The 71,101-nt window shown below is 49.7% G+C and overlaps 1 protein-coding gene and 1 pseudogene across 2 annotated transcripts; both read left to right on the top strand.

Annotated features, from left to right (window-relative positions):
• The first annotated feature begins 2,202 nt into the window (after positions 1-2,202).
• LOC307191938 (protein FAM136A-like) lies at positions 2,203-2,772 on the top strand (annotated as a pseudogene). Its single transcript has one exon. The product of its transcript is annotated as a protein FAM136A-like (transcript).
• Positions 2,773-19,820: 17,048 nt separating this feature from the next.
• Positions 19,821-51,896, top strand: TRIM62 (tripartite motif containing 62). Its single transcript, XM_079937561.1, has 6 exons — positions 19,821-19,874; positions 20,312-20,836; positions 34,474-34,569; positions 39,217-39,473; positions 40,306-40,421; positions 49,335-51,896. Exons 2-6 carry the CDS (start codon positions 20,429-20,431, stop codon positions 49,883-49,885), a joined length of 1,428 nt encoding a protein of 475 aa, XP_079793687.1. The 5' UTR covers positions 19,821-19,874; positions 20,312-20,428; the 3' UTR covers positions 49,886-51,896.
• The last annotated feature ends 19,205 nt before the right edge of the window (positions 51,897-71,101 follow it).

Below are 71,101 nucleotides of genomic sequence, written 5' to 3'. Positions count from 1 at the left end.
TTGTAATTTCTCCCTCCTTCCCTCCACTCCCTGCCCCACCCCATCCTCAGGAAAGCACTGACCTGCTTTCTGTCACTATAGATTAGTTTCATTTTCTAGAATTTTATTTGAGTGGAATCATAACAGTAAGTACTCTTTGTCTATCTTCTTTCACTCAGCATAGTTATTCTGAGATTCAGCTGTGTTGCTGCATCTATAAATAGCTTCTTCTTTTTATTGCTGAGTAGTATTCCATTGTAGAGATATACTACATTTTGTTTATCCATTTACCTGTTGATTTGGGACCTTTGAGTTATTTCCAATTTGGGATATTATAAATAAAGCGGCAATGAACATGTGTGTACAAATCCTTATGCAACGATGGTTTTATTTCTCTTAAGTACCTTGGAGTGGAATGGCTGAGTTACGTCGTAGGTGTATGTTTAACTTTTTAAGAAACTGCTAAACTGTTTTCCAAAATAGTTGTACATTTGGCAATTTCCCCAGCAGCATAAGAAAGGTTTACTTGCTCCACATCCTCACCAGCACTCTGAATGGCCTTAGATGTTACAATAGGTGCACTATAGTATCTTACTGTGGTTTTAATTTGCATTTTAATGACGACTAACGATGTCGAACATCTTTTTACATGCTTGCTGGCCAACCACATGTATTCTTTGGTGAAGTGTCTGTGCAAATCTTTTACCCATTTGGTGGGGAGCTATGGTTTTTTTTTTTTATTATTATTGAGTTTTCAGAGTTCTTTATATTCTGGATAAAAGTCCTTTATTAGGGGCTTCCCTGGTGGCACAGTGGTCGAGAGTCCGCCTGCCGATGCAGGGGACACGGGTTCGAGCCCCGGTCCGGGAAAATCCCACATGCCGCAGAGTGGCTGGGCCCGTGAGCCATGGCCGCTGAGCCTGCGCGTCCGGAGCCTGTGCTCCGCAACGGGAAAGGCCACAAAGGTGAGAGGCCCGTGTACCGCAAAAAAAAAAAAAAGTCCTTTATTAGATATGTGATTTGCAGATACTTTCTCCCAGTCTGTGGCTTGTCTTTTCATTATTGTAACAGTGTATTTCAAAGAACAGATTTTTCTTAATGTTGATGAAATCCAATTTATCAATTTTTTCTTGTGTGTTATATCCAATCTTTAAAAATTTCAGTATTGTATACAGGAAATCATTGCCTAATTCAAGACACACAGAATATTTCTTCTATGTTTTCTTCTAGAAGTTTTATAGTTTTATGTCTTACATTTAAGTCTGTGATTCATTTTGAGCCTTGTTTTTGTTCTTGTTTTTTGCCTATAGACATCCAGTTGTTCTAGTATTATTTCTTGAAAAGATAATCCTTTCTCAACTGAATTGCCTTCATATCTTTTCAAAACCCAATTGTCTAAGTGTGGCTCTATTTCTGGAATCTCTATTCTGTCCCACTGATCTATTTGTCTCTCTTGAAACCAATACCACACTGTCTAGTTTACTGTAGCTTTATAGTAAATCCTCCAACATTCCTCTTCTTTTTCAAAGTTGTTTTTGCTAGTTTATGTCCTCTGTATTTTTATATAAACTTCAGAATTAGCTTGTCAATTTCTACACACACACACACACACACACACACACACACACACACACAACCTGCTAGGGTTTTCATTAGGATTGTGTTGAGTCTATAGATGAATTTTGGGTGAATTGACATTTAACAATATTGAGTCCTGTAATCTAAGACCATGACATAACTTCCCATTTATTTAGGTCTTCTTTAATTCCTCTTAGCAATGCATTGCAGCATTCAGTGTATAGGTCTTACGCATCTTTTGTCAGATTCATCTCCAAGTATTTCATATATTTTATTATATTGTAAATAATGTTTTAAGTTTTAATTTCTGATTATTTGTTGCTAATAAACAGAAATAAAATGGATTCTTTCATATTAACCTTGTGTCAAACCTTACTAAACTCAGTTGTTTTTTCCAGTAGCACTGGCAAGAATCTCTAGTATAATGTTCAATAAAAGTGATGCGTGCAAACATCTCTACTTTGATTGTGATCTTAAGGGAAAGCATTCAATCTTTTACCATGAAGTATGATAGAAATTGTAGGTTTTTCATAAATGCCCTTTATCAAGTTGAGGAACTACTATTTCTAGAGCATTGAGAGTTTTAATCAAGAATGGATGTTGGGGGAAGAGGCGGCGAGGGGGCGGGCTTATGCCCGGGAGTCCATGTGGGCGCCAGCGCGGCACGGAGCAGCGCCGTGTCACCAAGGCGGAGCTGCAGCAGCTCCGGGTGCGGGAGGCGGTGGACTCTATGGTGAAGAGTCTGGAGAGAGAGAATATCCGGAAGATGCAGGGTCTCATGTTCCGGTGCAGCGCCGGCTGTTGTGAGGACAGCCAGGCGTCCATGCAGCAAGTGCACCAGTGCATTGAGCGCTGCCATGCCCCTCTGGCTCAAGCCCAGGCCCTGGTGACCAGCGAGTTGGAGAAGTTCCAGGACCGCCTGGCCCGGTGCACTATGCATTGCAACGACAAAGCCAAAGATTCAATTGATGCGGGGAGTAAAGAGCTTCAGGTGAAGCGGCAGCTGGAGAGTTGCGTGACCACGTGTGTAGATGACCACATGAACCTCATCCCAACCATGACCAAGAAGATGAAGGAGTCTCTTTCATCCATTGGGAAATAGATGTCTGCTATTGGCCATCGGGGCTGAAGGCAGGAGTCTATTTAAAAAGAGAAATGGGGATTTGGGTTTTCTAAGGAAAGTTTATGAATGAGGAAATTAAGGATGGCAGCAAGTTTAAGCCCTATATCACTTGCCTCTGGACACTGGTTCCTTTGTGTTTGAATCCTAGAAAGTGAAAAAAACTGGTGCTAAACTTTGGGTCAGAGATAGCACAGGAGAGTTTTTATGAGCCTGAATTTCACGTGGCAAGTGCTTTTCCTGGCAACAGGGAGCCTCCCTTGTACCAAACCAGAGCCCTCCAAGGTACCAGATTCTCTTAGTACACAGATACCAACAGGCTGGCAGGTTCATCTGACCTGCTTATGAGCTGGTGGAGTGTGAGGAGAGGTGTTTCTGTTTGTTGCCAACCTCCTGTTTACCAGAAGGATCACTACAACGTTTCCCACAAACTGGAAATAAAACAAAATCCATGAGGTCACTAATTTAGAAGGGGAAAGGGGGCCTCTGGGGATTTGTTTTGCGTGGTTTTGTTTTACATACAAGGGCATGAAGTTACTTTTAAGATGTAGAGTTGGGAGAGGTAGTTTGGATAAAAACTTTGAAAGGGTCCTTGCAGATATTCATTTCTGGCCGTCAGGCTGTGGAGGTACATTTCTTAAAATTCTCACACATGACATCTTTCAGCCTGGAGACCCTGCAAATTATAAGAAGCGCTATCACACTGGTAGGGGAAGCAAAGCTTCCCTCTGACTGGCAGCCATGATGAGCCCTGAGGCTGTCGGCAGCACAGTCAGCGAGTGACAAGACAATCTTGCAGTGACACTCACCCTTGAAGGGAAAGGGCATTTTGATTGTGCTATATGCCAGTATTCAAGAATGAACAGTGAAAGAGGAATTGTTAGCTGCTTAATTAAGAGACTTATGAAGTACTGGCTTTGGAAAAATCTGGTTTTCATAAAACAAAATAGAATGAAAGCCTAAACCCAGGATTGCTTACTTTGTCCCCTGTGATAACAGAGCTCTGTTGAAACAATCCCTTGGCAACACGAAGGTCAAAGGAGAAAAAGTAAGCAACTCAGGGGCAAGCTGTGACTCCTTTAGAGCAAAAAACAGGACAGCCCTCCGTTACCAAATACTACTTTTGCGACATGCATTGTTCTGCCCCAGTTCTGGCACCTTATCGTTTTATTAAGGACCTTGTGTTTTTACCAACTTATTACTTGAAATGATAATATAGCCTGTCTGTTTGCTGTTTCAAGACTGTGATATATTTTCCTAGTGGTTTGGTTTTAAAAATACATAAGACATAATTTTTCTTCAAAAAAAAAAAAAGAAAGGATGTTGGCTTTTGTAAAATGATTTTTTTTCTGCATATTAAGATGATCACATGGCTTTTCTTTCTCAGTCTGTTAATATGATGAATTATGTGGATTACACTGCTGGGATGTATTATTCTTTTGACCATCATGTAGTATCCTGTTTATATATTGTTGAATTCAATTTGCTGGCCTCATAAAATGAATCGGGAAGTATTCCCTCCTCTTCAGTATTATGGAAGATTTTGTGTAGAATTTGTATTATTTCTTCTTTATATGTTTGGAAGAATCCCTCAATGAAGCCATTTGGATCTGGAGTTTTCTTTGTGGAAAGGTTTTTAACTACAAATTCCATTTATTTAAAACTTGTAGAGTTGTTCAGACTATCTATTACTTCTTGAATGGACTTTGGTAGTTTATATCTTTCAAAGAATTTGTCCATTTTATCTACGTTATCAAACTTAGATTGGCAGAGTTTTCTTTCAGTACCTTACATGTCTTTGAAGATCCGTTGCCTTTTAACTTGCATTGCTTCCAAATACAAAACTGGCTGTCATTCTTCTTCTTCCTCTGCATGCAGTGCGTCTTCTTACTCTGGCGGCTATTAAGATTTTCTCTTTATCGCTTGTCTTAAGCAGTTTGATATGATGTGTCTTGGTGTATTTTTCTTTACGGTCCTTATGTTTGTGTTTTATTGAGTTTCTTGGATCTGTGAGTTTATAGTTTTCATCAGATTTGGAAACTTTTCAGACATTTCTTCAAATTGTTTTCTGTCCCTCCTCCTCTCTTTTCCCTCCTAATGTACATATCTTAGGCTGCTTTAAAGTTATCCCACAGCTTATTGATGCTCATTTCATTTGTTACAGTCCTTTTTTTTTCTTTCTATGTTTTATTTTGGTTAGTTTCTATAGCTATGTCTTTAAGTTCACAAATCTTTCCTTCTGCAACATCAAAACTGTCATTAATCCCATTCAGTGTATTTTTCAACCCAAACTTCGTAATTTTCATCTCTAGAAACGTTTTTTTCTTCCAGTTTTATCGAGATATAATTGACATATAGTACTCATCTCTTGAAATTCCATTTGGGTCTTTTTTATAACTTCCATGACTCTACTTAACATGCTTAATCTTTCTCCTAGCTTCTTGAACATAGGGGATTCAGTTATAGTAGGTGTTTTAATGTCTTTGTCTCTTATTTCTATCATGTGTCGTTTCTGGGTGGTTTTGTTTTTGTTTTTTTTGGCCTCACCGCATGGCTTGTGGGATCTTAGCTCCCCAACCAGAGATCAAACCTGCAACCCCTGCACTGAAAGTGTGGAGTCTTAACCACTGGACCACCAGGGAAGTCCTTCTGGGTGGTTTTGGTTGATTTTTCTCTTCCTTATAAGTAGTATTTCCCTGTTTATTTACACGCCTGGTACTTTCTTATTGGATGTCAGACATTGTGAATTTTACCTTGTTGGATGCTGAATAATTTTTGTATTCCTATAAATATTCTTTAGCTTTGCTCTGGATATGGTTAAGTTACTTGGGACTAATTTGACTCTTTCAAAAGTCTTGCTTTTAAACTTGTTTGACAGGACCAGAGTAGCATTTAGTCTAGAGATAATTTTCCCCACTACTGAGGCAAAACCCTTTTGACTACTCTACTCAATGATATTTTCCACTCTAGCTGGTGGGAATGGCACAGTTCCTGGCTATATGTGAACTCTGAGAATTTTTTCCTCTAATCCTTCTGGGAGGTTCTCTCCCCAGCCTTGGGTCATTTCCTCATATGCAGTACTGTGCATCTCTTCCCCACCTGGTAATTTGTCCTGCGAACTCTAACTTCTTTGGCCTCCTTGGACTCCCAGCTCTGTCTCCTTATCTCAGGAAGACCTGCAGGGTCTGTCTGAGTTCCCTCTCCCTGCACTGTGACCTGGAAACTTTCTCTAGGCAGTAAGCTAGAGCAATTGTAGGGCTCACTTTGTTTGTTTCCCATCTCTCAGAGATCACTGCCCTTTGTTGTCTGATGTCCAATGCCTTGAGAACCACTGTTTCGTATATTTTGTCCTTTTTCTTTTCTTTTCTTTTCAAGTTGTTCCAGGTAGGAACGTAAGTCTGGTTCTTGTTATTCCACCTTAACTGGTAGAGGAGTCTTTTCCTCTGAGTTTAATTTTCTTCTTGCTGAAGTTCATCCTTCATACATTTTTGGAGCAAAAGTCTGAGATAAGATTCCCTTATCTCTCAGTCTGTGTATATCTGAATATTTCTTTATTTTACACCCATGCCTACATGCTGGTTAGCTGGATGTAGGATTGTTTTTCTGATCACTCTGAGGCTATTATTCCGTTGGCATCTATTGTTGCTGATGAGAAATTGGCTTCAGGCAAATGTCATTCATTTGTGGATAATCTGTTTCCCCTATAGCAGCTTTTCAGATTTATTTCTTTATCTTTATGATTTTTTAATTTCCCTACAACATCTCTAGGGATGACATTTTAAAAACCTACTCAGAACTTAGTGTTTTTCAGTTTAGGGGCTCATTTTTCTTCATGTATAGAAAATTCTCCACCATCATTTGTTCAAATGCTGCTTCTTCCTTACTGTCTCCTTCTGGGACTGATTAGATAAATGTTGGAACTTCTCGTTTTCTCCACCGTGACTTTTAATTTATCTTTCATATTTTCCATTCCTCTATAATATTTGATAATGTTTACTGAGTACTTACTATGTGCTATAAGAACTATAACTTGTTGATAGGAACTATAAACTCATTTAATCCTAATGGCAATACCATGAGGTAGGTACTAGTATATCTTCATTTTACCTTTGGAAAAACTGAGACCCAGAGAGGTTTAAAAACACACCTAATGGACTTCCCTGGTGGTGCAGAGGTTGAGAGTCCGCCTGCTGATGCAGGGGACACGGGTTCGTGCCCCGGTCCGGGAGGATCCCACATGCCGCGGAGCGGCTGGGCCCGTGAGCAATGGCCGCTGAGCCTGCGCGTCCGGAGCCTGTGCTCCGCAATGGGAGAGGCCACAGCAGTGAGAGGCCCGCGTACCGCAAAAAAACAAAACAAAACAAAAAACAACACACACACGCCTAAGGCCTTATAACTAGTAAGTAATAGAGTTGAAATTTAATCCTGGGTGCGTGGCTTCAGAGCCCATGCACTCCGCTAATATTCTATACTAGCTGTCATAATTTCATCTTTTTGTGTTGCTCTATGTGCTGCAATATGGGTGATGTCTTCAGACCAACTTGAGTTTATTAATTCTCACTCCAGCCTATGCCTAGTCTACTTTTCAAAACACCCAATGAGATTTTGATAGTTTATTTCTACTATCTAGTCTACTTCTCAAAACATCAAATGAGTTTCTGATAGTTTATTTCTACTATGTCTATTTGGTTCTTTTTTTCATAAGCCATATGCCTTCTATTCCTAATTCTATCTCTTTAAACATACTTCTATTAAAGTCTTTAAGATTATTCTGTTACCCTAATTTTTGGCTTGTGCACCATTCAGATCTCCCTTCATTAAAAAACTTGCCATCCAGCCACAAGGGGTGCAGTTAGCTGACAACCTAGGGATGTTAGTACATTCAGGATCTGCCTTGGCTTTTGAGCTGAGGCCATGCTCTTCCTTGACAGTCTCCAAGCAATGACTGGTTACGAACGGGGTACTAGAGTCTCGCCATTTTTGCCCAACATGGGACTTCTCTAATGGGCAGTATTTGCTCTGTAATTCCCCTTTGGGTTAGCTAAGACTTGGTCAGATCTGCATCACGTCCAAGGCTCTCACTGCCCAATCTTGCTTCCTCCTGTCTTATCCTTCACAAGCATTACCCCTCAATACACCCCTTGCACTCCTAACTCCATCCCTGCATGTATTTTCTGGAGGACCCAACTAATACAACATGTGAATTATCCAAGTTGTTTCATCTTCTGACTTTATCTCCTAGGAGTCTTTCTCTTCTCATTCTTTGTAATATTTTACTAGTGAGAGTTGTTTCTAGAGAAGCCCCGTGGGCCCTAAACTGCAGAGGAGTGCCATGGGTAGTTTCACAAGAAGCTCCATTCGCTTAACCTGTTCCATGACAAATTTTCTTTCAGTTTCTTGGCTAAGGTTTCCCCCAAACACCACCACCACCACCATTGCATTTTTATTACAAACTTAACCCTCATACCCACATTATTACAAACTGTGATTACAATTATGCTCAGGTGACTCTTTTCTACCTATAGCTTTTGATCTCAGCTATATATTTAAAAAGACATTTGTTATATTTTATCCACCATATCTATTTATTTACAGTGGGATATGAAAGGGGCTTCTTCTTCACCATAGTATCCCATACTTACCGAAAGGAAACCCCAAAACACACATTAAGTATGTGATGTAGTCTGTTAATTGAATATAACTGGTTTTCCATATAATGGTTTCTCTGGTCATCCTATCTATCTTTTTAACTTCTAATTTTGAAATAATTATAGATTCTCAGGAAGTTGCAGAGAAGTCACATATGCTCTTCATAGTTTCGCCCAATCAGGAATCTGCATTTTAAACAAGTAATCAGATGGCTCAGATGTAGATGCTGTCAGTTCCACACCTAACCAATGATGCTCAGAGTTGGTATATAAACACCCCAGCTCCCTCACCTCTCACATGGGTTATTTCTGAAGCATGTGTTTGGTACCATTTCCTAGAGATTCCCTGATGGATGAAGCTTTGATAACCAACTGTGGTAGCTGGGGTTTTTTTGTTTTCTGTTTTTGTTTTTGTTTGTTTTTTGGCTGCATTGGGTCTTTGTTGCTACGCGTGGACTTTCTCTAGTTGCGGCTAGCAGGGGCTACTCTTCGTTGCAGCGGGCGGGCTTCTCATTGCAGTCGCTTCTCTTCTTGCGGAACACAGCCTCTAGGTGTGTGAGCTTCAGTAGTTGCAGCGCATGGGCTCAGTAGTTGTGGCGCACGGGCTTAGTTGCTCTGTGGCATGTGGATCTTCCCGGACCAGGGCTCGAACACATGTCCCCTGCATTGGCAGGCTGATTCTTAACCACTGCGCCACCAGGGAAGTCCCAGTAGCTGGCTTAATATTACACTCTCCCTGGTTGTCTTCCTTTCCTTCATCACCTCCCACTTCTCTCCCAAAGTAACTGACACTTCTCAAATAAACGAAGTGAATTCAAATCCTTGTCAAATCTGGACAGGTTGTACCAGAAGTGGTGTTAGGAAGCAGGTCCTTACGATGGAATTCTAGAGTGGGGTCACTTGCCAGTCAATGACAGAAAGACCCCGTTGTTGACAGTCCTTGACATGTCATAGAAGCTCTGTTATAAGGACACTTGTGGTGAATGGGGGTTAGGATACAAGTGTAAGGGGATGTGATGGTTTATATAGCCTCTCTAACATCTGAGAGATACGGAGGCAATGGTACTTAAAAGACCTTGTGGTGTTTATTTGTTGCTGTTAAGTACCATTAATGTGGTGAATGAAGAAAATGATACACTGTAACTAACTAGCCAACTACCAATCTAGGTCATGGCATGAAAAGCAAACTTCTATGACAGCATTTAAAAATCTCCTAATCTTCTGCAGCTGGAGGGAAGAAAGGGCTGACAACCAGGTCCAGGACCCAACGATTAGAGTGGCAGAAGTGTCCCACTCACCTTTGTTGGAGGGTAAGAGGCTCCCCCTCCTTGCCTGGAGAACAGGCAGAGGCCTCACCTAAGGCAGATACCTTGTGAGAGGACACTTGCTCTCTTCAAGGCCTGCTACTACGTTCTCTTGTGACTTCTAGACTAATCCCTAAGGTCAAGTCCCAGCATGGCACCCCTGAGGAGGTAATATCTCTGCTTAGAGAAATTGGATTTTTACAAAAGGAACCGCAGGATCTGACTAATAAGTAGCAAGAGAAATCTAGAGAACATACCTGGGAATGGATATTGAGGGTGTTGAGTGAGGAGAGGAATGGAACATGGGGCTGGATTAGAGAAGTTTGTTGAGATGGAGGTACTTTCCTGGGTCTCTCGATTTATCATCCCAGCAAGGGCACCTGGAGCTGGGATGACTCCTTGAAACTTGGAGGAAAAAAAAGCAAGATAAGGGTTCAGTCAGGAGACAGAATCCACAATACTAATTTAAATAGAATCTAATGTAAAGTATTAAGTAGGTATCAACGATATTAACTAGGTAACTGAAAAGGTAAAAAGAGTGATCGCTAAGTTATCACAAAGGCAGCAATTACAGGAGCAGATGCCATACCCAGGGCTGGTGAAATAAGGTAAGAGGGTGGAATTACCAAAATTGAAAAGCTTAGAGGAGGGATTCCAAGAAACTAAAACTCCGATCTCTGAGGAGGGGCACCAAAGTGTTGGAAACTGGTGCTGCAGAGTACTGGGAAAACTGCAAAAGGGATTCAGCTGCCATGAAGGGAAGTCACTTCTGTGCCAGGGTGGAGAAGCTTCGCTAGGGTGATGCTCGTGGGAACAGGAAGCCGACGGGAAGCCAATAGGAAGAAGCAAGTCCCTCCTTCGTGCTTTAGCCTTATCAACGCCCTTCTGCACTCCTTATTGGCAGGACATAATGGGGAGCAACTGGAGATGCTGAAATATGATTTTCTGAGTCCTGGCTCCAGCACTAAACAACAGGGTAGAGCGCTTAGGCAATAGCTTAACAACTGACAGAAAGAATCGCTACAAACAATGATGTAGCAACACATGAACTGCCAGGGCTGGAGGAAGCACTCAAAAGGTTCAGAGAAGTCGACTCTCTAGAAGAAAAGTATTACCTAAAACCAGAGGACCCCCCAGCTGAGATGTTCTCAGCAAGCTCCTTTCACTGGAGCAATAAGAAATGAGTGTGTGAAGGCATCATGGACCAGCCCAGTGGTGGCTGTCCTTTCTAAGCTAAGAGGATAGTAGGGGAGGCTGCTCTGCGCATGGACCCCCTCGTGTCTGTTAATGGTGTGACAGTGGGATTCCAGAACTGCAGAGGCCAGGCGGCAGCACTTAACCATCAGAGGCAAGGTGGATGGAAAGTCTACCAAAGGACCTTTACCCACGGATCCGAAGCTTCGCTAATAAACCTTGGAGTTCTGATCTTTGTTCAAAATGAGAAGTGGCCCGAGTAAAGGACACTTCTGGGCAGTGGTGGTGGTTTGGTTGATTAATCAGGAACCTGCAAAGGGCAAGACTGAGAACTTGGAGTTAAGGAAATCTGGAGAAGAAGCTTGTGGATTGACCTCTGAGGGTAGGTACAAAGTGTGTGGATCTCGGTCTCATTTCAATGTCTACCAGACAGTGCTCACTGCAGAGGAGGCACTGAACAGCCAGTTAGATAGCATGATTCATCCCGTGGAAATGAGCCATCCTCTCATCTCAGAGCATGCGCAATGGGCCAGTGGACCAAGCAGCCATGGCGGCAAGGATGGAAGCCATGCATGGCCCAACCGCATAGGCTCCCCTCACTAAAGGTGATCTAGGTATTACTACTACTCAGAGTCCAGTCTGTAAGAGCGAAGACTGATGCCAAGCTCTTGATACGGTACCACCCCTGAAGGAGAGCACCGAACCACAGGGTGACAGGTTGATTACAAAGAACCCAACCATTCCAGAGGGGCCATGATTCTTCTATGACTTCATGGGATTGATACAGGTTTGTCTTCTCAATTCATAATGTCTTGGCTAGCACTACTATCTGAAGGCTTTCAGAGTGTCTAATTTCTCATCATGGGATTCCCCCAATAATACAACCATGGAGGAAGTGGGCATGACCATATTATCCACCGGTCCTCCTATATGACATATCAACCAGAAGCTGCCATCCTGAGAAAATCTTGGAATAATCACTTGAAGGTATAACTAAGGCATCAGCTAGAAGGTAAGGTCGAGGTGCTGTCCTTAAGATATACTTATATACCTTCAGCCAATAGCCATTATATATATATACAAGCTGTATTCATGATCAGTAGACTATATAGCTCTGGGAACCATGGAAGTGGCCCTTCTTGCCATTAATCCCAGTGTCCCACTTGGTAAATTTATGCTTCCTCTCCCCAAATCCTTAGGCTCTGTTAGACTAGAGATCCTAGTTCCCAGAGGGTAAGGGGAGAACACTGCTACCAGAGGACACAGTAATGGTTTTACTAAATCTAAAAGTATATGTGCCTCCTGGCAACTTTGAGCTTCTCATGCCAGGAGACCAGCAGGCATAGAAAGGGGTTACAGAACTGGCAAGGGTAAGTGATCCCGGCTGGCCCAGGTGAGGGGCATCTAGAATGGGTGGTAGAGAAGGAAGATGGTGCACATCACTTAGTCTCAGGACCAACTACAGCAGTGGCATTTTGGCTTGTTCCACTAACCCTACTATTGTCTTCCTTTTTAAAATATAGTGACAGGCCACCACCTTGAAGAAGCAGTGGAAGGACATGAAACTCAATGTGGGGTGCAAGTTGATCAGAGCAGGTACAAGGGAGGACTGAAACAGATACTGTCATTGCCCTGCCCTTATCCTTCAAACCCATCAGTGTGCCCCCAAGACTTCCAGCTGCCAGCACCTGCATCATGGCTGAGGGATCTTTTCCCCAGGACTGCAGGAAGCTGACTGCATACATCACAGGTCACAAGTGCCGGGGAGCAGCCTCAACACTCAGAGGTGATGTATAAATGCCCATTCCCTTGTCCTTTGGCTGGGATCCTTCTGAGGCATGTGTTTTATCCCACTTCCTAGGCCTTCCCTATGGGAGAAATCTTCACGTGCCCTCTGTGCTAGCTGGCTTAATAGTGCAGCCTTAGGGGGCTGCCTCCCCCTTCCCTGTATCACTTTCCCACTTCTCTGCCGTGTTGCTTATACCTCCCAAATACGCTATTTTCTCCAGGTCATCTCCTGGAAGGACCTATGCTAAGGACACATGTGGTTCAAAAGAAGCAATGATTTAGAGAGTGAACTCATTTCTATTTTTTTTTTTTTTTTTTGCGGTACGTGGGCCTCTCACTGTTGTGGCCTCTCCCGGACGCGCAGGCTCAGCGGCCATGGCTCACGGGCCCAGCTGCTCCATGGCATGTGTGATCCTCCCGGACCGGGGCACGAACCCGTGTCCCCTGCATCGGCAGGCGGACTCTCAACCACTGCGCCATCAGGGAAGCCCTCATTTCTATTTTTAAAAAATCTCTCTCCCTCTCCCTCTGCGTGTTCCTCTCCTTCTCCCCCTCCTCCCCCTCCCTCCTCCCCCTCCCTTCTCCCCTCCTCCCCCCCTCTCCTTCCCTCCTCCCCCTCCCTTCTCCCCTCCTCCCCTGTGTGTGTGACACGCGCGCACAAGCATGGATAATACGTGAAAAGGGCCTATAAGGATATAAACCAAGTATTAACACCAGTTCTTTCTGGGTGGTGCAATCATGAATATTTCAAAGTTCCTTTTAATTTGTCTCTGTGTTTCGTTTTTCTGCAGCGACCACTATGTATTAGCTGCTATATTTAATTGGCAATTAGGAGATTACTAATGAGTTCAGCGGAGTGGTGGGGAGCAGGGCCAGGCTGCTGTGGTTGATGAATGGCAGGGGAGGGTGTGTAGACGATTCTTTCAAGAGGCTGGGCTAGAGAAAGGCAATGAGGTGGTCGCTGAAGTGGGGGGAAGTGGAGGGAGGGCTGTTTTAGGAGAAACTCGAGGCTGTTTATAGGCTGAGGGCAAGTAGCCAATGCCAAGGAAGGAAACAAAAATACAGAGTGGAGAGGGGGAGAGCTCGAGAAGTCAGGTCCCAGAGGAGGCCTGAGAGGATTAGACCCAGACCCAGGTGGAGGAATTCGTTTTGAACAGAAGTCAAACCAGAGGAAGGGAGGTGAGGAGGGATAAAGTCATAAATGCACTGACTTCATCCATTTGTTTATTTTACACTCAGCGTCATTTCACAAAGGATTGACAGGTTGAAAGGGAGTGGCCATTGAGAAGTCCCCTTGGAGGGACTTTCTTCCTGGTGCGGGACACAAGGTCCCCCACTGAGAAAGAAGCAGTGGTGTGTCTGTAGGGCTTGAGGAGACAGGCAAAGGTTTGGCATGATGGGGAAGGGACAGAGGAAGGGGGGTTATGGATGGTTTATAAAGACCATTGGATGGAGCCAAGGGCCCAGATTTGGCCCAGCTCCAAGGTCCACAACTGTGGAATCTTCTCCAGCAGCTGGGAGTGGAGAAGCCCGGGCCTCTTACTTGCTGTGGCTTGAGGCAAGTCACGTCACTCCTCTGAGCTGCGGTTTCCTCATCTGCAAAGGGGGAGAAAAATGACAAGTCTGGAGGGCTGCTGTGAGGGTTAAATAAAGCCACGGACACCAAGCACCTAGTGCAGTATCTGGTGCACAGGAGTGGCTCAATCCATGTTCATTCTCTTGCCCCTCCCCCTTGGACGGGACTGAATCAATGTTACCTGGACAGAAGGAGGCATGGGGGTTGGTACCTCACATTGATGGCTGCTGTTAGACACAACTTTAAATACAGGTGACTCTCGACATTCCTGTAGTTATGTTCTACTAAGTTGCTGCAGAGACTGAAATAGGGAATATTGAATCATTGCCCCTTGAGGAAATACAGCGTTAGGTTCCTGCGAGCCTCTGGCCACATTTTCATCAACCGATCAATACATAACCTTGTTTTATGTGTGTTTCTGTTTAAAGACGCCTTATTTAATATATGTTGTTGTTTCATTAACGTCGAACTCATGGCCAACAGCACTATAACTCACGCCTGAATGAAGCTTATCAAACACACGTATTTTCTCCCCAATGCCCATCACAGCCTTCGTGCACTTGGGAACACTAGACAGCCCTTCAGTGCCGCGCTTGGGACTTTTTTTTTTTTTTTTTTTTTTGCGGTACACGGGCCTCTCACTGTTGTGGCCTCTCCCATTGCGGAGCACAGGCTCCGGACGCACAGGCTCAGCGGCCATGGCCCACGGGCCCAGCCGCTCCATGGCATGTGGGATCCTCCCAGACCGGGGCACGAACCCGTGTCCCCTGCATCGGCAGGCGGACTCTCAACCACTGCGCCACCAGGGAAGCCCTTGGGACTTATTTTAAGACAGAAAAATCAACAAAAAGCCCCAAAGTGAGAAAAACGTGGCATGGAATAGACCACAAAAAGTTGACAATGAGAGCTGAAAGAAGAAGGCAGAATGTCCCCTGGTTCCACCTCTCCTGGGAACATGCGTGTTGGGCAATCTAAATTTTTGCCACCCTGGGCCTGTGTATGTCCACAGGTGACAGTGAAAACACCTCAAGTATTGATTGGGGGTTCCACGTAAATTTGAGGGGTGGGCAAACTTGCAAATACAGAGTCCATGAATAATGAGAATCAAATGTGTCTTTCTTTTTTCTTTTTTTTTAATTGAAGTATAGTTGATTTACAATGTTATGCCAGTCTCTGCTGTACAGCAAATATTTTTTCTGATTATAAAATTAAATAATAAACAGAACTATGCAGTGTCATAATTAAAGTCCTCCCCCTACCCTAGCCCACAGATAAACACGGTTAGGATTGCTGTAGTGTTTTACAGGTTTTTGCTATGCACAATAATGCCTGTGAGCATGGGTAGGACTGCGTGTGTCCATGTCTGTGTATCTGTGTGTATTTGGGTCTCCCTTTTTCTTTTCACTCAACAACATCTCTTGGATAGCTGTGAAAAAAACTTTTTTTAAACTCCTGAGGTTTTTTTTTAGAGATGAATAGAAGTGGGTGGCATACACTGCAGTCAGGATCAGGAAGTCTTGGTTCAGACCCCTCAACCACATCAGGTTGGGGAAACAGCTCCAGAAAGGTCAATGACTTGCCAAACTTAAGTATAACCAGTAGTCTGCGGGAGTGTAGTGTTCAGCATCTTAATGGAGATGGGGTAAGTTTAGAAGAACAACAGCTAGAAGGGTGAAAAGACTAAAAGCTGGAAAGTATTGTGAAGGGCCCAAGAGACTGTGACTTTCAGCCAGAGAAAACCGTGCTGTTGGGCTTCCCTGGTGGCGCAGTGGTTGAGAGTCCGCCTGCCGATGCAGGGGACACGGGTTCGTGCCCCGGTCCGGGAAGATCCCACATGCCACGGAGCAGCTGGGCCCGTAAGCCATGGCCACTGAGCCTGCGCTCCGGAGCCTGTGCTCCGCAATGGGAGAGGCCACAGCAGTGAGAGGCCCGCGTACTGCAAAAACAAAAAAAACAAAAAAAACAAAACAATGCTCTTTACACTTCAGAAGATATTGGTGCTGGATATTAAGAGGAACTTAGCTACTGAAAGGATTTAGACAATAGCATAAAATAGTACCAAAGCCTCTTCTAAAAACAGCTGTAGAGTAGCATGGGGTAGACTAAGCTGCTGCAACAGAGCCCGAAAATACAACGGCTTCTAGAAAATGGAAGTTTATTTCTCATTCTCTAGTCCACGTTGGTGGGTGGCTCCACTCCATGCAGTCATTCAGGAACCCAGGTTCCTTCCTTATCTTTGCTCTGTCAGCCTCTTTGAAGCATTACTGAAGCTGGGTTCCTTACACATCTGTGTTTCAACTCGAGGCAAGAGGAAATGGAACACAGAAGAGCAAAAGCCTTAGGACTATTTCTATTTACTTTTTATTGGAAAGGATTTAGTCACAAAGCCACACTGAACTGCAAGAGCAGCTGGAAAATGCAGTGTCTGGTGGACTAGCCAGTTCTCCAGGTATTATATTGCTATAGAAGAGGAGGGTGGATTACATGTTGAATTAAATGAAACCCACTGTTTCATCCATCATCAAGCCTTTTTTCATTTCATTTCAAAGGCTGCAATAATTTAGACCCTGCCTTCTTTACAAAAAAAAAATTGGACGTGCATATCAGTGCATCATTTGGGATTCTTATGTTTGCCAAGAGACAGCACACTGCTATTAAACCTGCTTAAGCAATAAGATGGACCATCTCATATATCCAAAAGTCTAGGCTCTGCATCAGTGCACTAGCTCCTCTTTCCCAGGATTCTCCCCACCTCTGTCACGTGTTGGCTGCATCCTCAGACTGGGAGCAATTCCAAGTATCACCACCAAACACATCCACATCCAGCCAAGGGGGCAGACTGTTTTTGAAAGGGAAGAGACCCTTTGCAAAAGCCACCTCCCTGCCACAGGCTTCCCCTCTGGTTTTTCAGGCCAGACTTGCATCACAGGTCTAAACGCAAATCATCACTGGTTCTATTTGTAGTTTTTTAAGGAAACTCCATACTGTTCTCCATAGTGGCTGAACCAATTCACATTCCCACCAGCAGTGCAGGAGTGTTCCCTTTTCTCCACACCCTCTCCAGCATTTACTGTTTCTAGATTTTTTGATGATGGCCACTCTGACTGGTGTGAGATGATATCTCATTGTAGTTTGGATTTGCATTTCTCTAATGATTAATGATGTTGAGCATTCTTTCATGTGTTTGTTGGCAGTCTGTATATCTTCTTTGGAGAAATGTCTATTTAGGTCTTCTGCCCATTTTGGGATTGGGTTGTTTGTTTTTTTGTTATTGAGCTGCATGAGCTGCTTGTAAATTTACTACCATATGACCCAGCAATCCCACTACTGGGCATATACCCTGAGAAAACCGTAATTCAAAAAGAGTCATGTACCAAAATGTTCATTGCAGCTCTATTTACAAGGGCCGGAGATGGAAACAACCTAAGTGCCCATCATCGGACGAATGGATAAAGAAGATGTGGCACATATATACAATGGAATATTACTCAGCCATAAAAAGAAATGAAATTGAGCTATTTGTAATGAGGTGGATAGACATAGAGTCTGTCATACAGAGTGAAGTAAGTCAGAAAGAGAAAGACAAATACCGTATGCTAACACATATATATGGAATTTAAGAAAAAAAATGTCATGAAGAACCTAGGGGTAAGACAGGAATAAAGACACAGACCTACTGGAGAACGGACTTGAGGATATGGGGAGGGGGAAGGGTGAGCTGTGACAAAGTGAGAGAGAGGCATGGACATATATACACTACCAAATGTAAGGTAGATAGCTAGTGGGAAGCAGCCGCATAGCACACGGAGATCAGCTAGGTGCTTTGTGACCGCCTGGAGGGGTAGGATAGGGAGGGTGGGAGGGAGGGAGATGCAAAAGGGAAGAGATATGGGAACATATGTATATGTATAACTGATTCACTTTGTTATAAAGCAGAAACTAACACACCATTGTAAAGCAATTATACCCCAATAAAGATGTTAAAAAAAAAAGATTTAAAGAAAAATGATTAACTCATGCTAATTAATGGTCTCTTAGGATACAAATCTATTACAATTTACCCAATTTCAAAAAAAAAAAATCATCACTGGTAAGAGGAATGCAACCACCATGACAGACTTGGACCAAACGGGATTTACCGCTAGAGCTGGGCTGAGGTCAGCCATTCCTTTGTCACGTGGGGAAGGGGGCCACCTGAACAAAATCAAGGCTCTGACTGCAAGGAAAAGTCAATGAACGGTTGCTGCATGAGCTACCAACTTGTTTCTGGCAATGATGGAGACATGGAACCAGACGATGATGTGATGGAGGACACATAAACAGCAGAGGCATAAACCTCAAGCTTTTTCTTAAATTGTGCCTTAATAAAGTTTAACTCCAGTGAAGATATTGCTGGAGGAGCCAGAAACCTGGGGGAGCCACCCTCATGCCTCCTTCCTTCTCACCCCGTATTCAATCCATTACAAAATTTCGTAGTGTCTATATTTTCAGTGCCCTGGTTTTCTCTCCTTATGCACTCTCACGGCCCCAGTTCAGGTCTCATCTCCCGCAGGCACTATGACAATGGTAATCTACTGATGCCCAGTCTCTCTTCCTGAAATCCACATCTTTGCTACTGTTATTCGGTGACATACCTTCACTGTTCAAAGAGCGCTGCACATATGCAGACACATCAGAAAGCGTCCCCACCTTCATCTTGCTGGTGGGATAATGAGCATCTCCTTGCTTCCTGAAACCCACATCAGACCAGTTCATTCCCCTGCTTGAAAGCCCAATGCTTTCAGGAAATCCATCACCATGACCCTCAATGTCCTCCACCTCACCCTAGCCCCTTTCCCACCCCACCCCCAACAGTAGAGAACCACTTGCACTTCCCCAAATGTGCCTTCCCCTTTCACGCCTCCATGCTCTTGCACATGTTGCCCCCTCTGCCTAGAAATCCCTTATCCCCTCTCCATCTGGCATACAAGTCAAGGTCTCCTATTACTCTTCCTCCCTCTCCCCTTCTCCCTCCTCCCCCTTCCACCTCCACCCCCACGCACACAATATAGCACTCCAGAAATGTCTGCTGAGTGGAGACAACTCCTTGGGTCAGACATTAGTCAGGGCCAGGGCTCTCCAACTTCTCCAGCTAGCACTCCTTAAGAAAGTGAAGAGGAAATGGGACCCCAGGGCTTCGGAGTGTGAGGGACTTGAAATTGCTCTAAGCAAGCAGGGTATTTCTCGAGTTTTATCTTTATATCTTATGCAAAAGTTGTATTCTATGCAGATTAAACAACATATCCGTGTTTGTTTTAATACAAAATATTTTTCCCAAATCTTCACATTGATGATCCAACAAGATATGCCTCCTTTATTCGTTATCCTCTCAAATTAGCTGTTCCCCAGCCCCCATCCGCCGCAGGGACCCCAAGCGAGACCTGGATGTTGTTCCAAGTGCACACCCTGAAGGAACAGCTGGGTTTCGCACCCCCGGGAGCTGGAGAATGGTGGGGGCGGGGAGGGGGTCAGCTGGCTGCAGGCCGGGCCACGCCCCTCCTCTCCCCCGCCCGCTGCGGGGGTGGAGTCGCTGAGGCCCCGCCCTCGGGGGCGGGGAGGGAGCCGCCTCCGCCGGCTACTCAGGCTCGGCTGGTTCCGGGTTGAGAGGCTGCGCTCGGACCGGAGCAGTGGCCGCTGAGCCGGCGGGGGTAAGGGGCCGCGCGGGGCCGGGTCTTGGGGCCTGGATCGGGCAGCTGAGCGTGCTCACAGCCCTCCTCTCCTCTGCCAGGCACAGCCGAGGTGAGGCTCTGCCGGGCTTCCCCTCCCCCTGAATTCCCCATCCCCAGCTTCTCCCCCTCCCCCCACCGCACCCATACCGGTATTGCAGCCCCCCAAGGCCTCCGCCCCCCTCCTAGAGCCCCTTCTCCCAGCACACATCCCTTCTGACTGCCCCTTTCCCGAGAAGCTTCTTGCTAGGTGCACCTTCCCTCAGACACCTACGGCTCCCTCCCTCCAGCACCCATCGCTCCGGGTCACCCTCTGCCTCGAGACCACCTTCCTGGGCTCGCTTCCCGGGTAGTCTCTACCCCACACCTCTTACTCGCGTTACCCCACTCCGAGACAGCACCCATTCCTTCTCCTGTAGCTCCTGCTTCTCCGGGCCTGCTCCCCGCACCCATCCCTAGGTGCTGTCCCCGACAGCGTCGCGCTCTCCAGCCGGCCCCCTGCATCTCGGGGGACCCTCTCCGCCGTCCCCGGCGCCATGGCGTGCAGCCTCAAGGACGAGCTGCTCTGCTCTATCTGTCTGAGCATCTACCAGGACCCGGTGAGCCTGGGCTGCGAGCACTACTTCTGCCGCCGCTGCATCACCGAGCACTGGGTGAGGCAGGAGGCTCAGGGCGCCCGCGACTGCCCCGAGTGCCGGCGCACGTTTGCCGAGCCCGCGCTCGCGCCCAGCCTCAAGCTGGCCAACATCGTGGAGCGCTACAGCGCCTTCCCGCTGGACGCCATCCTCAGTGCACGCCGTGCCGCGCGACCCTGCCAGGCACACGACAAGGTCAAGCTCTTCTGCCTCACGGACCGCGCGCTGCTTTGCTTTTTCTGCGATGAACCCGCGCTGCATGAGCAGCACCAGGTCACGGGCATCGATGACGCCTTCGAGGAGTTGCAGGTGAGCCGCTTGGCGGGCCTGGGGCGGGGGCGGGGCCGGCCCGGGGGCGGGGTCAGGGTTGGACCGCAGGCAGGGCCCAGTCAGAATTGCCATGGGGCGGGGCCGCCGGCAGGGTCAGGGCCCTATCAGAATTAGGACGGGGCGGGGCCGCGGCGAGGAGGCGGTGTTGAGGGTGGGGCCTTGGGCAGTGCTCACCAGGCGGGGTCTCAGAGAGACCTGAAGTGGGGGGCGGGTGGGTCCATAGTTGGGGAGAGATCACTAATGGAGTAGAACGGCAGGGACAGATGAAATCAGAGCTGAACCAGGTACCGCCTGGACAAGGTTAGGGACGGAGCCGAATCAGAGCTGGGCAAGGGCAGGGCCACTGTAAGGGGTCATGGGGCTGGACCTGGAGACAGGACCCACGTAAGAAGGGTTCAGGACTGAGTTGGAGACAAAGACACAGATGGGGAATGGGACAAAGTCGGGGCTAGACAGGAGGTGGGGCCGCCATCCGAGGATGAGTCTGGACTATACGGAGTAGCTGAGCTGCAGGCTTTGGGGCATGATGACCCGGGGTTCAATCAGGTATGCATCAGGGCCTGGGGAGCAGTACGTGGGCTAGATCGCTCTGGGCAGGTCAGGGTTAAATCTAAGAGAGGGTCTAAATGAGTGTCAGCAAACTGCTGAGAGAGCAGGTTTGGTGCCAGGGGCTAGGCCAAGGTGTATGAGGGGCTACGGCTGGGATCAAGTTCAGATACTGTAAAGACCATTCTGGGTTTAAATCACAGTAGAGGCCAAGTTGAGAGTGAGGACAGGACTTAAAGACTCAAGATTTGGAGAATAAGGCCCCGAGGTGAGGTGATTCAAGAAAAGCGAGGGAGGTGGACCTCTAGAAGTCTCCAGGGACTTTTGGTGACCTCCTTAGCTCTGTCACCAGCATCAGGACCTTGAGGACTAAATGAAACAGTACATGCAGGGTAACCTGAACATAGTCAGCCTAGGACTGTGATTGGTCTCCCTTAAGCCTTCCTGTCCTCACGGACTAACTCCTACTCAACTCTCAAAGCCCTGCTCAAATGCCCTCTCTGTGTAAGCCTTCTCTAAGCTCCACTGGCCAAAACAATAGCATTAGAGCTACATCTTCCCAATCTTTGTTAATAAGTATAATGTTTTTTAAAAAAAACGGTGTTCCAAGATTAGCTACATTTGGGATATATAGTATATTCTCTATACCCTCCTTGGAGGATTCTCAATGTACATTTGCATATTAAAGGCTTGGAGAAATCTTGTAGCAAAGAAACCCATTTTGCTGTGTTTAATAAAATGATTCCCAAGGTTATTTGAGCCTGGAATCTTTTTCTCAAGCTAAACCATTTAAATCTAGTAGCCCCGTGTGTTTGGCCTTGGGATACCAGGCTAGCACACAGTCCCCAAGAGAAGTCTCTTAGTCATCATATCTATGGCCCCAAATCCTGCCACAAGGCCTGGCCCACAGTGAACATCAGTAAAGGCTGAATGAATGACTAGTCCTGACCTGAGCTGGCCCAGGCTGTGAAGCCTTCAGAAGAAGAAGGTTTTTGACTCCTTAAGCAGGAGCGAAATAACTATTTTCCCTGTTGTAGGGGGTCACCCCCCCCCAACTTATACATGAGTCTCTGTGAGCCAGCCTGCACCAGCAGATGCCCTGGCCCTATTAGGAGAAATGACTCCATGTTCACCTCACCCGCTCCTTGTCCCTTTAATCCCCAACCACCACTGACTCTCTTCAAGTTTGGCTGTTTGAGGATGGAGAGCAAGAGTTGGTGGCTCTGGGAGCTTGCACAAGATTGGCATTGACCGTCCACCCCCAGAGCCCCTTGTAAATCAGGGTCAGGCACTGGTATCCCCATCTCCCCGTCTATGAAATCACATAAACAGGGAAGAGGAGAGAAGCTTGGACAGGACTAGGTGCAGGTCGTGAGTTTGAAGGGACTCGTCTGAAACCATCTGCCCAACCTCTTCATTATGTAGATGTGCAGACTGAGGTCCAGAGAGGTGATGTGACTTACCCAAAGCCAGACTGCCAGACAGTGAGAGCACCGGCCGGGAAAGCTCAGCCTGACCCTGGCTGGATCCCACCCCTCCTGCTCACCCCCTCCTCTCCCTGTCTGACTTGCTAGCTGGAGAGAACTCTGTGTTCCAAGGCTTGGTTCCCCTGTCCGCAAACCAGGAAATCCAAATTATTGTGTTGTGGTTTTTTTCAGTCCATTCCATGATCTGGGGCAGGCAGGAGAAAATGAACATATATTTTCCCCAAACGTTATTGAAACACTGTCATTCTTGGGTGAAAAGAAAAAAAGGACTGCCACTCACTTACCCTCTAGTGTACTGTCCTGGGGTCAGTCACACCTGGGTTCCAAACCTTCCTTTAGCACTGTCTGTGTAATCAGCACATGGAAGCCTTGATTCTCTCGCCTGTAAACCGGGGTCAGGGTGATTCTTTCCTACCAGGATTTTCATGAGGCTGACCTGAGATGAACCTGTGCTGAGATGCCTGGCACTTGGTAGGGGCTGGATCGGCAAGTGCTCCCATTCTTTCTCCTTCTACCTCTGAGAACTCATGTGCCCAGCTGGGCAAATGCCCAGAGCTGCCTCTCACTTGAGCAGGAGGCCTTGCTTTGGTGCCTCCTTTGGGCTTGGCAAGAAAGTAGCAGAGAAACATGCCTCCCCCTGGAGAAGTAAGCTCCTGGGTGAGGTTCAAGCCACTCCCCACCCACCCCACCCCACCCCCTCTCTTCATGGGGAAGTGGGGCTCATTAGCTAGTTATGCACTGGAAATGAGGCTGAGCCTGCCCATCACACTCCTTCCTCTCCCAGCAGCTGGTGGTTTGTCCCCAGGGCTCCTGGAGCCTTGGACCCCTCTCCTGGAGAATAACAGACTCAGAGCCGGCAGGGCCTTGGAGATCGCCTGATGCAAACTTCATTTGACAGATGGGGAAACGCCCCGGGGTAGGGGGGACCTTTCCCAAGGCCTTGAGGCCAGAGGAGGCTACTCCTCCTCACACCCGGCTGCTTAGCAGTTGGCCTGGAGCTTTTTTCATTTATTATAAATCCTGGAGGCGGCAGAGCAGAAAGGTGAAAGGCTCTGGCTTTGTATTCAGGCAGCTCGAATCTTGCACTCCTATTTTCTGGCTGTGTGACCTCTGGGAAGTTCCTTATCATCTCTGAGCCGCAGGTCCCTCGTTCACAGCATGGGAATAATGGGGTTGAAATAAGTAAGACAACATTTGCAAGAACTTGGTACAGAACTTGACACATAGTAAGCACTGGATAAATGACAGCTCTAGTATGTTACATCATATTTGGCACTATTGACATTTGGGGCCAGATAAGTCTTTGTGATGCAAGGCAGTCCTATGCACCGTAGGATGCTTCGCACCATCCCTGGCCTCCACCCACTGGATGCCAGTAGCACCACCCACCCCAAGCTCTGACAACCGAGAACGTCTCCAGGCTTCATCAAATGTCCTCCAGCGTCAACATCACCCCTGGCTGAGAACCCAGGCCTACAGAAATCCTACTCAGCTTTCCAGGCTCAGCGCAGATATCACCTCCTTCATGAAGCTTCCCCTGACCTGCCAGGCAGAATCGCTTTGTACCCCAGATTCCAGTACTGGGGTCAGATCCTGGCATCGTCACTGGTAATCTGTGTGCCCTTGGTCAGATCACTTCACTTCTCTAAGCCTCCACCGGCTCATCTAGAACGTGGGGATAACATGACCTTCCTGGGAAGGGTGCTGTAGGGGTGAGGGAGGCTGTATCAAAAGTGCCTGATGCTGTGCCTGGCACACAGCACACGACAATTTTTAAATATTTTTATTTTTTCTGATTATAAAATTAACATAATAAACAGAGCTATATAATGTAAAAGTTTAAATCCCCCATAATTCTACCCCTTGGAAAAACATGGTCTTTTTCTCAAAGATTTGCTTTATAGTTCTACAGAACTTTTGTTGTGTAAACGGCATGTGAGCATGTTTTTTGTGTGTGTGTGAGTGTGTGTGTGTGTGTGTGTGTGCATGTGTGCATGTACCTTCCCTTTTTTTTTCACTGCTGAGCACTGGACCATAGAGCAAAGAGGATGGAAGGAGCCCCATCTCAGAAGGGTTTGGGGGCTTCTCGGCCAATGCTTACTGAGCCCTAGCCCACTGCCTGGGACTATACTAAGCGCTTTTCTGATATTGCCTCATGTAATCTTCATAACACCCTGTCGAGTGGGTACTGTAATTTATTCTTTTTACAGATAAGAAAACAGAGGCTCAGAGGAATTCAGTGACTTGTTTGGTCACCCAGATGGTAAATGGCAGGGACAGGATCTGAAGCTTAGCTAACTGGCCACACATGGGCTCGGAGCTGCCTCTGAGGGCTGGGTAGTTGTCTCCCCCGCACCCTGTCTGTCTTTGTATTTCAAGTGTACTCAGCACAGGGTCAGGCTAAGGACACAGTCTGCCCGTGCCAGCTGATGCACCGAGGGCAGGTGCTGGCTGTCATCTTGCTCAGGCATGGCATCCGGCTCTCTGGCCTTCTCAGCTTCCTAACCTCCAGAGGAGGGATTGGATGCAGTCCCAGCCACCCTCTCCAGGTCTCATGTGACCACTGGAGCCCTTCCCAAGGCCTCCTTCGTGCCAAGGGAGACAGCAGTGGATCAGCCTGGGATGGGAGCCCTGAGGAGTTGGGCATAGGGATTCAGAGGCGCTGAGGCAGCCACACGGGGCAAGAACAGAGCTGGGGGACTGGATTCAAATCCTGGTGCTGGCTTCTTCCAGCTGAGTGGAAGGTGCTGCCTTCTCTGCACCGTTTCCCAGCTTGGGAAGTGGAAATAAGAACAAAACTGTCCACTTAATGTATAAAGAGGGAGAGGGAGTTGCTGCCTATCCAGAGACAACTGATGTGAAGGTGCTTTATTTTGTGCTGTGGACAGGGAGGCAGCCAGGTTGTCTGTGTCCTGGGGAAGTGGCCTCTGATGTTACTTTTCCCAAGAGAGGGCAGGATTTGTGTGCAAAGAGCAGCCTCCATGGGGGCGAGGCTGGCAATGGGTCAGACCCTGGGCTGCTGTTAGCATCTCTACTTCCCTCTTCACAGGTGTCTGTCAGTCAGCAGCCAGGAAAGCCTGTTCATCCAGGACACCTTGGCTAAGCACAGGCCACGGTGTCAAAACTCAGAATTGAAGTTGGGGCCCCAGGATGTTTATTTTCTAGAGAGAAAAGGATCTGGTAGGAAGTGACAACAGAAACAGTAACAACCCTAAAAAAAACTCTAGTCAGAGGGTATTGGACCCTTGTTATGTGCCAGGTGCTGTTACGGGCATTGAATCCTCACAGCAGCCGTTTTCCCTTTCCCTACTCCCCCAGTGGGGCTAGGATCAGCCCCATTTCACAGAAGAAAACGTTGAGGCTGAGAGGCTCAGTAACTTGCCGAAGGCCACACTGCGAGCAGGAGGCAGAGCTGGGATTCAGACTCGGGTCTGTCTGGCTCAGAACTCAACCTCCTCACCAAAACCCTAACTGCCTCAGGGAGCATCCAAATGGGGAGGTACCTCAGAAACCATCCACTTCCATCCTCTCCCCACTTTACAGATGGGGAAACTGACTTGCCCGAGGTTGGTCCAGAGCCCAGCTCCCTGGAATCTCAGTCCAGTGCTATTTTCACAGCATCATTTACCTTGCGGACCTTGAATTCTGCTTGAACACTGGGGCAGGTGTGGAGGATTTGGAGATGGTTCTATCTTGGATTCAGGGATTCATTCAATAATTTCTTCAGTCAACACTTCTGCTGTAGCTAACTGAGGGCCAGGTCCCGGGCCCAGAAGAGAGCAGGACAAGCTTGACCCTGCAGTGGTTCTTGGGGGATGGGCCCAGAAGCCTCAAGGTCATGTCCTAGGCTCCTCTGGCCATACGTCAGGGTTGCCCAGGTCCCCCTGGAGCTGACAACTGAGCTGAATCCTGAGAGCAGAGAAAGGAGACGTTACAGACAGAGGGAGTAACAACATCCACAGCCCCACTGCCTGGGTGCAGAGAGTGCCGGGGGCAGGCACCCTTTCTCGTTTAATCCTCACAGCAGCCCTAGGAGGTGGGTCTCATTGCCCCTTATTTTTTTTTTTTTTTTTTTACGGTACGCGGGCCTCTCACTGTTGTGGCCCCTCGCGTTGCAGAGCACAGGCTCCGGACGCGCAGGCTCAGCGGCCATGGCTCACGGGCCCAGCCGCTCCGCGGCGTGTGGGATCTTCCCAGACCGGGGCACAAACCCGCGTCCCCTGCATCGGCAGGCGGACTCTCAACCACTGCGCCACCAGGGAAGCCCCTCATTGCCCCTTTTTATACATAAGGAAACTGAGGCTCAGAAACTGTGCCTAAGACCACATACCCAATAAGTGTCGCTGAAGCTAGAACTCAGACTCAGATGATCTGAGTCAGCCAGGGGCAGGCATGGAGGGAAGCCAGTGATTCATTGTAGCTGCAGGGGAAGGGGTGGGAAAGTGAGGCTTGACCAGCTCATGAAGGGCCTCGAAGGTGCCACCCCTACCCAAGGAGCTTGGACTTGATCCTGGAGATTCGGGGGAGCCAGGAACATGTTGGAGCAGGCGAGGCTGGCCTGGTCGGTGTGCACTGAGGGGCAGCGTGCAGGTGGGACAGGTGGGGGGCAGCCTGGAGGAAGGGGAGCAGCCATGAGGTGCTGCCTGCCAGAGACCGCGAGGCTCAGAGTGGACAGGGTTGGGGCTCGGAGGCAGAGAAGATGTATGAGAGTTCAGGTCTGTCGGGAGGACCAGGACATCAGAGGGCTGCGAGTAGAAGAGAGATTGGGGGAAAGGAGAAAAGGGGCAAGTTCAGTTTGCCATGTGAAGATTTGGCGTCCCCTTGGGGCAGAGAGGGGAAGAGAAGGCAGTAACTGGGCACGGAGAAGGGGAGGGGGCCTTGAGCACCTACTGTGCGCCACGTCATGCTGGGCCCTTCAAGGGTGTCATCTCATTTAATCCTCATCGCACCCCCGCGAGTGACTCCGGTCCTCATTTTATAGATAAGGCTCTGAGAGGTGGACACTGAGAGGGGAGGAAATGATCTACCCAAGGGCACGCAGGCAGGATTCAAACCCAGGTTTTTCTGACACCCAAGTTTATGCTATTTCCACTGGGCAGCACTGCTTAGTGACCGGGGGTCGGGGGGAGAGGGTGTCGGTCCCTGAAGCCAGGGGAGATGGCTTCCAGCAACAGCTTTTTCCTCTGGGCCGGGAGAGGGATGGCCTTGTAGGAGGGGAGGTCTGGCCTTTGGGGCATGTGAGCCCTGGCTCTCTGTTCTCCCCCTCAGTAGCTGCCCGAGCCCCAGAGCCTCTCAGCTGACGTATTTGCATAATTGTGTGCTTAGGTCTGCACCAGCCCTGAGTCTGACCTCTCTCCAGAGGGAGGGGTACAGAGCTATGGTTCTGCCCTCAGAAGGGCCCTCCTCCCATCCCTGATTCCTGCCCTGCCCCAGAGTTGATGGGGCCTGCTGTGTCCAGCTTCCCCAGGCTGACCTCCAAGGCATCCTCCACCCCACCCACACTGCCCTCACCCCTGCTAGCCCCACTGGCCTTTCCAGCTTGTAACTCCACCCACACACCTGGCTCCCACCATCCCCAACTGCGCCCCCCCCCCCCCCCCCCGCTTCCTGTTCTCTCCACCTGGAATGCTCTGGCCCTGCCCTGGAGACTTGAAGTGACCCTGCCCATCCATCCATCCATCCATCCATCCATCTTCCCTGATCCTCCCATCAGAAATAAACTCTCACCAAGAAACTCCCACAGTTCTGAGTCTCTATTGCACATACAATTTTTTTTTAAATTTTTTGTTTTTGTCTGCGTTGTGTCTTCGTTGCTGCCCGCGAGGTTTCTCTAGTTGTGGCGAGCAGGGGCTACTCTTCGTTGAGGTGCAGGGGCTTCTCACTGCGGTGGCTTCCCTTGTTGCGGAGCTTGTTGCGCGCCTAAGGCTCTAGGCGCGCGGGCTTCAGTAGTTGTGGCACGCGGGCCTCAGTAGTTGTGGCTCGCAGGCTGTAGAGCTCAGGCTCAGCAGTTGTGGCACACGGGCTTAGTGGCTCTGCGGCATGTGGGATCTTCCCGGACCAGGGCTCGAACCCGCGTCCCCTGCATTGGCAGGCGGATCCTTAACCACTGCGCCACCAGGGAAGCCCTCACATACAATTATAATTATCGTGATGATAATGACAATAACTACGAGTGACTGAGCATTTCCTGTGCCTCACTTCAGGTCAGGTATTAAGTCACCTAATCCTCACAGCAACCACAGAGCTGGCACTGTCATTAGCTGCACTTCACAGGTTTGGAAGCTGAGGTGGGAGGGAGGGTGTCACACACACAGTCGGCTTCCTGGTGTTCCCTCTGCGTTGTCCTGCTCTCCCTTACAGTCTACCTATCCGCATTTCTGCCTCCCCTAGAACCTGCAGACTCGGAGCAGCTGGCACTCCGCCTGACCGTGGGTGCCCGGACGTGATGGCTGTATTGAACTGAGCGGGAGGCAGAGAGGCCGAGCGGTTTCCAGCATGGATTTTGGAGTCACTCAAATTCCCACTTCTGACTCTTATGGGCTGTGTGACCTTAGGCAACCTGCCTGACCTCTCTGAGCCTCCATTTCCCTCTCTGTGAGACTGAGGTGATAAAGGCACTAACCTCATGAGGCTGTTGTGAGAATTAAGTGACATGATGCCTGTGAAGTTCAAACCCAAACCATACCACCTCCAGACATGGTTCTGAGCCTCCGGCATGGCCAGTGTCCTTCCTCACAGTTAGCTCTATTGCTTAGGAGTTTATCAACAGCTTCCTGTTTCCTGTCTGATCTTTGCTGGGAGGAAATTTTCCAGTTGGTTCTCTGTAAAGCTGTGTGGCCATGGGCCACTCAGTCACTTTTCTTGGACCTCAGTTTCTTGTTCTAGAAATCCAGATTGTTGGACCAGATGGTCCCTGGGGCTCCTTCCTGCTCTGGCCATCTGAGGAGGAAAGAAGGGGCCAGGACATAGTGAACGATGGGGACGTGGAGAAGTGACCCGGGAGCCTCATGTGGGACACGGTGACCTCTCTGTCTCCCGAGCAGCCAGTGTGGCCAGGCTCTCCACTGTGGTTAAACACTTCTTACTGTTATCTCATTTCACCCTCCCAACCCTGGGAGGTATTATTATCCCCATTTCACAGACGAGGGACTGGGGCACAGAGAGGTTAGGGTACCTGCCCAACGTCACACAGCTAGTGGGTGGCAAAGCCAGTCTCCTAACCCAGGGAATCAGGTCTGGTCCCAGGCCTGGAAGGAGGGAAGGCAGAGGGGGTGACAAAGTGCAGGCTGCCTCCTAGTCTTGCTCTGTGGGTTCTAGGTTTTGTTTTTCCTAAGTTAGCTGTTCCCTCAGGCTCAGTAGCCCACCTGAGGAGAGCTGTCTCCCTGGGATCTCCTCCTACCCTTTTGGAGGTGAGCTCTGACCCAGCCCAGACTCTTCTGTGGGCAGATTCATTCCGTAAACTCTGTGCCTGGCCCTGTCCTAGGTACTGATAGTGTGAAAATCTATCTGACACAGTCCCTGGCCTAAGAGCCCATATCTCATGGAGAAAACTGACAGGTCACCTTGCTGTTAAGATACAGTGTGTGCCAGATAGTATGAGGGAAGGCTCTGTACACAGAGGATTGTCTGGGGACAGAATGGAGTTTGGGGTATGGCTTCTCATTGGAGGTGATGTCTGATCTAGATCTTACGAGATGAGCACGAGCCTGACAAGTGGAGAAAACCATGTGGGTGAGCATTCCAGACAGAGGGAACAGCATGTGCAAAGGCCTGGTGGAGAGCACTGCAAGTTGTTTAGTGCGTCTAGAGCTGCGCTGTCCAGTAGAACTTTCTGGGATAATGGAAGTGTTCTGCATCTGTGCTGATACCGTAGCCACTGGTCACCTGGAGCTATTGGGCACTTGAAATGTGCAACCTGGTGCAACTGGTATAACCGAGGAACGGAATTTCAATTGTATTTCATTTAAATTCATTTGAATTTCAATAGCCGCATGTGGCTAGTGGCTACTGTATTGAACAGTACAGGTCTGGATGAAAAGAAAAGGCTGGAGAAGAAATTTGGGGCCAGTAGTGAAGGGGCTTGAATGCCACACTCAGGCTTCGTGCCCTTCTTCCTTCCCAGACAATGTAGAAACCCTGCAGTGGCCTGGGGAGGAGAGGCAGGGACACATCTGCCCTGTCAAACGATTACCCCAGCTGCTCTGTGGGGCAGGGAGGAGCCTGGGGCCACAGTCCAGAAAAGAAGTGATGAAAACTGAACCAGGGTGGTGGGTATAGAGAGGAGAGAACAAATTCCAGGGCAAGCTTGATGACTGATTGGATTGGGGGCGTGGGCCATGTCAAGGGTGACCCCCAGATTTCTGGCTTGGATGGCAGCGGGGGTGGGGGGTGCCCTTCACTGTGATGGGGAACGTGGAGGAGGGGCAGTTTTGGGGTCCTGTACCACTGTTCCAGCATCCACTGTGATTGAGTGTCTATGTCCCTGTCTCCCCCCAGCCCATCTGCACACTTCCTGAGGCATCATGGGTTGAGACTCATACCCATCCCTCTCCCTGTCGCTGACACAGCAGCACGTGGGGCCCAAGGAGGCCTCATTCAGCACATGTTTGCGGAATGGACGAATGAGTGTTCCATTACTCCCGGGATCCCGTTGTTCCCTGGCCTTGAAAGCAGGGAGGAATTTGACCGTGTCCCTGGGGTGCCCTGAGTGATATGAGGAACGTGGCCTCCAGGGCAGTTTTCTCAGAGACTCTGAAGAGCTGCCTGGGTGGCTGGGTCTATGAGGACCACCAAGGGGAAGGGTTGTAGCATTTGATTCATCTCCTCAAAATCTGTGTCTCTAGCAGACTATGTCCCAAGCTGGACAGACCCCAGGCAGTCAGAGAGGAGTAGTCTTAGGTGAAAGCGATCCGTCTGTTCCAGTGGCTCTGATGCACATGAATCTATTAGGAATGACTTCCAGCTGTTAGTAATAGAGAGCTGCCCAGAGTAGCTGAAATTAGATAGGGGTGTATTTCTCTCCCACGTAAAACAGGTCTATAGGACAGGACCCCAGGCAGTGGTGTGCCAGAGCCAGCTTGTCCCAGTTCCTGAGAACTAGTTGTGCAAATCTCTTCCCAGCTCTGCATCCGGTGACCTCACATGGAGAGCTTCAAATTGGCTTTGTGGGGAGCCTTTACACCAAGGAAATTGGCCAACACTATAAATTGGGGCTGTTTTTCTTTTTTCCAGAGGGCAAGCTTCCTAGCATATCACTGAGTGCAGTGATGGTGTGGCTACCCCATCAGGGACCCCGGCTGCATCTTCCTTCTATTTCTCTGGTTTCAGCCTGCCACATCCATCTTTCTGGCTGCCTTAGAGCCTGAGATGGCTACCAGAGTTCCAGTCATTATGTCTGTGTAAGCTCTCTACTCCCGCAAAACCAGCTATTCCAATTTTTCTATCTCACTCGTATTTTCAAGGCTGCCTCCTCTTCATCCTTCAGCTGTCATCTCAAGTGTGACCTCCACAGAGAAGCCTTGCCTGACACGCTACCTAAATTCACCACCCATCCCGTTCAGCTTTATTTTCTCTAGAGCATAGACCATAATGGGTAGCTCTCTGATTCTTTTATTATTTTCCTTGTTATTATCTGTCTTCCCCACTAGACTGGAAGATCCCTATTAGTAGGGACTGCATCTGTCTGGTTCTCTGCTGTGTCCCGAGTGCCTCAACAGTGCCTGGTACCTCATAATTGCTCAGTAAATACTTGTTGAGTGAATAAGGGATAGTAAGCACAGATCATTTTGTTTTCTACATGCTTCCCTTAGTGTGTCATCATGACCATTTTCTCATGTTGCTATTTAGTCTGTAGAATTAGTTGGACTAGATGTTTTCTGACGGCCCTCCCTGCTCTGACGGGATGAGTGGGCAGGAGGTGAGTGTGAACAGGGAAGTCAGCTCCCTGGCATCACTCACAGCCCAGGCTGACTAGGGAGCCCGGGCCCTGCTCAGAGGCTCTTTCCTTGGAAATTCACTCCCAAAGCAAACTTCCTTGAGCCCCATCTCAGTGCCAGGCCATTGATGGGTACGGGGGATATAGAGAGAAAACAGTAGGGAGGACCTGTCCTGCATGGGGATGGATAATGGACAGCCAGAAGAACAACGAGCTGTGATACAATGGGCTAAAAGTCCAGAAGTACTGGGGGCCACCAGCCTCCATACCCCATTCATTCATTTGGCAAATACTTATTGAGACCCTACTGTGTGCTGGACACTATTCTAAGCATTGGGGATGGAACAGTGGACAAGCCAGACAAGATTCTTGCCCTCATAAAACTCACATGCCAATGGAGGAGATGAACAGTAAACACAATGTCAAATAAATATGCAAGATCATGGACAGCAGGAGGTGCTATGGAGACCACTAAACAGGAGGGTGGAAGGGATGCTGCTGTGCATGGGCTGGTCAGGCAAGACCTCTCCGAGGAGGCAGCATCTGAGTTGATACGTTAATGCTACAAAGGAATCACAGGGAGAAAATCTGAGAGTGAAGTGCGCCAGGCAGAGGAAGCAGCAAGTGCAAAGTCATAAGGCTGAAACAAGCCCAGCGTGAGGCACAGGAAGAAGTCGGCTTTGGCCGGTTGGGAATGATGGCGGAAGGATGGTGAAGACAGAGGTGGGACTAGGGACAGGGGACTGAGGCACTTGCTTCAGGTGCAAAATTGAAGCAGGCGCCCCAAAACTCAGTAATCAAGATAATATCTAATGCAATTTTTAAAAATCAAAATTAATGCCAAAACCCCCATGATGAACAAAATATCATATTTTTAAATAAAGACAAGATGACTAGCAGTGTCATGCTGAGCCGTATAGGAACCAGATGCAAAGGAAAAATGAGCAATACCGATCCTGTCCTTATTTAAAAATTTGACCTGTTGTCTATCATGGATTTTTGTTGTTGTTCATCATGGGTGTCATCACTATAGAAAACATGTCACCTGGTGTCACGATCATGGTTTCCAGAACCAGACTTCCTGAGTTCCATTTCTGGCACTACCCCTGCATGCTTAGCTGTATGCCTCGGGGCCAGTGTTTCCATCGGAAAAGGGGGCTGATAATAGTGCCAGCTCAGGGTTATTGAGAGGATTAAATGACAAGCCAAGGTCTAAGAACAGTGCCTAGCCCACCGGAAGCGCTCAGGGGATGTTGGCAGTCAGTCATAGCCCTGGACAGCAGTACAGGCTTGGTTCCTGCCAGAGGATTCTAAGCAAGGAGTCTTGGCCAGCAAATCAGGGTGGGTCAGAAAGTATGTGGAGGTAGATTGGAAACAGGGAGACCAGAGCCCCTAGGATGGCCAGAGAGGAGGCTGTTGCAAAACTCCAGATGGAAGATGGGAACAGACTCTGGAGATAGTTAGGAGACAGACTCTGCGGAACGTGGTGGTTGTTAAACTGTGAAGGGAGGCGGGTGCTGGGGCAGGAGACAGACGGGGCCAGGATAGCCTCCAGTGCCCGCAGCGGACAGGCCTGGGCTCTGCATCACCACGGAATACCCGGGCCGGATCTGACCCGCGCCCCCATCCCGATCTTGTCTGTGTTCCAGAGGGAGCTGAAGGAGCAGCTTCAGGCCCTTCAGGACAGTGAGCGGGAGCACACGGAGGCGCTGCAGCTGCTCAAGAGGCAGCTGGCGGAGACCAAGGTGAGCCAGGCCTGGACGTGGGGGCGGGGCTTCGTGGGGGCAGGGCCAGTTGGGAAGTTGAGGGGCGTGGCTTTGGGCCTGCTGTGGGGGAGGGGCTTTGAGGGTCCAAACTCCAGGTGTTAGGCCGGGGCATGGGGGTGGGGCAGAGGCTGGGGCTTCCCTGAAGGTAAATGGGGCGGGGACCCACTCCAAGATGACTGAGGGCAAGTGGGATCCTTTCTCCCTTCCTGCTTTGGGTGAAAGTTGAGGTGGGACCAGGGACTCTTTGGAAAACCCTGGCGTCCTGCGGGGCTGGAAGAATGTACCTAGACTCTTTTTTTTTTTTTCTCCCGTTGCTAAACACACCCATTGCCCAAGGAACCAATCCTGAGAATGTTCCTTCGAAGCCCTCCTGATGATTTGTGGCTCAGCCCTGGTATCAGCTCCCCTCTTCAACTCTGACTGGAGATATAGACTCTGAAAAGTAGCGTCAAACCCTGCAGGCTCTGGCCACAGTGGTTTGAAAAGAAAAGCCTTTTTTCTTGACCTGAGAGGAAGGCCCTGGGTTCTGATCCAGCCACTACCGTGCTGTGTGACTTTGGGTAAACTGCATACTTATCTGGGCCCCTAGTCTTCCCATCCGTGCTGTAGGGACTCTGCCAGGCTCCTTCCAGCTGTGATCTTCTGGATCCTAGCACACTTCCAAGGGGCTCCCTCCAAGTCCCCCACAGACACCCCTAACTGGGCAAGGCTTGCTCTGATTTCTGCTGTCCTTCTGGAACCAAGCACTGGGGACCCAGGCCTGACTGCTAAGCTCTTGGGTGATTTCAGCGTGGCTCCACTCCATTTGCAGGGGTGCCACTGCCAGCAGCAGCTGAAGCAGAGCCTTTGGAATGCTCTGGGCCTCCAGAGGGCCCCCTGAGGCCTGGAGAGGCCATTGGAGGTCCAGACCTGTGCCCCACCTTGGCCACCAACCCACTGTGGGGTCTTAGGGAGGTCATGATGAACATCTCTTCAGAGAACACTCTGGAGTGCCTCCAGGCAGGACCCTCAGTGGGCATCAGCTGGGAAGCAGTCACAGGACTCTGGCCTCTTTGCTTCTCACAGCCTCATTTTCCCCACCTGCCTGGTGATCCCACACCTCTCAGGTGAAGAGAAGCAAATGGAAGCCTCTGTCTGGATGAGAGGGGAATATTATGGTCTGTTTCTTCTCCCCAGCATTCTGTTCTCTCCACTCCCCACCCGCATTGTTTTTCTCCGCTGACCTTTTCCTCCCCTGCCTTCCTGTCCATCTGTCTACCTCTGGGGTGTCCTCTGGGGCCACCTTCCCCTCCAGTTCCCCCAGCCCTGCTTCCTGTCTGGACTGGGATGTTTATACAAGAAATGCCTATGGATGCTTTGGGGGTCATATTTCACCTGGTGCCTGACTCGGCTTTCCTGTGGCGCCTGCCCCTCCAGTGGCCCGGCCTGAGGGCCTGTCTGAGCTCCCTCCCCCAGCCCAGTGTTTTCCTTGGTCGGCCCTGACCGAGTGACGCATTCTTGGCAGCGTGTCGTTCTGAAATGGCCCCAGCTCTTCCAGGCCCCAGTGTGTTCCCAGGGATGTGGTGGGTCAGGGTGGGAGCTGCTCTCCCAGTTGTGACTGAAGGGATTGGGAGTGGGGCGGGGCTGGCTCTGCCCTAGAAAAAACTAGAGTAAATGGGACACACCGGTTTAGCTGAACCTTTCTCTGTGCTGGGAACTGTGTTCCCCATTCATTGTCTCGCCGAACCGCACAGAATGTCCCCTCCATGACTGCAGGATTCCCCAGAACCTACACGGTGTCTAGCACACAGTAAATAGTTGTGGAACAAATGAGTGGGGGGAAAAGATACACCTTTTGAGGTAGGAATAGTTGTTGTCTCCATTTTATTGCCAAGGAAACTGAGGCCCAGAGAGGTTGAGGGACAGGCCTAAGGCCCCACAGCTAATAAGGAGCTAATTGAGACCTTACTGTCCAGTTCTGTCTGAGCCTAGTGCATATTCCAGCCTCATGCTGGAATGTCCTCAGCGAGATCTCTGGCTTTGTGGGCTGCAAGCCGGGTAGGCCTGGAGAACCCATCAGGGACATATTTCGGGCTCCTGGGGTGGCTGATATTCCACTTCTGAGCTGCCCTCTCCCAGCCTCTTTCTCTCCTCTTGTCCTGGGGACACTGGACCCCTACCTGAGAGAGAAGATGGAGTCTGCACCCACCTCTACAGAGCAATCTTGGGCAAGACCCCTCCCTCCTTTACCTCTCAAGCAGGTCCTGACCATCAGCCTTGTGCCAGGCTCTGGGATGCAGGGCTAAGGAAGATGTCATTCCTACCGGGAGGGGTTCATCCACTAACTGGGAAGCCACATAAAATGTGGGGCAGTATATTCAGAATATTTACAAAATGCTCTGGGAACATTTAGCTATTTAACTGCCTGGAAAAGTTAAGGAAGGTATCACAGAGAAGGTGGCTTTTGATCTGAGTCTTGCAGGATGAGTAGGAGTTTGTCAGTTGAATAAAGCATTTGCTGGGGGAGGGGTCCACTCTAGGCAGGTGGAATTATGATGCAGCAGCACTAGAGAGGTAAGCAGGGATCAGATTAAGGACTTTGAATTCCAGGCTAAGAAATTTAGCACTGTACTAGTCATCAAGGAGCCAAGAAGGTTTCCTAAAGACGAGGTAGGCTGTGACCCAGTTTGCACGTTAGAAGGATCACTCTGGCAGCAAGTTTGTTGACAAAGATGTGGAGTTGACACATGGAACCAGTGAGTTGGTGGGACCCAGGGGCATGCGTGGAGGAGGCAGGTGGAGAGATGAATGTGGCGCTCAGGAGACGTGTAAGACCTTCGAAATGGACTTGGAAGCCATCCTCGAAGCAGTGGGAGTCGTGGGGTGTGAACAAAGGAGCCAGCCTGGACGAGTCCTCAGGAACAGGGGTGGCAGGGAGGGAGCAGCCACAGAGGTGGGAGGCAAACCAGAAGTTTCTATTAGTAGAGGGGGGCCCTTGGGCCAAACGCTGCTGCAGATTGGCCGAAGAGCAGCCGGAAGGGGTGGCCATGAGATCTGGGGCTCTTTGGAGAGCAGTGGCGGACGGTGCAGGGAGGGCAGGCCCCAGCTTCCCCACTGTGACCTGCCGCTGCCGGAGCCTTGGCCCTCCCTGGGTGAGGGGGCTCCCGGAGGCCACAGGCAGCCTGGCCCTTTATCCCCAGCCTCTCGGCCACCCCCTTTGTCTGCCCTGCATACTGGGTGGGCATGCGCAGGGAGGCTGGCCCACTGCCAGCAGCTCTTCCTGCCGCAGGCAGCCCGCAGCCAGCCGCGACGACTGGGAGGGAACAGGCCCTAATTGAGCCTTTGTGGAGCCTCCCACAGAGCCCTGGGCACTGAACACAGCAGGGTCTCTGACTCCGTGAACTCCCAGCCAGGATCCCACAAAGTCAAATTGCAGAGGCAGGCCCCACACGCTGCTGCTGCAGCCGAGCTGCACTTGTGTACCCAGTGTCATCCTGCCTCGTGCTGTCCCCTCGGCCCGCTGCCCGCACCGCCCAACTGACATCCTGCCCGTCGTTCAGGCCCCAGCTCAGAAGTCATCTCTCCACGAAGACTTCTAGGATGTGCCTGTTCCAGTGTTTTAATAACCAGGCTCTGGGTCTGCACCTCAAACAATACCATGCACTTTGTGAATGTTCCCTCACTTACCATAGATAGCCCTGCAATGTCGTTGTATACCCTTTACCCAGATAAGAAAACCAAGGTTCAGAGATATCAGGCAACTAAGGTTGCCACAGCTGGAGACCCAGAGCCATTGGGCACCGAAGCTGTGCCCTTTACCACTCAACCCTTCCTGGGCCTGGCAGTGCCCTTGGGGGCAGAGAGAAACACGAAAGTCCATGCTTGTCTCCTGTGACGATGGCTTTAACCCCCCAGCTCTTGTTCCCAGAGGGTCTCGGGGTGGCGGGACAGGGCGAGTGACCACCAAGCTTTGCCCAGCCCATTGCCATTTATAAAGCTCTTTAACATCTGTGATCTTGTCGTCTTTGCTGGGGCCCCATGAGTGATTTTTTTAAAAATAAAAATTTAAGAGAATTGCCTGGCAGTGCAGTGGTTAGGACTCTGTGCTCTCACTGCCGTGGGCCCAAGTTCAATCCCTGGTTGGGGAACTAAGATCCCACAAGCCATGTGGCGCAGCCACATAAATAAATAAATAAAATTTCACCGTCTTCCAGACTGAACTCAGCATCCTCTCCCTGCCCCCCATGTCTCCTGCCAGCTTCCCCATCCCTCCCACCGCAAGCCAGAAATCTGGACATCATCCTTACACCTGTCTCTCCTGTACCCCTACAGCCAGCCAGTTGGTCACCAGGGTCAAAGAGGCTCTCCTACAAATGTCTTTCAAGCCGTGTCCATCTGCTGCTCCCCTAGTTCAAGCCTCATTGTCTCACCTGGACCATTTCATTAGTTTCCTAACGGAGAACAATCATCTGCTGTCCCTGCTATGCCAGTTCTCTCCTGCCACCGTGCTTTTGCATGTGCCATCCCCTCACCGACATGCCTTTCCCACCCTTTCCTCTGTGCGTGCCAAGACGCTCGGTTTCCTCCTCTCACCCAGGATCACCCCATCCACTCTCCCTGACTGACCCCTGATGACTGTCTCCACAGTCTTCCACCAAAAGCCTGCGGACCACCATTGGGGAGGTCTTTGAGCGGCTGCACCGGCTGCTGCGGGAACGGCAGAAGGCCATGCTGGAGGAGCTAGAGGCAGACACGGCCCGCACACTGACTGACATTGAGCAGAAAGTCCAGCGCTACAGCCAGCAGCTGCGCAAGGTGCAGGAGGGGGCCCAGATCCTGCAGGAGCGGCTGGCTGAAACTGACCGGCACACCTTCCTGGCCGGGGTGGCCTCGCTGTCTGAGCGGTAAGTACCCGCCTGCTGTGGGTCTTCTCCAGGGGGTATCCCCTCCCTGGCCCTTGTGGGATGCTGGGATTGGAGGCAGATGGGGTGGTTAGCAGAGAATTCATTCATTCAAATCTCCATCAAATACGCAGGACATCTGCTATGTGCCAGAGCCTAGGGCAAAAGCTTTATGTGTTCATATTATTTTATATATAATACTTATAATCATATAGGATATTGTTTTCTGTGCTTTATATTATATTACAAATATGTGTTTTACATTATCTATTATTTATAATAACATTGATACTATATATAATAAATAATAATATGTAAATTATTATAATCCTAATAGCCCCTTGGGGGTAGTTACCACTGCCATCTCCATTTCACACATGTAGAAACTGAGACACAAAGAAGCTACAGCAATTGGCCAAGACCCTTCGTCTAGTATGTGGGGGAGCCAGGATTCAAGCCCAGGTCTCTCTAGTTCCATAGCTGCCTTTAATAATAATAACACTTAATTACTGGTTCATTAATGACCAATACTGATAGCTAACATCATGTATTCAGTGTTGACCTTGAGCCAAGTACCGTGCTAAGCATTTTACGTACATTACGCCATGTAATCCTCACAAGCCTAGGAAGCAGGTGTTATCATAGTACCCATTTTAAAGATGAGGAAACTGAGGGCAATAGCTAGAGAATTAGGAAGTGGCACAAGCAGGCACTTGAGTCGGCGCTTGGGTCCAGCAGACTTCCCACACATGACCTCGCCCTATGCCAGCTTCCCTGAGGTGCTGGGACAGGAATCCAGCCCCCAATGTGGCCTGCTCTCTTGCTCTCCTTCCAGGCTCAAAGGGAAAATCCATGAGACCAATCTGACCTACGAAGACTTCCCAACCTCCAAGTACACAGGCCCCCTGCAGTACACCATCTGGAAGTCCCTGTTCCAGGACATCCACCCAGGTAAGGCCCTTCCTGCCACTCTCCAGTAGGGCTCAGGAAGAGGCAAGGATTATCATGGGTTGGAGCTAGATGGGGCCCGGCCCAGCCCACCCCTTGCTCTACACATGACATGGGGGCAGGGCAGAGGGATGAGAAGAGTGCCTTGCTGAGCACCTACTATGTTCCAGGGCCTGTGCTGGGCACCAGCACAAGAGGAGGTAGGTTCTACTAGTGTACCCATTCTCTAGATGAAGAGACTGAGGCCCTGGGTGGTTCACTCATTCACTCTATGGGTACAGGCTATATCAAGCACCTACCTCACACCAGGCACTATTCTAGATACTGGAGATATAGCAGTGAGCAAAACAGGCAAAAATCCCTACCTCGTGCATCTTACTTACATCCTAGGGTGTGAGAGAGAAAGAAAACAAAATTAAATAAGTAAAATAGATAGTTTTTTAGATAATGATAAAAGATAAGGAAAGGGGCTAAGGGATGTTGAGGTAGGATTGAATGTTTAGTAGGGGATCCAGTTAGAAGACCTCCCTGAGAAGGAAGCAGTAGAGTAAAGACCTGAGGGAGGAAAGAGAAGAATGAGCCGTGTAGGTATCTGAGGAAAGAGTGTTCCTGGCAGTGGGAATAGGAAGTGCAAAGGCCCTGAGGCAGGAGCAAGCCTGGCATGTTCAAGGGACAGTAAGGAGACTCGCGTGGCTGGAGTGGAATGAGTGAGAGGGAGGGTGGAGGTGAGGAGGTCAGGTCAGTAGCAGTAGCCAGACCATGAGAGCCTGGAGGCCCATATGAAAACTTTAAATTTTATGCTGAGTGAGATGGGAGCCATTGGAAGGTTTGGGGCAGTGAAGTGACATAAGCCGGCTTAAGTTTTTAAAGTATCCCTCTGGGTGCTGGCTTGAGAATAGACTGCAGGGGGTAAAGGGTAGAGGTTAGGAGACCACTGCAACAATGCAAGTGAGAGACAATGGTGGCCTGGAGCAGGGTGGTGGCAGTGGAGGTGGTGAGAAGTGATCGGATTTGGATCTATTTTGAACAGAGAGCCAACAGGATTTGCTAATGGATTGGATCTCAGAAAAAAAATGACAAGGAAGACTACAACGATTTTGGCTGAGGTGACTGGGAAGATGAAGTTGTAATCATGTGAGGTTCGCGATGCCAGTTAGAAGTCTCAGTGCAGACATGGAGAAGGTAGTGGGAATGACACGTCTGCAGTACGGGAGGAGGGTTAGGGCTGGCGTTGTCTACCTGTGGACGGTATTGAATGAGCCGGGATGAGGTCACCTGGGAAGTGGGGGTAGAGAGAAAAGAGAGAGGGCCACTCTAACACATGGAGCCCTAGGCCGCTCCTAGAAGTCAAGGACAGGAGGGGGACCCAGCCAAGGAGACCGAGAAGGAACAGCTAGAGAATAGGAGGAAGACCTGCGTCTGTCCTGGAAGCCAAGTGGAGAAAGTGTTTCGAGGAGGAGAGAGTGGATAGTGGTGGCAAAGCTGTGACCCCAAGTGTGGGAGGATCAGAACTGACTGTTCTCCGGGTCTTGGTGACCTTGACAAGAGCTGCTTTGGTGGAGCAATAGAGGCAAAAGCCTGACTGGAGACCGTCCAAGAGAAAATGAGAGAGGAAGTGGAGACAGTGCTTTCAATGAGTTTTATTTAAGGGAAGGAGAGAGAATGTGACCGTGGCTATTTGTTTAAGGTAGAAGAAATGGTAGCATATATGGGAGGGGTGGGGGGCACGGAAAAGATCCAGTAGCAGAAGGCAGAATTGAGGGTGAAGGAGGGAGAGGTGCTGGGGTGACCGCCACGAGTGGGACCTGCCTCTGCCTTTGCTGGGAGCCAGGAGAAGGTAGAATGAATGGGCCCCGAAGCAGAGCGGGCAGTGGTGGGGGCTCCCGGGAATTCTCTTCACCTCTCCCAGTAAGGCAGGAAGCAAGGTCCTCCACTGAGATGAGGATGGGCTAGAGGAGGTCATGGGAAATCTGCCGAGAGAGGAGAAAGTCTGAAATGGGTTTCTAGTAGAGTTAGTAGACCCTGGGACTGGGAGGTCAACACCTTCCCGAAATCACACAACCCACAAGGGCATCAGAGTGGAACCTATTGGCAGCAGGGAACCTTCTGTGTTCCTGAGTCAGGCGCAATGTCCTTTAGAGGTGAGACAAGGATATAGAGGAGACTTCTCCCTAAGAGGTAGACACTGTTATTATCATTTTTTCGATGAGGAAACTGAGGCACAGAGCTGTTAGGAACTTGTCGTGGTCACAACCTGTAAATGGTATAGCCAGGATTTAAACCCAGACACGTCAGATGCCAGAGCCTGTGCCCTTACCTACTAAACTAACCAGGCATTCTCTGGCCTCATACTACCAACCCAGGAAGACTGCTGGGGAGACTGAGGCTCAGAGAGGCTCACTGATTTCCCAAGGTCACACAGCAATCAGTGCTCTTTCCACCTATCTGGATTCATTCTTTTGATCTACAAACACTGAAAGTCCTTCGAGGCACTTTCAGAATCAGGGGAGACAGATGGGACAACAGAGCCTGATAGTCCGGTGGGACCAGGACCATGATGAGGGACTTACATGGGGTCATGGGAGCCCAGAGGGACAACAGGAGGCTCTGGATGGGGCGAGGGAGGAGCCAGGGGAACACTGAGTAGATGATGTTTGAACTGAGCGCTGAAAACTGAGGGCTTTCCCACTCAGGAAAGGGTGGGGCCTGGAGGTGCCTCGGACAATCCCCGGCATTGGGAACTGTGTAGGCAAAGGCGGTGGGGAGGGCAGGGGCATGAATGATCCCAGGATGTTCACGATTGGCCTTCAGGTACAGATGGAGAAGGACTGAGGACAATCACTGAGGGTGTGAATGCTGAACAGGGATGGGGCTCCCCTCCCGGTGACTGAAGACCTCATTGGATGGATGCATCATGACCAATTGCACAAAAGTGAAGGGACATCTCCTAGAGCCCTTAAATCTGGATCTGTGCCCTCATTGACAAAGGGGGCAGTAGTTGGGCGAAGGGCCCACTTTCCAGCCGACTGGGTGGGGCTCTTGGCTCTCCTCCTGGAGTTGTGGGTCTCTGTGTGCTCCCAGCCTTGGAGAGACCTGCACACTGGGACCCAGCAGGGTGAGGGCCACACATGGGTGAAGCAGCATAACTGAAGCAGGCAAGAAGCCCCTCCAAGGGTCCTGTCCCCTCCCCTGACCCAGGGAGGCCCCTCAGGCAGATGGTCTCAGGAGCTCTATTTATCTCAGCTGCCACAGCTCAGAGAGGCAATCCAGGCACCTCAGCCTGACAGTCAAGGCCCTATGAGATCTGGGCCCAGCCATTCTCTCATTCTCCCCTCTGTATCACAGTCAGCCACACTGAACCATCTTCAGGTTTTACATGAGCCATATTCCCTCTCCTCCACACTTTTGCACATGCTCTTCCCTTTGCCAAGAACACTCGACACAAACCTTAATCTTTGATGACTAACTGCTACTCTCCTTCACATCTTAGTTTATAAACACCTCCTCTGGGAAGCCTTCCTGGATTTCTCCAGGTAGCCCTGGGCTTTCCTGGTCTCACTGTTTTGTTAATGTCTGCATGGCTGTCTCTCTTACTAGACCGTGAGCTCTGAGGGGTCAGGGGCTGAGTCTGATTCATCACTATGCATCCCCAGCAGCCAGCACAGTAAATGTTTGTGGATGAATGAATAAAGAAATGAATGAGTCCTGCTCTCAGTTCTGTTACTATTGGGTTGGCCAAAATGTTCGTTCAGGTTTGTCCTTTACATATGGAAAAATCTGAATGAACTTTTTGGCCAACCCAATAGAATAGGGCCTGGCATTAAGTATGTGCTCAATAATTATTTGTTGAATGAAGGAACTTGCTGCACATCCTTGGACAAGTCACTTCCTCCCTCTGAACCTCAGTTTCCTCCTCTGTATTATAAGGGTGCTAGTGTTCCCTCCTTGACTCCCTCACAAGTGAACAAATGGATGTGGGAATTTGCTGATTGCCCCAGGGCAGGGTTTCTCAGCCCCAGCACTATTGACATTTGGGGCTGGATACTTCCTTGTCTTGGGGGCTGTCCCGTGCATGGTAGGACGTTTAACAGCATCCCTGGTCTCTACCCAACTAGATGCCGCACACACACCCCCTCCAGCTGTGACAACCAAATTCGTCTCCAGACATTGCCCAATGTCCCCTATGGGGCAAATCAGCCCCAGTTAAGAACCGCTGCCCCAGGGAAAGCTGCCTGTAGGAGAGGGGCTGAGGGAGCAGTAGGGTGTGCCCTGAACATCCTGCCAAGGACAGCGGCCCCTGGGGGTTCAGAGAACAGTGACCTGGTTAGCTGGGCCCCTTCCTTTGTCTGTAGGACCTGTGAAGTCACTCTGGTTCCTCTACCAAAACCAAGGTTCTTTTTGTCCAGTTGGGAGGGGCAGGTGCCCCCAGGGACCTAGCCCTGGATTCTAGCAGCTTCCTGCCTGCCCCTCTTCCAGTTCAGCCTTCCTATTGGGTCACCTGAGAACTCCATAGAACACCTGTCACTCCCGTGATCTGGAACCTCCACTCTCCACCACTACCCACACCCCTGCCCTACCTCTCAGCTGACATTGGAAACTCTCCTCCAACTGCCTGGCCTGATTGCCCCAGCTGCCAGGCACAAACTTCCTCCCCACCCAGGCCAGGTGGCCATTGTCCAGAGGACACCAGACACTACTTCCTTTGCTCCGGCCACCTCCCTCTCCTGGGCTGCTCTCTCCTCCTCCTGCTTATCTGAATCCAATCATTTTGGGTTCCAGTATGTTCACTGCCTAGCTGTGTGACGCAGGGCAGATGTCTGCCTTCTCTGAGCCTGTTTCCTCATCTGTAAAACAGGGATGCGGAAGGTGTGATTTGTCTCCCAGGGTAGGTAGGAGAATTAAATAAGATTATTTATTTGTGATAATAATCCTGGAACTTAGTAAATGCTTGATACCTGTTTCTTATGATTATCATGAATCATCAGATGGTTCCTCAGTCTTGCTGAACAGGCTTTCTAGGGCCACATAAAGGAAAGGGCATGGTGTGAAAGATATTAGCTCAAGTTCCAGCTCTGCTTCCACCCAAAGTGGCAACTTGAGCAAGCCACTTAACTCAGAGAAATCTCCCTGGAGCCTCAGTTTCCTCTTCTGAAAAATGGGTATAGTAATTTGTGCTCCTGGAGCTGCTGTACTGGTCCCATGAGCTAGAAGGTGTGAAAATGTTTTTCGAATGCCCGTACTGTGCCGCTGAGGGCCTGAGAAGGCAGGAGGACTGAGGGGCCAGACTTCTTAAAGGCCTGGCCAGAGGAAAGAGCTGATTGTCCTCGAGAACAAAGAGGCACAAGCCACTCGCTGCCAGGTGATGGTGCTGGACTTTGGGGTTCCTCTGCCGCTTGGGCCACTGCGGTATGTGGCTGATGGTGGCCAGGAGACAGTTCCTGGGCCCCCCGCAGTCCACGCTCCTTGCCTTTTGACCTGGAGGTCTCAGAGAGGCTTAAATGGATGGAGAACACACCTGGAGACCAGATGGACTGCCTCAGTGCCTGCTTTCTGTTTTTATAAAAGTGTCCCAGGACCTAGAAAAGAGCTCTGACCTGTAAAATTGTGAACCCCAGGGGACGGGATTTGTTTTGCGTCTGTCTGACGAGTCTGTCACCTCTCCTGAGAATAAAGGATGGGTGGAGGGATTGCCAGTCCCCGCACAGGGACTGACTTCTCAGAGGGGGAAAAGGTATTGCCATGTCCCCAGCTGGGCACCTCTCTGGCCTAAAGGCTGTTAACGCCTGTCAGCCCTAGCCCCTGGGAGGACTTGAGAGAGGCCCGAAGACAGGACCTGTTTATGAGGAGGTGGACCTCAGCCCACCCTTTGGGGTGTAAAAGACTCCTAAGCATCAGGCCACACCCTTTGCCTCAGAAGAATGCCAGGCCCTGCCCCTAGCCTCACCCTATGGGCTGTTGGGCCCTGCCCCCTGTGGATCAGGTCCCGCCCCCCCAGCCCTGCCTCTATTGCCAGAACTGACCAATGAACGGCAGACCCCGCCCCTAAGCACACCCAATGAGTGGCAGGTCCTATCTCCGGTAAGTCCCTCGGGCTTCAAGCCTGTGGGTCCATGCCAAGGAGTTAGCCCTCAGTGCAGTGAGGATTTCCTCCGTCCTACAGGCCCAATCTCAGAACCACTGAAAGCCCACTTGCCTGCCTCCTAGGGTGTCCTCCCCACTCATCAGTGGCACTGGAAGGGCCCACGTTGCCCTAGTTAGGCTTAAGAGTATGGGGCTGAGCCCTCCTGCCTGCGTGCTAGTCTCCCCACTGGTCCTTCTAACCTCGGTTTCTGCCTGTCGCTGGTCTCCTCAAATCATCCTGGGCACCTGAGACATGAGGCACTCAACCACAGCTGCCCACACCTTGGCAATGTGCCCGCTCTGTCCCTCTTGCCCCACCAGACACCTGAGTATGACCCACATTCCACAGCCAGTAGGAGTGGCCCCATGTGTGTCTGTTTAGATGATTCTTCTCTCCCGAGCTCCCCCTCACACATACTTCCTACATCCCTTCCACCTCCTACCTCTGGATCCCACTGTGGGAACACCCACATTCCACATGGCAGGAGCCTTCTGGTCCGACAGGCTGCGCTGTGACCAGATGACAGGGCGAAACGTTCATACGCTGACTCAGTGTATGAACTCCTTCTCATGGCTCCCCTCTTCTATGTCCCTGGATAGAAGATTGTGTTTGCATTGACCCCTCTAGTCACAGGGCTAATTGTTTCCATACAGCCCTCTGACTTCTAAGAACAGGAAAGAAGAGTGTAAAACTCAAGACTAAATTTACTCCTGACAGAGCTCATGGAATGAGCTTGCTGCAAGTCAATGGCCAGTTTTGTCAGTGGACTGTGAACAGGAGCACAGTTCAGGGACGGGCTGTCACCCCCTGTTAGAGATGATTGCCGTCATCGAGGCATTTTACTTCTCTGTGTGTATGCAGCCAGCAGAGGTGGCTCCAGTAGGAGCTGATGATGCTCCTGCCACGTATAGTCATGCCTCCGCTCCGCCAGATAAGGAAAGCACCAGAGAGCCGGCTGGAGGAGTCCTTTCTTTGCTCCAAGGAACTAGTGACAGGATTCCTTCTCCTTTTCTCCCCTCTGCCTTACTCTGCCCTGGAAATGCTCATCCAGGCTAATGAGAGCCAATTCTAGGTTCCTCCTTCCGGCTGAGCATCAGCTCCCTCAGGGAGGCAAGAGTAAACAGAGTCCTTGAAAGAGTTCATGAGACTTTGAGAGCCAGACCTGCTAAGCCAGTGTGGCCGGCCCAGAACCGGGTGCCCCAGCCTGTGCTGCCTGCCCAAAGACCAACACAAGCGGGGTTGGTGAGCCTTTCTGGAAACATTCCGCATGCCAGGCCGTGTGCTGGGCACTGGGCCCACCAGGGAGGGCCTGGTAGGAGAGTACACAGTCCTTGCCCTCCTGGTGTACATGGGGGTAAGAAATGGGCACAGAAGACTACCCCACGTATCAGGAGAGGGGCACAAACAAAGTTAAGGAATTTCAGAGTAAGGAGTGAGCATACCTGCTGGGCAACCAGGAAGGCTTCCCTGAGGATGGGCCCTGGAACTGAGCCTCATGGGGTGTGATTACAACAAGCAGAGATGAGGCGGTGGAGGGAACAGTCTGGGCGAAGGCTTTGGGCCTGAGTGGGGTGGTGGGTGTTGAGTGAGAGGTAGGCAGGAAGAGAGGGCTGGGGCTGGATTGCCCATGGTCTTGATTAGACCTGGCTCTGCCAGTGTTTGCCTGGTGACCTGAGACTAGTCACATCTCCTCTCTGGGTCTCAGTTTCCCCATCTGTCAAATGGGAGAGTTGGCCTAGAATCAGTGGTTTTCACCTTTTTCAGACCCATCATCTACTTTTCATAACAAATAATTTGTAATGTCTCAAAGATAGTATGACCTTTTCACAATTTCAAGTATATATACACATATACATATATATGTATATGTGTGTATATACTCTATGATATAAAAGAAGGAAAAATAGAAGGAAATTATGTATAATAAAACATTGTATATGTCAGTATGTAGATGCTCACTCACAACCACCCTGGAAAACATAGTGAACGAGTCAGGTGCTCACACCATAGCTAAAATATCATTCTGCCTCAAAGGCAGTCTTAAATAGGTAGGTTTTATTGGTCAACAGTGTTCTTCTTAGAGATGTATTTTCCAAAAAAGTGAACAATTCTCAGTGACGTTCCAGACAAAACAAATTCAGTCTTCCCCCAGTTTATATGGTAATTGCATTTCAAAACGTTCAGTGTATATTAAAACTGTACAAAAATTATTTCATGTTTATATGTAAAATGGAGTTAAGCTGTAGCTTCAGGTCATTGTGAAGAGTTTTCATCCACACGAATATCTGGTGGAGCATCTGAAACTCATCGGTGGGGGCATGGGACCGCCCTGTGCATTTCATACAGGGCATTTAGCATCCCTGGATCCCACCTACTGAGACGACCCAAACACCCCAACAAATTTCCAAAGCACCCCATAGGGTGATTATCCAACCCCCGAATAATCTTTAAGCTCCCTCCCAGCTCTGAAGTTACCCAATTCTGGACCACATTCAGATTTATTCAACAAATTTTGTGGAGTGCCCCCTGTGTGCCTTGCCCCAGGACACCATCAGTGAGCAAGCAGCCATAGCTCCTGTCCCCTGCAGCCAGGTTAAAATCTGAAAGGACCTTAGCTGTCACCCTTCCATGTTACAGAGGAGGAAGCTGAGGCCCGGGGAGGGCAGGCTTGTATTCAGATTCAGCATCACACAGCCTCCTGGGGGCCAACCAGAACCTGTCCTCAGGGAGGAACCATAGAGTGGGTCCACCACCTTCTCTCCACTCATCTTCTCTTCCTCCTCCATCCCTGGCAGTGCCAGCCGCCCTGACCCTGGACCCGGGCACTGCCCACCAGCGCCTCATCCTGTCCGACGACTGCACCATCGTGGCCTACGGCAACCTGCACCCGCAGCCGCTGCAGGACTCACCGAAGCGCTTCGATGTGGAGGTGTCGGTGCTGGGCTCTGAGGCCTTCAGTGGCGGCGTCCACTACTGGGAGGTGGTGGTGGCGGAGAAGACCCAGTGGGTGATCGGGCTGGCGCACGAAGCCGCGAGCCGTAAGGGCAGCATCCAGATCCAGCCCAGCCGTGGCTTCTACTGCATCGTCATGCACGACGGCAACCAGTACAGCGCCTGCACCGAGCCCTGGACGCGGCTCAATGTCCGCGACAAGCTCGACAAGGTGGGCGTCTTCCTGGACTACGACCAAGGCCTGCTCATCTTCTATAACGCCGATGACATGTCCTGGCTGTACACCTTCCGCGAGAAGTTCCCCGGCAAGCTCTGCTCCTACTTCAGCCCCGGGCAGAGCCACGCCAATGGCAAGAACGTGCAGCCGCTGCGGATCAACACGGTCCGCATCTAGTACCGCGGAGGGAGACCGCAGGCCTGAGCATGGCCACCAGCGAGAGCCTTGCCCCGGAGAGCGGAGGCCGGGACTCCAGCCCAGCCGGGCCAACCTGATATCTCAGGCCTGTTGTTTACCCTCATTTCCCTGTAAAATGGAGGTTGTGCTCCACGATTCCGAAGCTCTTCCAGCATTGATGTCTGTAGCTCTGACCTTACTGGGGATGCAGCTTTGGTCCAAGGGTGTGACGTGGCTTCTCCTCAGGGCAGCCCCTGCCCAACCCTCATGCCCCTCCTCTCAGGGGCAGGGGACTGCGTCCCTCTGTCTCCCTTCTGCCCACATGCGCTAAGCTCAGGATGTGTCAGTGGTTGCCAGCAGTTGTCTGCCTGAAAGAGACACAGAACCCTCTTATGCTTCCAGGCCTAAGACTTGCCCCTGATCAAGCTAGTGATGGGCCTTTATAACCTCAATCCCAGCCCACAGTGGACACAGGCGGTAGCTAGTCCCAGGGTTGCCTGAGAACCACCTTCTCCTTCCATCCCTGTACCAACAGCTTCATGATTTTCCCACTTATCTGTGGGTAGAAATGATGTTGTGGCCTGTGGAAGCCACAGGCACAGGCCGTGTGAGCCCAAGGCACTCACGTCAGAACTTACCAGCCAGGGAAGACTGTCAGTAGTTAAGCCCACATGTTACGGTCACTGTGCCACCACCTTCCTGCCCACAGGTCTTAAGGCCAGATAATGGCACACCCGGACGTAGGACAAGCATCACTGGATGGTGGAGGTCCCCAGCAGCTCCAAACAAGGGTCCAGCCAGGCCTCTGTGACCAGGCTAGGGTGTAGCGAGGCTGTGGGGAGCAGTGTTTTAGTCAGGCCCTGAGCACTGGGGTGGGTGTCAGCTGGGCCCCCCTCATCAATCTTGGCATGTGTCTCAGTTGGGATCCTGTTGCAGAAAACAAGAGCTGCTTTAGCTTTAGACAAGGATTTATTACCAGGTCCCTAGTGGCTTTGTAAAATCATTGGAAGGGCTGGAGGAGCAGACTCTGCTGAATTTCCAGGAACAGCTCCCAGCCGCCAAATTCATCATGTCTGTTGAGACCAGGAACACTGCTCGCATCTGCAGGAAGCCCCTGCATGAAGAAGCCGCTGGCTGCAGAACTGCGCTGACTCTGCTACTGTCCGCGCCAGTCAGTGGATGTCCTGAGGGCCGCCTCCCCCCATTCAATTCAATTTCCAGATCCAAATGTCTACGAGGGGGGGCTTTCCTGGTGGCGCAGTGGTTGAGAGTCCGCCTGCCGATGCAGGGGATGCGGGTTCGTGCCCCGGTCCGGGAAGATCCCACGTGCCGCGGAGCGGCTGGGCCTGTGAGCCATGGCCGCTGAGCCTGCGCGTCCGGAGCCTGTGCTCCGCAACGGGAGAGGCCACAACAGTGAGAGGCCCGCGTACTGCAAAAAAACAAAAAACAAATGTCTACGAGGGATTCTGTGTGGGGAAACTTAAGTCAGATCCAGAACCTGGGCTGCAAGGGAGTCTGGGAAATGTACTTTTCTTCTTTCCAGCCTCATCCGTACAAAAAGGCACAATAGGAGAAAGTTAGAATGGTTGTTGAACAAGCCCACCTTCAGTTTTCGCCATTGGAATCCACCTCTAGGCCTTGGCTTTGAAGCAGCAGAGCCTCTAGTTGTCCTGCTCCGTGGCTTTGTCCTTGTCCAGGACAGGAGCCCCAGGAGCGGGCCTGCAGGACCAAGCTGAAATGTCTCCCAGGCCTTAGCTTTTCTTTCTAGTCCTGGGGCCTAGATTCTGAACTTGGCGTCTCTGACCACCCCCATCTCAAAGGAGCCAGACTAGCTGAACTTGGGGGTGCTCCCACCTCACAACTGCTGCCCACTGGGGCCTCCCTTGGGTGGGAGGAATCCTCAGTCTCACCCCAACCATTCAGCTACCAGAATCTGGGCCACCCCCAGCAGTATTTTTATTTTAAATGTTGCCCATTTTGTGAGTTATGATGAATTTATATTAAATTAAAGTTACAGGCTGTGAGCGGTCAGTTCCATTCATTTTGACACACACAGAGGCCCATCTATCCTGGCGCAGGCAGCATACATACATCAGCATGGCTAAACCACAAAGCAACCCTACCAGGTAGATAGTATTATGCCCATTTTACAGAGGGGGAAAAATGAGGTTCATAGAGAGGACATGACTTGCCTACAGTCCCATGTCGCACACCTGGTAAGTGAGTTTAGAACTGAGTGAGCCCAAGGCACTCACGTCAGAACTTACCAGCCAGGGAAGACTGTCAGTCTTTGCCTGGAGGAGGGCGTGGTGGTAGCCTTGGGAGCAGACAGAGGGGAGATTATGAGACAGTGGCAAGAGCCTAGTCACTGGAACCCCGCAGACCTAGGCTTAAATCCAGGCTCCGTCACCGGATGCCTTTAGAGAAATGACTTAACCTCTCTGGACCTCAGTTTTCTTACATGGAAAATGGGGATAATCACACCAATCTCACATAATTTTTGCTCAGCGGCTCTGTCCTCTGGAGGAGAAGCTGCAAAGTGCAGTGCATTTAGGGAGGACCTGCCCCTCACACCAGCTGCCACCCAGAATCAGTGCCTGGAACTGTGTGGGTTTTCTGAACCTCTGGGCTGGCTCTGCCCCTAAGCAGTCTATCTTCTTCCTTGTGCCTTGTGAGGGGTGTGGGACCACCTAGGCCAGGAAGGTCCCCAGGTCTGCTGTGTTGAAGGAGGTCCATCCCACCTCTGACTCATGGGGAAGCAGCCTGGCCAGGAGACAGGGCCCTGTATGTGGACACAAAGGCTGTTCACACTGTAAGTAGAAAGGCCACTGGGACCCCCTGCAGTTGTGCACTGCAGCAGCCTTGGAAACAGGACTCCTGGGCCTAGTCTTTGTTCTGTGCTGATTCATTTTGTACCGTGAGGGTCCTTTCCACAGTCTCCTCACCTGCAGAATGAGGGAGGTTATACTGGATGCTCTCTGAGGTGGACCTTCACCTATACAAGGAGGCGGGGAAGGGGAGAGAGGGAACAACCCCAGTCATGATGTGTTTGCAGTTCTAAGAAGAGGGACATGAACAAGGAGGAGGAGGGGCCCTTGGCAAGGGCAGAGGGAGAGGTCTCTGATTGGCTGATGGAGAACACCCCAGTTTACAGAGAAGTTGTAGGAGTTGATACTGGAACTAGAGTATCTCCACCCCCCAGCTCCATGCTCTCAGATCCCTGTGACTCCCCCAAAGCCACACCCCTCTATTTTTGCTCAGTGGATCTGTCCTCTGGAGGAGAAGCACCCCATCCATGCTCCTTCCTTCGCCTTCCCCCACTCAGTCTCAGCACCAGGTCCAAGAAAGGCTGGTCGCTGCCCAGTCTTCACTCCCAGTTTCCAAGTGTCTGGGAGTAACTGTAGGGACCTAATCTGAACACACAACTGGGAACTCTGGGAAATCAGGGTACCTCTAAGAGGTATGAAGTGTCCAGAGAAATCCTGAATGAAAGAATCTGGGATTATCAGGCTAATACCAGGAACCCCACATGGAACAGGTAAGCAAAGAGGGGAGGTAAAGGCAGCACAGCATTGGAGAGGAAGGAGGGATCAGGAAAGATCTTCCCCAGGGCAGGAAAGAATTGACAGAATGACAGAAACCCCCATTTGCATCCCTGTTTGTGGTCAGCAAGCAAAGCGCTGGTACTTTTTGCACCTTCTCTAACATCAAGACAAGCCCATGAGGTTGTATCATTATCTCAGTGTTTGAGCTAGGAAACACTACTTGCCGGGGAACCCGCAGCCAGTACTCAGCAGAGCTGGAAATCAGACCCAGGCCTGTCCAAAGCTGAAGCCCAGTTCTTCACTTACCTCCCTGGAAATGCCTTTCAACTTCGAGGACCGCTTCAGTGACAGGCAGCAGCCACCAGAACTGTGATCCCCGTGGATTCAAGATGGGAGCTTAACCCAGGCTGCACACCATTGAATTGTGCAATTGTACCAGGCTCTGCTACCTTAACAAGCCCATATGGGAGCAGAGCTAGTGTTTATTATTTCGATTAAGATTACTTCATCTATTTAATGTAAAGAACTTTCGAAAGATTGGCCTTACTTCCGTTGTCCTTTTTTCATAATAGAAGCCTGTCGAGAATGGTATGCCTGTTGGTGCTAGACTTCCAATATTCAGCAAAGATTTAGTAAAAGGCAGAGCTTTAAATGGGCCTCCTATTTTTTGAAGATCTTGCTCATCATTTTAATTATGAATAATGGAGGCAGAGCCTAAGACTAATATAGCTTTAAAGATTGCTCATGGGGGCTTCCCTGGTGGCGCAGTGGTTGGGAGTCCGCCTACCGATGCAGAGGACGTGGGTTCATGCCCTGGTCCGGGAAGATCCCACATGCCACGGAGCGGCTGGGCCCGTGAGCCATGGCCGCTGAGCCTGCGCGTCCGGAGCCTGTGCTCCGCAACGGGAGAGGCCACAACAGTGAGAGGCCCACGTACCACAAAAAAAAAAAAAAAAAAAAAATTACACAATTGTGAGTCAAGTCTCATCTGCAGGCTCCGCCTCATGTACTTCCCAGGCCAGAGGTGGACTCATGAAGGCACTATATGACCCTGAGCGGGTCCCTCTCCCTTCCTCGACCTCTGTTTCTCCATCTCTATTAGAGAGGGGCTAGGGATCTAGTTAACTGATTGCCAAGCTACTAGCTCTAATGATCCAGGATTCTCTAAGTCTAATGTTGGCCCCAGGGCTTGGCCTGCTCAGCACCTAACAAGGCCATTAGCTCTGGGTCTTTCTCTCTGGGGTGGCAGCAGGCAGCAGGAACAAAAAACAGAGATAAGGTCTCTTTTTTGTGTGTTTTTTTCTTTTTTTTTAAAGTGCAAAGAAAGGATGAATAGTTGGACCTCGAGTCTCTCCTTTGTTCACCTCAGCTACTGGTGTGCAGGAGTTAAACTACAACCAGCTCCTATAGAAACAGTGAAGTTAAACAGTCTCCCGTTAGCTCAGCTTTGAAAGGGAGAGGGGGAGAGGGCCCAACGTGGGGTGGGGGAAAAGAGAGAGAGAGAGAAGGAGAAGAAGATGGAGAGAGGAAATAAGGTCTCTTGACAGCACAGTCTCAGCTCAGGGGCTCTAGGGATGGGCCTTCCCTCCTGCCAGAGAAGACATCCTGGGAGGCTGACTGTTCACACCTGGGCAGAATTCCTGGCTTCTTCCCCTCCTGCCTGAGTCTTGCCCTGTTCACTATCCTCAAATGCTCCACCAGAATGTCCATCACAAAGGACCATGTCACAGGCTTAAATGCAGGTGGCCAGGAGTGGTGAGGTCGGGGGAGGGGTGGTGTGCTGGCCAAGGTGCTGAATTGTCATTGGCCACCAGGGCATGATGATTTCTCCTTACTCTGGGACACCTACAATTCTAGCCAGTGTCTCGGGGGAACAAGGGGTGATGGGAAGCAGAGCAGAAATCAGAAGTAGAGGGAGTGAGGGGGGAGGGGGAGGGAAGGAGAGAGAAGTCGAGATGCATTCAGGAAGCACAGCCTCCAAAAAATAGCGGGGGGGGATACTTTTGTTCTGAAATATGCTCATTTTCCTTTGTTTTTCTTTTCTATCTGGATTAAATTAGGTGGATTTTTGTTTACCCTAGATAGAGAAAAGAACAGTCTTCCATCTTCTTTCAAAATTTTGACAGTTCTATCATATTTCTATTACAAAATACCCCCCATTCACCCTAGGAATTCAGTGAACTAGGGGAAGAGTGGACACTTTGGACCAGAGGACCAGGGGCTTCCTACTCTGATGTCATGACAAGGGAGGGCCTTTCGAGAGGCTGGAGCCAGGGGCACAAAGCCCAGGCCCTGGTGAGCTCCCCAAAACTGTGGGCCATGATGTGATCGAGTCTGAATGCTGGAGGATTTGGGGCTCCTCCAGCCCAATCCGGAGGCCCAGAGAGAGTTGGTTTCTAGCTCAAGGTCATAGAGCACATGGTAGAGCCAAGGCCAGAACCCAGGTGTCCTGGTTCCCAGTCCCTGAGGAGGGAGAATGGCCAGCTGAGAGGGCCTCCCACCCAGGAAAGAGAAAGGAGCACAGACGGCCAGCTGGGAGGGGGCGGGGGCAGGGCTGAGGTGGGTGGTGCTTGGAGGAGAAGGGGCCCCATACCTAAAAGGTCAGCGGGGTGTACGGGTGCCCTCAGAGTGGTGGCTCTAGCTCCTCGGCGAGGAAGAGGAGCAAAGCAGAGTCAGGAAGTCCTCTCTGGGGTGGAGTTAGCCCAGCTGAGCGTGCTAGCCAGCATCACAGATTCCACGATGACCGTCATTTCACAGGGAAGAAAACCGAGGCCCAAAAGGAAAGTCACCAGCCCGTGAGGAAGAGCCAGGCCCAGACCCAGGTCTGCAGACGCACAGCCATCGGCTCTTTCCACACAACCTTTAATCTCCCCGCTGTGGATGCTGATGCCTCCTCCCACCCCCTGGGAACCTGGCATCAGAGCAGAAGGAGAAGGGGAGTGGCTTGTGTCCCTGCAGCTCCAGGCACCAACAGTGGGTACCTTGCTCCATCTTCCTCCGCGAAGAGAATGGAGAATTGGCCTGGGCCTCCATAGCCCCTCCTCCAGGGCAGAGTCAGTCGGTGCCTACCCACACCTGGTACCTCCCTTTCTGGCAGCAGAGCCAGAGCCAGAACCAGCCACAGCAGGGACAAAGCCACCTGGGCAGCTACTGGAGCCACGGGGAGTCACAGGTAAGTGAGGACACTGACCCGAGGGCATCCCCTGATTCCATGGCACTAGTGTCAGCCCCGCTACCCCAGGTGGTCGGGGATTTGGAAATCTTTTTCCCCGGAGAAGGGGCTTTCCCTCACTCCCTGTAGGCTGAGCCCCTGGGCCTGCTTCCTCTGCCCACTGCACACCCCAGGCAAAGCCCCTCCATGACTAAGCTACCAGATCTACAAGCCAGGAATGGGGCCCTGGGGCCCAGCAGCTCTCCTCTGCCACTGGGGGAAGGCAAAAGCAGATAAGGGCCCCAGGAGGTCCCAGAAAAAGCAGAGACCAGCTGGAGGTGTGTGCATCCCACAGATGCAGACTGAGGGTGGAGATCTGGGCAAACCTGCTAAATTGGGAGGGGGCCCTGACTTGGTGCCTGACTCACCAGTGACCCTGGACAGCTCCTGGCACTGCCACCTTATGGGTGCCCACTCCTTGTTGGTTCAGCAAGAGAGATGGGTGGCCCTGGGCTATGGGGCAGCCCCCGGTTCTAAGGTTCTAACTTGAGGCAGCCTCATGGAGTTTGTCCAGCAGTGCCCACCCCCTTCACCACCACCCCTCTTCTTTAAGGACCTCCCTCTGTCACACTTCTGGAATGCATTCCTCCATCCCTTTCGTTCCTCCAACAAAACTTACCCTCCTGTGTTCCTCGGGGTAACTGACTTATGGTTTGCAATGCCTCCCTCCCTGACCCATGCACATTTATAAGAGAAACCTCTTTTTTAAATATAAATAAATAAATTTATTTATTTATTTATTTATGGCTGCATTGGGTCTGTTGCTGTGTGCGGGTTTTCTCTAGTTGCAGTGAACGGGGGTTGCTCTTCATTGCAGCACGCGGGCTTCTCATTGTGGTATCTTCTCTTGTTGTGGAGCATGGGCTCTAGGCGCGGGCTTCAGTAGTTGTGGCACACAGGCTCAGTAGTTGTGGCTCGCGGGCTCTAGAGCGCAGGCTCAGTAGTTGTGGTTCACGGGCTTAGTTGCTCTGTGGCATGTGGGATCTTCCTGGACCAGGGCTCCAACCCGTGTCCCCTGCATTGGCAGGTGGATTCTTAACCACTGCGCCTCCAGGGAAGTCCCAGAAACCTCTCTTAAAGAGTAGCTAGTGGTGAGGTTTCAGGCACCACACCAAGCAGGTGGGAGAAAGATAATAGTAGGGATAGGAAGGCAGAGGAGAACTCTTACGACTCCACATGGGCAGCACCACAGCAGCTGTTACTGTGTGGACAGAGACCCAGCCAGAAATGACCGTGGCTCCCATGCACCGAACCAATCCAAGTCCTACTCTTGGCCAAGCTTTCAGCCCTCATTCCCCCTCACCAATACCCAGCAGGCTAATGGTGACACAACAACTGCCTTTCTGTTTTGGGGGTCTCACGGTGGAGGAGAAAAAAATGGTGCATATAATGTTAGAATCAGAGCACTCAGAATGTTAGGATCCCAAATGGAAAGTGTTAAGCAGATTCTGGTCCTTAACACCTCCACTTTTGTAATACCCATCCGCCTCCTAGAATGCCCTTGCCCTCCTTTCCCTTCCTGTTGAAATCTTACTCATCCTTCACGTCCCATTCAAGGTGAAGCTGCCCTGGTCGTTCAGATCCGGCAGAACTCAATGCTCTGGACCCTTGTAGCACTTTGGGTCTTCCACTACCACTAGACCATGAGCATTCCGAAGCAGGGATCATGTTCCCCGGGGACATGGGTGCAGAGAGTGTCTCAGAAAATATGTGCTGGCTGGAACTTGTTAGTGCCCAAGCTGGAATCACGAAAAGCACTCCATCTCCAAGTTGGGAGAGAGCTTAGAGACCAGGGATGGCTCCTCCCTAAAGACGCCCAGGGTGAGCACACTGACCACCCCCAGCCAGATTGTGCACAGAAAGAACCAGGAAGAGCCGGCAATGACTAGGGACATTGTTTGATTGTTTGTCTTTTTTTTTTCAATTATAAAATAACTTCTGCTTATTGCAAAAAATTCAAATAGACGTAAGACCATAAAACAGAAAGTCCCCTCATCCCACTCCCAGGAGTCAACAGCTGTTTACAGTTTGGTGCAGGTCCTTCCAGGCATTCTTCCTTACGCATAAACAAAAATAGAATTTTCTTTTACAAAAATATGTTCACTCTTTATTTCCTATGAGTTCTGTAAATTCCTACAAATAGAATTTGTTGGTCAAAAGACTTGCTCATTTGAAACGTGTTGCTTTCCTAAGTAAATTTTTTTCTTATAACATGTTCATTGTAGAAAATTTGGAAAATACAGTCAAGACACACAGAGTAAATATTACCCATCAACCACTGTTCAGAGATAACCACTCTGAACAGCTAGCGTTTGGGTGATAAGGTCTGCAGTTTTTATTTTCCATGTGAGTATTATTTACCAAAATCGAACACACTCTCCTATTGTTCCATAGCCTATTTTTTTCTCCACTTATTTTTTTCCATGCTGTTAAATAGTCTTCTACAGCATCAGTTTAATACAGTCAGGTTGTTTGACCTTGAGGGCCCGCCTAGAAGCCTGCTCTTTCTAAGCCCTATTCTGAGTAGGGAGCCTGCTACAACAGTGGGCCAGAACCTGTCGCTCCAGGGTGTAACCTTGGCCTGCCCCTACTTTCAGGAAGGGAAGGCCCAGGAAGGCCTTGAGCACCTGCTGCCTCCACCCCTCCTGAGCGAAGGCCCCAACACCTCACTGATGGGCTCAGAGCCCCCCTGTAACTTCTCCACTGCTGCCCACCGGTGCAGTAAGTAGATACCTGCCTTGCCCTTTCCTCGGCTGCTTTCCTGGACCCTTGGATCCTCCAATCCTGGGGCGTAGGGGACTTGGGTGATCCTGACCTTGAGGTGGAGAAGGGCCTCTGGAATCAAGTGGGGGGGTGAGGGGAGGAGTGCCACTTGCCATTGCACTTCAGCCAGCTCTTCAGCCAGCTTTCTTGCATACTGACCAGATTGGGGGAGGAACAGGGGCAGATCGAGGTGGGGGGAGGATGGGGGAAGGAGCTGAGCCACTTGAAAGTTTTCCAAAGCAAATACCCAATTTCCCAACCCAAGCCCATGCTCTGCCCCAGGAATTTACCAGCCAAATAGTGTAGAATTAAGTGTGATCTTGGACAAGACTCCTCCACTCTGGGGGAAGTTTAGGGGTGGGTCTCAGTCTCCTCACTGACATACCACAAGGTTCCTAAGGCACATTCCCAGCTCTGAAATTCTGTAACCCAGTTCGAACCCATGTTTCCAAATGCTCTCTTTTCTCTCCAAGCCCCTGAACAGCCCCTGAAGCCTCCAACACCCTTATGATTTGTTAAATCTAATTGTACGCCAGACCTTGAGGGCTCATTAACAGAATGCATATTATTAGCTGTCATCTCGTGTAATCCTTACAACAAGCCTGAGAGGAGGTACCATTTTATTCCCATTTTACAGATGAGAACACTAAGTCCAGAGAGTTAAGATGATTTTCCAATTAAGTGGTAAAGCTCAGATTTGAACCCAGGGCTGTGTGACTCCCAAACCCATACTTGTTATTATCCTCCCATACCAATACCACTGTGATGTGTGCAGGGATCATTCTTCCCTAGCTACAGTTAAGGAAACTGAGGCCAGAGAGGGGAGGTGAATTCCTCAAGGTCACACAGCATGTTCATGGCAGAGCTAGGTGAATCCAGGCTTTGTGCCTCCCAGCCCACCCTCACCTCCTACATAGCACTGACCAGTTTTCACAGAGGGAAGCTAGTGAACGAGAAACAGCCCTTGGACTGGAGTCAAATGCCCAGAACTGATTGGGGGTGGGGCAGTCAGGTGGGGAAGGCCATGTTTGTTCAGCCCAGCCTGGGTCCGCCCTCCCCCAGCTCCATCCAGGAAGTGTTGACTTTGGGCAGGTCCCCAAGGAGAAAAGGTAGCATTACCTGTGGGTGGGGGAGGGCTGGGCCAGAGGAGCCCCATCCCCGCTCTCCTCCTAGAGAGTCCCACTGTCCTCTCCACTCCCTCACTCTCCCATTCAATCACTTACCTAACAAATCCCTACTTAGTGCCTACGATGTGCTAGCACTGAGATGAGCAAGGACAGGTGCATCTCAGGTCTCCAGCAAAGAGCCATCAGTGACCAGGCAGTCACAGCACACGTGCGGAGGGCTGGGCTGGAACAATAGGGGAGGTGCAGGAACTCAGAGAAGAGGGGCCTGCTGCAGGAGGTACCACAGAAGCTGAAACCTGCAGCATGAGTAACAGCTGGGGAAAGTGTTCCAGGAAGAGGGAACAGCATGTGCTAGGGATAGGAGTCCGGAAATGAGGTCATGTGGTTAAGGGTTGAATATGAGGCAAAGGGGCAGCCCCTGCATCTCACCTTCTCCATCTGGTAAATGGGAATAGCATCTTGCCAACCTGTATAAGTCAAGGTACATGAAGCACCTGGTGTTATTAGCATCCCTTCTCTCCCTTTTAGTCCACAAACACGTACCAAGCAACAAGTGCCAAACACTGGGAAAAGTACTTTTGGCTACTTGTCTCAGGTCACTCAATCTTTGCCTCCAAGCCTGTTCTTGCTCTGTACCATGCCTCCTCCAGACCTGGGAGCCCAGTATTGTGTGGGTCACAGCTACTGAGGGCAGGGGCACAGCCTGCCCCTGGGGAGCAGTCTACTACCACTGCCCTGACGCCTCCATCCCTTCGGCCAGACGTGGGTGGCTTGCAGGCTGCAGTGATCATCATCCCAACCCTGGTCTCCTCGTCCGCTCTGCTGGTCATAAGCTGCATCTTATGGAAGACCTGCCGTCGGTGGTCTCGGGTCACCCACCCCAGCCTGCCATCCACATGAGGATCCCAGGTAAGTCACTCAAGGACCATAAGGACAGAGAGGTTCTATTTCAGCTTTATTCTTTGTCTTCCTTAAGAGGAGAAACTCTCCTTACTCTTTTGAGGCAACAAGGGATGATGTGCTGAGCTGGAAGAAGCCTCACAGAGGCCACAACCACGTGTGGGGCCTCATAGTCTCCTGTACCCTTGTCCAGGTTCTGCTGGAAATTACTCATCAAACTCTCAGGTCAAGGAACTGTGGCCTTTGCTAACTATGAGACCAAGGCTACCCTTGGCCACACGCTGCCCCCCTAGTTCCCTGTGATGCCCGCTGCCTCATGGGGCCTCCACAGGGAACCTGACCAAGGAGCAGGAAGTCCTCCTCCAGGGACTGGATGAGAGCACTCCCGGTTTCACCCAGTTGGGGTGTGGCTTATCATATTATCCGAGGCTTGCAGTCCTTAGAACTTTCCACTTCTCATATTTTTAAACACTCCCATCACCAGTGCTTTCCTGAGGTCATGGTGTTTCAGCTTATTACATGGTTCTTAGGGGGAACACAGCCCTAAGGCCCCTGACAGGCAAGGCTTGGATGGCATGGAAATTGCCTGATCCCTGGACCCCTGCCCGGCCTGGAGCCTCCTCTCTCCCTGTCTACCGCCTGAGCCCTGGGATTCAGAGGAGCAACAAAGTGAGGAAATGGGTTTCATGCAGCTAACACAAAAGCCCAGAATTCTCACCACTGCCCTAAGATCTCAGGATATCTGCTCTGTCTGCCAGCCACAGGTTCACGGCTTCTTCCATTCATCCAGTGACACTCAGGTGTGTACCATGTGCCGGGCATGCCAGGTGCTGGGTTTATAACAACAAATGAGACCCAGACTAATAATCTAGTGGCCGTAACAGAACAATGACAACAGAGTATGAGAAGCGCTTGGATGGGGTACAGGAGTCTGGGGGAGCATAAAGAAGAGACCACTAGCCAGGGGAGGAGGGTTAAGGAAAGTTTCCAAGAAGTGGCATCTAAACTGACAACTGAAGGATGACTAGGTGCTTGCTGGAAGGAAGAGGGGAAAGGACAGTACCGGCAGAGGGAACAGAAAGTACAAGGTAAGGTGCTGGCAAACTATGGACCACTGTCTAGCTTTATAAATAAAGTTATATTGAGATATAGTCATGTCTATTCACTTTCATATTGTCTCTGACTGCTTTCGCTCTACACAGCAGAGTGGAATAGTTGTCAAAGAGACGCTATGGCTCACAAAGCATAAAGCATTTACTATCTGGCCCTTGACAGAAAAAGCTTGCTGACTCCTAGAGGTTAGAGTGCTTATACTGCCTTTTAGGAACATAGTAGCTGGAGGGTTGAGGGTGGGAACTGTGCAGTAGTCAGCTCACAATGAGTCCTTCTTTCCTCAGCCACAGTGGATTGATCCAGGAGTAGACACACCTGATTTAAACTGATCTAATCAGATTCTCTCTTCCTAGGAATTTGAAATGTGGATTGTGAGACCCGGAAAAGGAGCTGAGTTACATCAAGGTCTGTGAACCTCTGCTGCTGAGGCCCTTAGAGCTGCCCTGCTCCTTTCCAGACCCATTCATCAATAATCCCTTTGATTCTGAAGCCCCTTGCAATCAATTCCCCAAACTTTTAATTTTCATTTCTTTCAGTTTCTGTTCATTTTAATGAAAAAACTTTAACTAAAATTAACATAGTGCAGAGAGATGAAACCGGTGGGGTATACAGTCAGCATGGTCCACTATATGTACAATATGAGCCACACATGTACTTTTACATTTTCTAGTAGCTACATTTTAAAAAGTAAAAAAGAAATTGGTGAAATTAATTTTAATAATATTTTATTTCACCCAATATAGGCAAATATTATCATTTCAGTATATAGTCAATATTTTAAAATTGCTAATGAGATGTTTACATTCTTCTCTTTGAACTATGTCTTTGAAATCTGGGGTGTATTTTACATTTATGGCACATCTCAAATCAGACTAGCCACATTCTGAGTACTCCATAGCCACATGAGGCTGGGGGCTAACATAATGGACAGCACAGATTAGAACCTTCAAGGCAGCAAAGGACCTGCTAAGAAGTCCTGGCTTCATTCTGAAAGCAGTGGGCATCCCCTGAAGAGATTCAAGCCAGGAAGTAACATGATAAGATATAGATAGATAGATGATAGATAGATAGATAGATAGATAGATAGATAGATAGATAGATATAGATAGATATAGATAGATAGATAATTTTAGGAAGATCACTCTAACTTCCACTTAAAGAATGGACTGGACAGGAATTGAGGCTAGAGTTAGGGAGATCGCCTAGGAGGAGTTGAAGAGAGAGGAGAGGTAAAGATTATGATGATAGACTGGCAGCAGCAGCAGGAATATTAAGATACAGTTGAACTCAAGAGAGGCTTAGGAGGCAGGAGCAACATGTCTCATCCTCATTGCTGCCCCTACACACTAAATCTACTTCCCACCTGCACATCTTTGTGTATCTCCTCCCCATCACTCCATCCCACATATCTTCCTCATTTCCTCTCTGGCGACCAAAGAGGCAAATCCTCCCCAATCTTTAAGGCATAGTCCAGGGTAGTTATGCATACACAGTGGTCCACAGTAGGAGATCAATTCACAAATGTTTCTTTCCTCCCTCAATGAAGTCTTCTCTGAATGCTCCTGCCCACACCTCACCTCCAATCCTGAAGTATGAAAGACAGGAATATTGGCCCAATCTAGGGTAAGCTGGAGGTCCTGTCCTGAGAAGTTTCTGGCAACTCTAAGAGGAGCTTTCAGCTTCATGGGTGAAGGTGGAAAGTTATATTTAACCAGAGTTGTGGTTTTGCTAAGAGAGTACACATACAACAAATGAAAAAGAGGCAAGGAAGTAGAGGGTGAATGCAAGGGAGTGATGATAAAGATTAACCATGGAATTTCAGCTGGCATGGGAAACTCTAACTGCTATTCACAAATATTCAAGTTCTCCAACCCCACCGCTTGCTTCTGGACTTTGGGTAGAAATGCACTTTCCGGTCCACTTGAGGCTAGGTATGGCCATGTGACTGGTTCTGGCCAATCAGATTACAGATTCTAGATGGAGCAGTTAATTGCCAACATGACCCTCCAGAGTTCTCTTTTCCTTCTCCCATAGTGACCAACATTATTAGAGATGGTGGCTTTTCCATCACCCTGGGTTTCTGACTATGAAAAGCAGAGCCTTCTGTTGACCCACGATGTTCAAGTTGTGCAAGAAAGAAAGAAATCTTTCTTCGTTGTATTAAAGCTTAAAATGTAAGCCTTAAATATAAGCCTGAAATATTGGGAGTATTTGTTACTGCAGCAGTACCTAGCCTATCCTGACTGATATAACTGGAGGAGAGGACATTAACAGGGAGAGAGAGAATGCAAAATGTAGGATTAATAGATTTCACTTCCTGCCATGGAAGGATTGATGGGGTCAGAACAGGAGGGAGAATAGTTGGAAAGACATGGGGTATTGTTTAGAACATTAGATTCATGATAAGGTCTAGGGTATGACCATGAAGTGAGTGCCTGAGGTACAGAGAGGACAAGATCTCTGAAGCAAGGCACTGAAAGAACAATGTTGGATCATCTCTGTGTATACTGAAATCGTCAAAGATTAAGACAGAAGCAATGTTGGAGAGAGCAAGAACCAGAAGCCAAAAATCTTGTTTCTCTTTCTGCAATGAAGATAGGAATGCCATGAAGGCAGAGACTTTCGTGCTCACTTTTACATCCCCAGTGCCTGGGATAGTGCCTGGTACAGAGAAGGCACTTAATACATATTTGCTGAATGAATGACCGGATGAAGGGGAGAGTAGTATACCATACACTTTGACAAGAAAACCTAATTCAGGGAAGAGAGTTCCTTCCAGTTCTTACTCCCTTGATTCTATTTTTCTGCAGTACTTTTTCCCCAGACCAGAGTGACTCTTCTCTTTGTCCAACCTAGAGTCTGCTTGTTGATCTATCTTGTTGTTGCCAGAAATCTCAAGGAGCTACTTTTTAAACTCATCCCCAGTGGTCTGCATGATGGCAACTCTAGCTAACACCACCCCCCGTGTTAGCAAACACTGGTGTTGCTCTCTCCTCTGCCTCCTCCATCATTCCCACATCCAGTTCCATTGCCAAATGTCTTTCCTTTGTTTCCAGACCTATCTCAAATCCGTTCCCTGCTCTTTACCCCCACAGCTGCTGCCCCAATCCAGATTCTCATCATCTCTTCCCTGACCTAGAACAAGTGTTCCTTCCTAATCCCCCCGATTTCTCTTTGCTTCTAAGCCCTCTCTATTAGCTAGTTAACTATTGCTGCATTAAAATTACCTTAAATTTTTGTTAAAAATTAAAACCACAAATATTTATTACCTCAAAGTTTCTGTGGGTCAGGAATCTGGGCATGGCTTAGGGGTGCCTCTGGCTCAGGGTCTCTCACATGGCTGCCACCAAGTGTTGGCCAGGGCTACAGTCATGCCAACGCTCACCTGGAGGAGGATCTACCTCCAAGCTCACTTAGGTGGCTATTAGAAGTCCTCAAGTCCTTGCTAGCGGACAGAAACATCAGTTCCTGGACACCTAAACCTCTCCATAGGGAAGCTTGCAACATGGCAGATGTCTTCCCTAAGAGCACGTGAGCAAGAAAGAGAAGGTGCCAAAGACAGAAGTTACGGCCTTTCTGTAATCTAATCTCAGAAATGGTAACCCATCACTTCTAACATATTCTATTCATTAGAATGGAATCAATAAGCCCAGTCCATACTCAAGGAGAGAGAGTCATATCAGTATGTGAACACTATGGTTTGGGATCACTGGGGACATCTTAGAGCCTGCCTACCACAACCTCATCACTGCCTCCTAGTGAACCACCTAAAGTGCAAAGCTGATCTCTTCTCTCCCTTTCTCAGAAACTTCTGTTAACTTGCTCATACTAGGACATAACCCTTTCATAATATTCCTCAATCACTATTTCATTCTCATCTTCCATCCTGTACTCCAGTTCCTAAGAAATAGCTCTGAATTATCGCACTTCTATCCCTTTACACGCCACTTCCCTGGTGTGGAATGCTTCCCTCCACCTCCCCAGACTTTTCTACCTGGCCAACTCCTACTCACCCATCAAGGTTTCTGCTTCCATCCATTGCTTCTGCCAAGTCCATCCTAACTTCTAGCAGGCAGTTACGTCTATCCCTAATCAGACTTCCCTTGGCACCCTGTGCTTTCCACTAACACACCACTTAGCACACCAAATTATAATGATCTCCACTTGGATCTCAAAGTCGACATGTTCAGAAGTTCGTTTCTGCTGATTTTTATATCAATGAAATTTAGCAGGAGATGGATCTTGCAGCCTCACCATCTTCAATGGAGATGTATAGAACTAGTTATAGAATCTCACCATCTTAACTGGCATTATTAAATGCCCAGAGAGCAGTCATTTGGTAATAGTGTCCTACTAAATAAATACATGTGCTGCTCTAAAGGCAATTCTGGTCCCCACAGGCTTCCATAGGAAGAGGGCTGGGTGAGTATGACTGAGAGATTCTTCCGAGTAGGCAGAGATGCTTCCCAACCTGCCTCCACTAGTTACTATCTATTCTAGACAAGTTACATCATATCTAAGCCTCAGTTTCCTAATTTATAAATGGAAATAACCTAAGTGGTTCCTATGGTGACCACCGATCAGCTGCTATTCTGAGCACTTTAAATGTTAATTTATTTAATCCTTAGAATTAGGATATGCGGTAGGTGTATTACTCCATTTTACAGATGCAGAAACTGTGGCACAGAAAACACAGGTAATAACTGGCAGAGCCAGGATTCCAACACAGGCACTGAGGAGTCGGAGTCTGTGTCATAATATCCACTTCACAGGTTAGTGCGGATTAAACGAAAAAGTGCGAATCAAGGTCAAGGGCAGGGCATGGCACACAGTGAGTACTCTTTATTATTTTAAAACGTGAAACACCTTGGCCTGCAAGAATTCTTTCAAAGCCCATGATTTTCTGCGTGAATTCATCGGGTGTCTCCTGTAGGGAATGAAATGGATGAGTGAGGAGGACACCGGGTACGAGCCTCCCAATACCGATACACCTCTCTGTCTCCGTTACTCAGGGATGCTCCTACTTTGTAAGGGGAAGCGGAAGTAGCTGGTGGGCAAAAGCCCAGTGCCGGTGTTACTGCGGGCCTTTCTAGCCGGGCAGGGGCCCGGTAGCCCCCTTGCCTGCCTCCTGCGTGCCAACAGGACCCCTTGCTCGTGGGGGCCCGCCCTCGGCGAAGGTTTGATTTTCCACTGGTGGAGGCTGCGGGCGGCGTCTGTCCGTCCTTCAGCCAACGGACTCGGCTGTCTCTTCTCGCTGTTTGGTAAGGTCCTCCTCCGCTCAAGCAGAGGGCGCCAGAAGACGGGCCTCGAAGCCTGGGAGGCTCTCTGACACGGAAGTGACGTCACGCCGCCGGAAATCCGCGTCCGCCGGGACTCCAGGGTGTGACGGGTAGTTGAAGCGGCTGAAAGCCGAGCGTGTAAGGTTACGTTAGAAGGTGTTTAAGGGCATCGTTTCCACGCCGGTTAGGCTCGGAGGCTCAGATGAGAAAAGTGAGCTCCTGGAGACAGGGGCTTGTTCATATTCACCCAGCGAGAACCTCTCCCGAGACCAGCGCGCTTCGCACACGACTCCTTTTAGCGGAGGAACGGCCTTGGGGTGGTTTGCTCCGCCTGAGGAGTCCCTGAGGCAAGTGTCACAGGAATACCCGCATTGCACAGATGGGGTAAACGAACCCAGAGAGAGACAGGGACTTGCAGGATAGGGTTGCCGGATTTAGCAGCTAAAATGCAGGACGCCCAGTTAAAGTTGAAGTTCAGGGGAACAACAGTGTTTTAGTATAAGGATACCCCTAATAGTCGTGGGTCATACGTTTGCTGAAAAAGTAGCCGTCGCTTTCTGAATTCAGATTTAACTGGGCGTCCCATATTTTGTATGGCAGTCCTACCTCACGGTCACCTAGCTGAGTGGAAGAGCAGAAAGAGCTTTTGAGACATCCTGTATCCCTCCCCACCTAAGGCTCACTAGTGTGTGGACCCATGCCCCTTCTGGACCCGCACCCCTCCTGGGTGTAACCCTGGAAGCCTTTAGCGACCCCAACTCGTTCCAGTTAGTGGCCTGCCCTTCGCAGGATCTAGGCTGCTGTTCAGGAGCTGAGGAGAAGGGGCCAGATACCCCTGCCTCGAGGTTCAGGGGTAACCCCCCCCCCCCGCGCCACCATCCTCCAAGACTAGTTTATTCGAAGACACTAAGCACTTACTCTGTGCTAAGCACAAACCCAGGCTCCAGATGACATTGGCAAGTAGGAGAAATATTCCCTCTCTTTGTGGACTTAGATTTGCGGGGAGACGAGTAGACATTACATTGCGATCAACAGTTCTTTCATACGGGTAAATGCAGCAAGCTGTGAAAGCACAGAGGTGCAATATCCAGGCAGAGAGTAAGAGAAAAGGGAGATATGCAAGCTGAGGCTTGAAAGGTTCATTCAGCTTATTTGTTGAATATTTGTTTGTGGGCAGTGCTTTAGGCACTAGGAACACGGCAGTAAACAAACATCTCGCTGCCCTGAAGAGCCTAAGTCTAAGTAAAATGCATGTCAGATGATGAGCTGTGGGGTGCAGAAGTAAAAGGTGAGGCTACGGAGGGGATCATGGGATACTGGGGTGCGAGTATCACAGTTTTAAAGAGCGTGGTGAGGAGGGCCTCACTGAGAAGGTAACGTGAGCAAAGATCTGAAGGTGTGAGGGGGAAAGATCATGGAGCTATTTGGGGTTATAAGGAAATGTGCCTGGTGTGTTAGAGGAACACAAAGAGAGGAATGATGTACTGCCTCCAGTATGATAGCTTTCTCAGGGGTTTTCAGTGACAACTTTGACAGTGTGTTTCTTGCCTTCAATACTGCCTTTAGAATCTAATTTCTGTAAAATGTGACTCCACATAATTAGCTGGGGGGGGGCCACTTTAAATAGGGTGTACAGAAAAGGCCTTTCTGAGAACGTGACACTTAACGTGAGCCCTTTAAGATAAGGATGAGTCAGCCCTGGAGAAGCTGGAAGAAGAGCTATTTAGGCAGAGGGAACAGCAAGGGCAAAGGTCTGGAAGCAGGAAAGAACTCAGTAGACGTGAGGAACTGAAAAGAGGCCAGTAGGCCGGTGCATGGTGAGAAGAGTGGCAGGAGATGAGGTTGGAAAGTGGACGGAGATCTCAAGCAATTTAACTTTCATTGGCATCACAGTAGGAATCCACCGGAGGATTTTCAGCAGAGGATTGACAAGATCGGATTCGTGTTTCAAAAAGATCCCTCTGACTGTTAGGAGCCTATATCAGATAATTTTGTAGGTTAAGTTTACACGGGCTTAGCTACTCATCCCCTAGGTGCCAGGAAGAGGGTTTAAAATGGAGCAAAGGGTTGACTGGGAACTCACATCCTGTTGCCTTCCGTATGGTCCCTTTACAGCTGGAATGAGTGGCCGGGGGTGGGGGCGGGGGACACCCGGGGACACCCAGAGAGCCACCATCCCCCTCCTGAGCAGGGGTGGACAGAGATGACAACTTGGACCCCCATCAGGCTCCCTGGCTGGACCTGCCTTAAACAGGCTGGGGGGTGAAGGAGGGTGAAGTGCATGCTACCACCAGCCCACTAGGTCTTCCTCGGCCCCTTTTGAATACACTTTCAATTATCCTCTCAAAGGCCCTGTCATGCTTCTGTTCCAGAAGCATTTAGGGCTGCCTGCTGCCTGCAGAATTAAGTTCAGACTCCTTGCTCTGTTGTTCGATTTGTAGGACTGAGCCCTTAACCTGTGGGAGCTGATTCTATCTCTTAGGTAGGTAGTGTCAGAATTGAGTGGAGTTGTAGGACGCCCGGCTGGTGTCTGAGAATTGCTTGGTGGTGTGGGAAAAAAAAAACACACATTGTACTAGGCTTACCCAGTGAGAAGCTCAAGTGAAGATATAAAAACAATCGCAATGAAATGTCTAGACCAGGCAAGTCCACAGAGATGGAAAATAGATTCGTGGGTGCCAGGGCTGGGGGAGGGGAGAATGGGGAGTGACTGCTAGTGGATATGGGGTTTCTTACTGAGGTAATTAACATGTTCTAGAATTAGGTAGTGGTGATGGTTGCAGAAACTCTGTGAATATACTAAAAACCACCAAATTCTACACTTTGAAAGGGTGAATTTTAAGGCATGTGAATTATATCTCAATTTTTTTTTAATTGCAGAAGAAAAATCTTTAGGGTCACCAGTAGCAGCTGGGGGAACTCTAAAATCTGAACTCCTTTGCTAAGCGGCTCACACACCCCAGTTGCATAGCTTGAGACCCTAGCAATGTGAAGTCCTGAAGAGAACTGCCAGTGTCTGAGGAGACGTGAGCATCAGAGCCGTTGGCACTGGATGTGGCAGTAGTCTGTGGCCAACCATGTTCTAACAATTACTGCCTGAATAAGCAAAACCAACCAGCACGTATTTGCATTACTCTGATTGCCTTGCTGACCTGCAAGGAGAGGAAGGGTACAGAGTCTCCTCAGAACCTCCCAGGGACCCACCTCTTTGCTCGTTATCTTTGGTATGAATTTCCAAAAGCGGTGTCAAATATTCAGTTTTCCCCACTTTGGGCCGG

This window comes from Stenella coeruleoalba (assembly GCF_951394435.1).
Source record: "Stenella coeruleoalba genome assembly, chromosome: 1".
Lineage (NCBI taxonomy): Eukaryota > Metazoa > Chordata > Mammalia > Artiodactyla > Delphinidae > Stenella > Stenella coeruleoalba.
The sequence above is the reverse complement of the archived record's forward strand: the minus strand, read 5'-3'. Positions and strand labels throughout refer to the sequence as shown.

Bases quoted from the DNA above. Each gene is read 5' to 3' on its own strand.
- TRIM62 (XM_079937561.1), top strand. From the start codon at position 20,429: ATGGCGTGCAGCCTCAAGGACGAGCTGCTCTGCTCTATCTGTCTGAGC. The intron at 34,570-39,216 runs GTGAGCCAGGCC...CTGTCTCCACAG, and splicing joins GGCAGCTGGCGGAGACCAAG to TCTTCCACCAAAAGCCTGCG. The intron at 39,474-40,305 runs GTAAGTACCCGC...CTCTCCTTCCAG, and splicing joins GTGGCCTCGCTGTCTGAGCG to GCTCAAAGGGAAAATCCATG.